The sequence below is a fragment of the Teleopsis dalmanni genome, chromosome 2 (assembly GCF_002237135.1).
Source record: "Teleopsis dalmanni isolate 2A chromosome 2, ASM223713v2, whole genome shotgun sequence".
Taxonomy (NCBI): Eukaryota; Metazoa; Arthropoda; class Insecta; order Diptera; family Diopsidae; genus Teleopsis; species Teleopsis dalmanni.
Window position 1 is genome coordinate 9,969,044 of NC_051847.1, and position 72,089 is coordinate 10,041,132.

At 26.5% G+C, this 72,089-nt stretch overlaps 6 protein-coding genes across 7 annotated transcripts in view; 4 read left to right on the forward strand and 2 right to left on the reverse strand.

Moving 5' to 3' along the window:
• Positions 1-907: 907 nt before the first annotated feature.
• Positions 908-31,294, reverse strand: LOC119678192 (protein hu-li tai shao). Its single transcript, XM_038089890.1, has 11 exons — positions 30,998-31,294; positions 24,671-24,728; positions 6,562-6,736; positions 5,985-6,462; positions 5,222-5,921; positions 4,455-4,581; positions 2,293-2,403; positions 1,931-2,225; positions 1,732-1,860; positions 1,468-1,539; positions 908-990 (listed from the first exon to the last, which is right to left on the reverse strand). Exons 3-11 carry the CDS (start codon positions 6,655-6,657, stop codon positions 959-961), a joined length of 2,040 nt encoding a protein of 679 aa, XP_037945818.1. The 5' UTR covers positions 6,658-6,736; positions 24,671-24,728; positions 30,998-31,294; the 3' UTR covers positions 908-958.
• A 2,304-nt stretch (positions 31,295-33,598) lies between these two features.
• LOC119678619 (U4/U6.U5 small nuclear ribonucleoprotein 27 kDa protein) lies at positions 33,599-39,275 on the forward strand. Its single transcript, XM_038090556.1, has 3 exons — positions 33,599-33,757; positions 33,833-34,126; positions 37,714-39,275. The coding sequence occupies exons 2-3, from the start codon at positions 33,906-33,908 to the stop codon at positions 37,991-37,993; spliced, it is 501 nt and encodes a 166-aa protein (XP_037946484.1). The 5' UTR covers positions 33,599-33,757; positions 33,833-33,905; the 3' UTR covers positions 37,994-39,275.
• On the forward strand, positions 34,889-36,065 carry LOC119678618 (eukaryotic translation initiation factor 6). The gene has a single exon (XM_038090555.1). The coding sequence runs from the start codon at positions 35,219-35,221 to the stop codon at positions 35,954-35,956; it is 738 nt and encodes a 245-aa protein (XP_037946483.1). The 5' UTR covers positions 34,889-35,218; the 3' UTR covers positions 35,957-36,065.
• A 2,192-nt stretch (positions 39,276-41,467) lies between the features above and the next one.
• LOC119680784 (thioredoxin-related transmembrane protein 1) lies at positions 41,468-45,368 on the reverse strand. 2 transcript variants are annotated; one of them, XM_038093769.1, is made up of 5 exons: positions 45,203-45,368; positions 43,825-44,027; positions 43,438-43,599; positions 43,133-43,307; positions 41,468-42,234 (listed from the first exon to the last, which is right to left on the reverse strand). In XM_038093769.1, exons 2-5 carry the CDS (start codon positions 43,992-43,994, stop codon positions 41,647-41,649), a joined length of 1,095 nt encoding a protein of 364 aa, XP_037949697.1. In that variant the 5' UTR covers positions 43,995-44,027; positions 45,203-45,368; the 3' UTR covers positions 41,468-41,646. The 2 variants fall into 2 exon arrangements, with proteins under 2 accessions (XP_037949697.1, XP_037949696.1); XM_038093768.1 differs by lacking the exon at positions 45,203-45,368 and having other exon boundaries at positions 43,825-44,145.
• A 3,690-nt stretch (positions 45,369-49,058) lies between these two features.
• On the forward strand, positions 49,059-63,176 carry LOC119685538. Its single transcript, XM_038099843.1, has 15 exons — positions 49,059-49,179; positions 49,497-49,663; positions 54,860-55,097; positions 55,149-55,356; positions 55,432-55,717; positions 55,810-55,871; positions 55,936-56,209; positions 57,768-58,162; positions 58,228-58,343; positions 58,405-59,106; positions 59,176-59,281; positions 60,817-61,093; positions 61,295-61,487; positions 61,548-62,441; positions 63,130-63,176. The coding sequence occupies exons 1-15, from the start codon at positions 49,125-49,127 to the stop codon at positions 63,174-63,176; spliced, it is 4,020 nt and encodes a 1,339-aa protein (XP_037955771.1). The 5' UTR covers positions 49,059-49,124.
• A 5,376-nt stretch (positions 63,177-68,552) lies between these two features.
• Positions 68,553-72,089, forward strand: part of LOC119681973 (maternal protein tudor) — a 12,521-nt gene continuing 8,984 nt past the window's right edge. The window contains exons 1-3 of the mRNA XM_038095294.1: positions 68,553-69,041; positions 71,201-71,730; positions 71,882-72,040. Coding sequence (XP_037951222.1) covers positions 71,338-71,730; positions 71,882-72,040 — 552 coding nt within the window. The 5' untranslated portion in view covers positions 68,553-69,041; positions 71,201-71,337. The remainder of the gene's footprint in view (positions 69,042-71,200; positions 71,731-71,881; positions 72,041-72,089) is intronic.

The following is a 72,089-nucleotide window of genomic DNA, read 5'->3' on the forward strand; positions in this document are numbered from 1 at the left end:
CCGTTCTTAATTAATGAAGCAAATTGTGATGAGCAAATAAAAAATTAAATTTGCAGTCCACAATCAACACAATGTGATGAGATTTATTAAATACAAAATTTCAATTTAAATACAGAATTAACGTAAATGGTAAAATTGTATGTCAAAAGAAAAATTTTCATCTATTTTTTATGAACAACTTAAGTATTGATGTTTAGCAAAGAATTTACATGAAACATTTTTTGTTATTTTTATTATTCTTCATTTGCTACTCTAACCAAAACTCACCTCAGACTCACCACTTTAGACAGTAGATTTTTAATATGATAAAAATTTTGTATTTGTGCCAAAATAGAAGTGGCAGTTGGTTGTAGTAGTAGAGTAGTAGATATAATAGTAGCAGTAGTAGTAGTAGTAGTAGCAGTAGTGATGACTGAAGATACACTTGTATATTATGCACGATTTGGCTGTTTGTTAACTGAGCTGTTGTTTCATTTTCTTTTTTTTCTTTGTTTTTTTTTTTTACATAAATTAGGGTATCGGGAGAGGGCAGTTTTCTGTTTATGTTAATACATGTTAATAATACTATTGTCTTCAAAAATAAAATATGTAAAATTTTGAATTTTTACAAAATATATTCCAAAAATTCTTTACCAATTCACTTTTTTTTACGCGAGCTGGCTACAAAGTGGGAAAGTAATCTGTATTTAGTTAACAAATTTTAAGGTTCGGTTGGTAAATAAAATAATTCAATGATTTTCTAATTTTTTAACTGATTTACTTGCTGTTGGAATAATTAAAAAAAAAATTATATATATATATATGTATATATATATTAGCAAATAAAAAAAATATATATAATCAAAATTCAAAACTGCAGCTGCATAAAATTTTAAAATTTAACAGAGTTGCAATGTAGAATAGAGGATGATGCAAAATAGCAATTGTAGTGGAAGTAGCAGAAGTAGTATATAATAAATCACTTAATACACGCCATACAACATGTTGCTCCTGTTTTAAAATTATAGTAATAAAGTAGTGGATTGATTTCGTCTATAAATTTCTTTATATAAAGGTTAGGGAAAGGATATCAAGTAATATTAACATTTTATTGCTAAGCACTACAACTAAAAAATTGTTTTAAATGTGGATATAAAAGTTGGTGATTTGTTTAGGAGCATTTGTTTATGTAATAAAATAAAATAAAAATAAAAAAACAAGAAGAAAAAATTAAAATTTGTTACATGGCATAAAAAATAATTTAGATTTAGATTATATTAAGCTTAATATATAATATTCGTATTTGTTTGAAGTGTGAAAAAAACCAAACAGAACAAAAAACGAAACGAATCATTTGAAACAATACGTAACAATAAATAATAACGAAACAAAACGGAAAAATTTGATAACTCGAACGACAATAACAAAAAATAAATCAACTTTTTACAAAATAAATTTGTATATATAAAAATAATTTCAATAACTTACCGTCGCTTAATACAACTTCTGGTTGGCTTGGAACAGGCGCCTGTTGGGTTTCTATTCTCATAACATGGTGTTCTATAAATTTAAAGTAAAAAATTTCAAAATTTTTTTGAATTCTTATTTTTATTTGAACTTAAAGATTTTATTTTATTTATTCTATAATTTTTATTAAAATTTTATATTTCATTATTTTTTTCTTAAAATTTCTTGTTTGTAATTAATTAAAATTCGAAAAATCCTAGTTTTTTTATCTTATTACAAACTTACCTGAAACATCTTCTGGTTCTGATTGACTAACAGCGGCAGTTGTAGTGGTAGTAATTTGTTTAGTTTGTTGTGCGCCAGAAGTTTGCAGTGAACTTATTGCCTCAGATTCCGAGAAGTCTGTATCAGTATCTGAAAAAAATCAAATTTTTATTTTATTAGATAAAAATAAAAAATTAAATCAAAAATTAATTAAACTTACATTCACCATGAATGCTCTTCTTTTTACGTTCGACAGTGCGTTTATATTCATTTAATTCATCGTCAGTTACATTATCAAATGGATTCTTGGCATATGGAGCCTTGTAAACAGTAGCATTGTGTTGATAACCACGTTGAATTATACCTTTAGATGCAGCACCCATTAAAACTACATGATCACCAGCCTGTGATACAGTAGCATCTTTAATGCGATTAGCTTCATCCCATGTAACACCTTCGAGTATATGTGATTGAGGACCAGCAGATATTTTATCAGCGCGTCGATTGTCTTTAATCTAAGATATTTATATTAGATTAACATTAATAAGTAAATAAATATAAAATTAATGATATTTAAAATACCTGTTGTTGAAGCCTTTTAAATTCCTTTGGATTTGTTCCGGCTGGTACAAACTGCAAAGGATCCTCAATGCGCACCGGTGTAGAATGTGTTGGCGAGCCCTCAGCAACCCACTTTTGATTAAAATAAGTTTTTTGTTTTTTTTTTGTTGAATGATTAAATATTTATATATTTAAGGAGGGCCATAATATATCGTACGAGCATATGATATTTAGAGCGAACGATTGGCAGAACAATATTTGTAAAGAGAGAATGAGAAAGAAAATATATATATATATATATTTATGCAAAAGAAAATCATTTTAATAAATATAATTTGTTATTAATATGCAACAGTAGATACTAAGAACTACAGATATTTTTTTTTTATTATATATACCAAACTTATATCTAACTACTTTTAATATTGTTTATATAAACGTTTAAAATGTGGCACCAAAACATAAGAATAAGTAATAAAAATTGAAGATTAATCATATTTTATTATTGTATATATAATATAATTCAAGATTAGTAGAATTTAAAACGTTGTCTTTTTTTTTGCATGAATCGGTTAATAAAATTTTAACACTAACCCTGCTTTTGACATGTTCAGAAACTGTAAACTTAAAATGATTTAAAACTGTTGAAGGGATATACATGCATTTGTCATACGGGTACCACTATCACGATCTATCTACCATTTTAAAAAAGACTTTTATAGATCTTACATGACAGTTACATTATTAAGATTGTATACATTCAACTTTGAGAAGTTTAATATTTAACCATTATTAATAAAATGCACCATTTTTATGTTAATAAAATTAATTAATAAAAGTTACAACATATTTTTGTTAGAAAATAATAATTTTTAAATAAATGTTATATAAAATATTATATGGATGCAAAAAAAAAAGTTTGAAATAAATAATATTGTGCCAATGGAAAATAATAATCAGTTCTGAATTAAATAACAAACAGATGAATTCCGAAACATAAACTCAAATAAATATATTGAAAATAAGACATGCAAAATTAAAAACATATCAATTAAAAATTTCGTGCACAAATTAGAATTCTTTATATTCGAATGTAAAGAAAAACTTCAAGCTCGAACTTGAAAAATTATCAATAGCGATTGTTTTTAATAATAAATATATATATATTCTTTCTCTTCTTTCATTTTAAGGCACATCAACGGATTTACTAGCAGAAATATGTTTCGAGTAGCAATGGGCAATATATTATTTAAATACTCTACACACTTTTCAATATAAAAGTAAGTTACTTGTCAGCAACAGGCACAATATTACTTTAGATTAATGGAAACATAGTTATACACATAATTAATTTTAAAACTTTTTAAATTGCAATTTATTTTATTTTTTAATTTGCATTACATAATTTATAAGATTTGTAAATACTTAAAAAGTTACTAAATTTGTAATTTATTTAAGCTGATTGAAATATATTAAATATTTTATTATATTAAAGCATACATTATATTTTTAAAATAGATGCACAAATTTGACAAAACCAATTATTTTAAAATCGATCTTGTCAATTATTGTTAAACTAACACTGCATACATATGAATATAATAAACATTTATATAAAAATATATTAACTAAATTAAAAAGCGCTGTTCAAATTACTATTACCGTGTTACAGAATAGCAAATAAGCATTTTAAATAAATATATATATTTCTTAACAAAAGTCTTTTTTATATCTTATTATTATTAAAAAAATTTTTACATAAATATTTGGTATTGAAATGGCAGCAAATTTTCTTTTACTTATATAGATATTGTAAAACTGCAAAATCGACTAGCTATAAAATTTGAATGAACGAATAGTTCGAACTGAAGTGATATGGCAGACAATATCATTAAGTATTATAAAATTAATTAAAGAAATTAAAATTATTTTTTAAAGGAAGTTTAGTTAATTGAATTAGTTTGTGCAAAAAAAGATGAAATAAAATAATAAGAAAAGAAAAATCTAACATAGTATTGTAAATTTAAAAAAATGGAATGTTAAGTTTTAGGTTATTGACTTGTAAAATTTTAAATTTAGACTTGATTCATATTCATTGTAAAAGCATTTTTTTTTTGATTCTTTAGCGCTTTGCATCTTTTTTAATTTTTTATTTCTTTATCTTCAAAAGTAATAATTTCTACCTTAGTTATTTTCTTCGGATCTGGAGTACCAGTTTCCAACACTTCCACTTTTTGATAAACATTCGGAGAGTTGAGCCACCTACTGCGATCACCGCCCTTACGCAAATCACCTCTTCCTTTCCACATGCTGTAAATAAATTTAATTTAATATATTAAATAAATTTTTCTTTAATAAATAATATCAATAAATTAAATTATCCCTTAAAAGCAATAACATACGATTAATATTTGAAAAACAAACAGTCTTTGTGTAGGTTTTTTTTATTTGGAAGGACTAAATAATATAAGTATATTGAGATTTTCCAATGATAAGGAGATTGGTTAACCATTGTACTTATATGTGGAACAACTCAAAAAAGAATAACAAACAATACAAGAATAAATAAAATACCGCGTAAAACAATTTAAAGAAAACAAAAAACAGCTAATATTTTGATAAAAATGTTTAATTCTTAATAAGAAAAAATTTTCAAACGGTTTCTAAAGATGAATTACTATAAAAACATTTGGAAATTGTTGTTTGAAGACTGTCAAGACTTTTTATTTATCTTCTGCTTTTAAACAAATGTTTTTCCAATTGTTTTAAACATTTTACAACAGTTTACAATAGTTTAAGGAAAAAACTACTATAAAACATTACAAAAGTGATGTAATTAGCTCTATGAAGATGATAATCGAAGATGGTAATAAATTACCCATTAAAAATACAAAAAATTAAGATAGAAACAAAAAAAGGTTATAGTAAAATTGTTTGATTATTTCTTTACCCTTCTTCTTCCAGCAAATATCCCAAAGACGATACAGCCGGCGGAAGTTCGACATCATTTTTGGGTTTTGGTGGATCTGATTTTATCAATGGATGGCGGTATATATATCCGGTACGATATCCTGCATTGTCTAACATACGCATAAGAGCTTCGAATTCTGCTCCGCCCACTCGCCATTTTGGTGCACCAATTTTAACGGTTTGATTTTCTTTCGTTGTACCTTCTTGAGTTGGTGCTGCATCACTAGTAGATATAGCGCTAGCGAATACCTTTTCTAAATCTTCTGGCGGTTTACGAGACTGTTCATAAATAATCCTTCTTGTCTCTTCCGGTATAAGAACCAAATTATCAATGCCAATTGGAATCAATTTAATTTGCGTTTCGCATGCCTTTACAATATTACAAGCAGCATAAAAAGCTTCTTCAATTGTTTCTCCACAACATAGTGCACCATGATTAGAAAGTAACAACACTTTAGAATTGGGACCAAGATTACGTACTAATTTATCCTGTTCTTCTGGTTCAGTTAAGCTACCAGTATAGTGGTGTGTTGTTATTTCACCTAATAAACAAGCATCCCTGGTAATTGGCAATACACCAGTTTTTAAGGATGATATGGCCACTACAGCACTACAACCGACATAAATAGCGCAACGTATATCTGGACGAGCTGCGTGTACGGCCGAATGCAAAATAAAAACTAAGAAAATAATTTGTCATTAAATTTAGTTTCAAAAGTAAATAAATTTGTTATTCAACTTACGGCTCTTGTTAACACCAAAATTTGTCGTCCCTTGTTCAATTATATTACCTTGCATATCAACTTTATTTAAAGACGAAGCCGTTATTTCATGAAATAACAAACCATATGGATTGACAAGGAAATACTCTTTATCTACTTTAAGGCGTGCTGTAATATGTGCACTTAAACCTTGTGTCCAACCATATAAATCTAATAGACGGAATGCTGCAGCTAATTTACATCTAAGTATTTTTTCGCCTTTAGCATAGCCCATGGATTCTATTCCACGTATATCATTAATGGGCACTAAACAATTGGATGATTTAAACATACTGCCTACACGCGAAGCTGGCATACCAACAATATCAGATAGTTGTTGTATAATACCCGAAGCTCCACCTTCTCGAGCTGACTCCACAATGCGTTCAAGCTCTTCACGAAAAAGTTTAGAGCCCATTATTGCTTCCACACGCTTACGTCTCTCCATTTCTCGCATATCCTAATTGAAAATATAAAAAAATATTAGTTAATATAATTCTTTAAAAACAATAAATAAATAAAATTATATACTGTGTGATTTATTACTACATAAACTTACCTGCTCAATGTCAGCTGGTCGTGCTTTGCTGCTTTCATCCCCGTCACCGGCCGATAAATCGATACCATTCTGTGGAGGCTGTTCGACTTCAGTCATTTTGTTAGTAGTTATGTTTTGCCTTTTAATTAATCCGTTTTGTTGTGATTTTCAGGCAAGATGCTTGAAATTAATTAATCTGTAAATTAATAATTAATAAAAATATATTATTTTATATATAAATATTTCAATTCGTTATTTGTTATTCGTTTAATGTTTTCAATAAAATAAAAGGAAACGGACTTAAAATTTTTTTATATGCTGAGCAAACAGTTTTTATCTCGGTTAGCAACAGAAATTGAGAGAAATGCTGTTCCTTGCGGTTGTTTCTACTGGTCTCCACGTATTTTAATGAGAACAAGCAAGTGGGGCGACCTCAATCATCAATGTTTAGTAAAAGAAAAAATTGACAGTTGGTTGAACCAACATGTTACCATATTGAAGAAAATTTGACTTCATATATTTAAAAATATTACAAAACCATAAATTAAATTAAATTGAAATATAATAAACATAAAATTAAAAAAGTTCAGTAATAAAAAATAAATAAAAATAGTACACTATTTATGAATTTTTTTTTCCAATTTTATATACACATATTAATTGGCTATAATATTAAATCAACGAATTGTATGTTTTTTAAATCAGATATACACGTATAATAAAACATTTCTCTAAATTTAAAAATACATTGGAAAAGAAACAATCACACAGATATCTAACAAGAGACAAAATTGACGCTTTTTTTAATTGTTGTCACAACATTTATTTTTATACCACATTTAGGCTTCATATGTACTAATACTCGAAGAAAAATTAAAGAAAGAATTCTTCAAAAAAGGAAATCTACTTGTCTACTAAAATTTATTAACATAATTTAATAAAAATTGAGTAAAATCAATACTAAATCCCACAAGTGTGCGCTCACGCTTGTTTCTGGAATGTTTATGTTTCATTTAAGAAAATATTTAGGGTGAAATTTAAATCTATTTTCAGATTTTATTCTTCTCAATATATATATATATGTATAACAACGATAGCCTGCGTTGAAAATATCTTTAGAAAAATCGTTTCTTTATATACAAAATAAAATATTAGCGGAACATTGTTGATCAATCTTATGCATTTTAGATATTGGAATCAAAAAATCGTACTACTGAAAGAAAATTAATAACAAAATTAGTTAATAATTTATTTTTAACAATAATATGAGTTGTAGTCAAGATTCATTGCTAAAAAATAAACGTTTGATAAAAGTCGATCAAAAATCGGGATCGGTGGAAGTAATAGTTGAAGAACACCGATTGTAGAGCCAGTCAATACTGATGACAGTTGGAAAATGAAGACCGATGAAATTTAAAAGACCAGATAATACATTTGTGATTGTTTACAGCAAGATTGTTATTGAGGGTTATATTTATGAAACGCATAAAGAGAAGAGTAGTTCAAGAAATATATAATATAGTAAAACTGAGCGCTCTTTCTTATCAAATTTTCAGTAAATCAAGCTCAATTATTAAAAAGAGAATAACGATATACTGTGTGAGATGATGAACATATGTAAAAATTAAACATTATGGAAGTGGCAAAATATATATTTTTAAAACAACTTATTATTATTGGTAGGTGTGTTAGACATAGGTTAGATCACGATCAGACATCTGATCTCACGTTGATCATTAAATTAGATCGCGATTAATAAAAAAATATTTGTTATGGAAATAATACTCGCACACAAAGCCAAATAATGGCAGGCAAGACAGGCGTTGAGCACCCGATCAAGTTATGAGAAAAATGTATGATATGGTGGTAATAAAATTATTACAACAGGAGTAACATTAAAACAGAAAAAACATTAAATCTTTAAACGCTCTTAGAAATATAAAAAGATTTTATATTCAATCTTCTTCTTTTACCATTACATTTTATTTCCGATGACACAAAAAAATTTTATGGTCGCAGAAGATATCTTAAAAGGTTCTACCAATATTCTGAGACATTCTTGCTGATATACCTGGTTATAACGTCCAACTAACGTGGTGAAAACCCACAACTGGTTGTATCCCAAATGCAGATTACAACGATAGGTTCTAAATTTAAAACCTAATGAATTTCAATAAACAAAAACCCAGGTAAATCCAAATGGTATCCTTACGATTTAAGAGCTACGAATGCTTAGAACATGGAATAACTTTCACACTTAAAAAAATTTGAAATACTAAATCATATCAATGAATATTATCTGATGTATAATAGAAAAATCTTGAAAGCGTTTTAAGGTTTTATAGTATAGACGAGCAATGAAGATAATTAATTAACATAATTTAGGAATACTGTCGAGTAAAAACAAACCAAAAATGCTTGAAGTCATGTTGAAACAAGACATAGCTCTAAAAAAGAAATTCCATAGATTAATAATTCAACGACAATAAATAGTACAGCAATAATTCAAAGATGTAATCAAAATGGTCAATGTTCCAAATGGACAATGCATTTAATGGAATAGATGCACAAAAAGTCGTTCTTGATTTAGAAAAATATTGATTTTAAAAATAAACCAGATAAAAATTAAATGATATAATCCATATTGCATATATTTTTATTTTACTTCTCTAAATTTATTAAATAAATCTATTGCATTAATTTGTTTTTAACTACCAGTTTATTTACACAATTATTTTATGTTGTAAAAAAAATATAATAAATAAATTATTTATAAATCTAAAATAAAATTTTAATACTATTTTCACAAATATCAAAATTATATTTATAGAATTTGAACAAATTTTTTTTTACAGGAGGACTCAAAAAAAGGGATCGGGAATGTGAATAAATAAAAATAAATCTTCTTCAATCGAGTATCAAAATAATGCAGTACTCACCCAATAAACGACGTAAGAAGATACTAGGAAAAAAAAACCACAAGCGCTACTTGTTTATTTTCGTAAAATTCAAAACAACAAAACAACTCAATACGAAAAAAATTGCATCAGATGCAAATAAATGCAAAGATATATTTCGACAAAAAATTATTGTTTGGAATGAGATCATGGTAAAATGTGTGAATGTGAGATATACGAGAAAATCACATTGTATACTTAACAATGATTTGTTTATTTACGCTTACAATAGATAATTTATTTTCGACTTAAAAGTCAAGTAGTCAATTTCAATTGTGTTTTGTATAATGGAACGAAAAACGTTTCTTTTTTTGTACATTGAGTTTTATATAACATTTTTTTTTTGGTTAACATAAGTAAAATTAATTTTTTATTTTATTTTATTTTACAAATATTGACGAAAAATTTTCGCTTTTTAATTTCCTTTCGTATTTGTAATATTTATTTAAATTTTAACAACATAAATGGAATAATATATAGAGAGAGATATATATGGAGAAAATAAAAAAATAATAATTGAATTAAATGCGGGTTAAGAAATTATTAAAATTATTATTTAACAAACACGAAAAGTGATGGGATTCGAACTTTACCAATAAAAATCTTATAATGTTAATTAATAAATATAAGTTAAACTATTAAAACATAAAATTTATAATATTTTCCTATAATAAATAAATATCAATCGATTTTTCATTTTTGTTGGCGTCCAGACCTCCAGTCACCCAGTTGGTAGATTAGAGCTCCGTTACGCTCGTGGGTCCATATCCACCTTAAACCCATGCCCTCAGTGCATCGCCAGTATATTCGGGCGTATCAAAACCTCATTTTTGTTTTTAATTTAATTTTAATTTAAGTAACTATCTATCTAACATTCGAAAACGTTAAAGTAAAGGAGAGTCATCTGGGTAATATGAGGAATAGGGTAGCAGTTCGCAGTCCAATTTATGAATCTTTGCAATTCATAAATCGCAATTCAGTTTGTAGACTGCACACGTTTAAACCGATGCATTGGCTTGACGGAAGAGCACTTTTTTGTTCGCCAAATGCGGATGTTTATGGTTCAAAATAATATCGAATCTGTCCAACAATGCTAAGAGACAATTTGCCGGAGATTGTTGTACCCTTGTCAAGGTAATTGATATAAATGATAAAACATGAATTCCACAATACTGTCAACATGACCTTGTTAGTGTAATATCGTGCCTTTGACATAATTACATGATTGCTCTTATTGTTGCACATTATACTAATAATGATCGACAACTATGTAAAAAAAATGTATCTAACATGATATTTAAATGTTATTCTTATAATTATTATTATTATTTGATTGCTTTATTTTTTTGTAATCTGATTTGATAAAATAATGTTTTGAAAGCAACAAATGTGAAGTGAGAAATAGGTCAAATGGTCATCCGAAACAAGATTATTTTATGGACAAGATCATATTATTCCTCATAAATCAAAAAAATAAAATAAAAGTGAAAATCATTGTTTTCGTTAATCGATATATGTTATATGAATCTTGACTACGCATACAAATATTTAGAAGTTTTTCATCATACTTATTTTCGCAAATGATGGATATATGAATTATTTTCTAGTTAAAGAAATCTTATGTGTAAAAAATTTAATTTGAATGTACTATTAAAAAATCTGTTGTACTACTATTATCCGTAAATAAATTAGAATAACAAAACTGATTTTTTTTTCTAAATAGTATTTTTTTGATCGTTTCAGTATTTAAGAGAAATCAGTTTAGATTTTATGAAAATCGATTGAGCATAGGTACGAATAGGTAATTGAACTTTGATATTGAAGGCGGTCGGATCGGCAAAGTACACGTATATGTACTATGTACATATAACAAAAAATATTACACGTACTAAATATAAAATAAGAAAAGAAAACCATAAAACACTTTATCGCCGAAGTGAGTGTGGGCGGCCGGTAGTTAATTGAATGGTTGAGTGCACGGTCGTTTATTGTATCTTTCAATTCATGAGTAGCAACTCCTCTGCATATTTAGTTGATTCAAACGGTTTTAAATTACTTTTAAACTTTTTAATGTTAATTTCATTACCACTTGAGTATAATTGCAATACAAGTCTACGAGATAGTGTATAAAAATCTTCAAAATTATAAAGGAGCAAGCTTACATTAAAATTTTTAAGGTAACCTAATTATCGAAACATGTATCTGTTTAAATTTTTTTTTATACAATTAGAAAGTATCGATAAAATAAATGATTTTTATTTTTATACTATATACCACAAATACAATATTTTGGTTAAAATCTTAAAAAAAATCATCTAGATTGCCTAATTTTTTTTTTTTTGCGGAAGTTGGAGACCTTTTTTCAGGTGGTAGCAACAAGTAGTGATTAAGCTGTCGCATCTGCATATTAAAGGCTGACGTCGCGTTCTGAACTTAGCGACAACCAGAGTCGGAAGTTTGATGTAACAAACTTAAATAAATTGAAGCAAGATTTTTCTGATTTTTTATTAACGTTTTTTTTTCTCTAAATAATATATATTATTTAAATGTTTTTTTTTTATATAGTTTTTTAAACATTTCATTACTAATATAACGTTATTATATAGATTCTCTTTGATTATTTTTAAACACTAATACTCGTAAATCTTCAAAAAAAAAAATTAAACTATTATATTTAAAGCAATAACTCACGCCTTAATAAATTGCTAAAACCACTAAAAACTTTACATAGCAGATGTGGTTAACACATTAGCAAATCGAGATATTTGAATCCGTAATCTATGCTTATTCGTAGATACATGATCGTTTATAGACTTCACTGTATAAACAAATCATTTCATTTATATAACATCAAGAATTGGATTAATATTGAAATATATATAAGAAATCAATTATTGCTAAGTTTTTATAAAATTTATGACGACCGTATAAAATATAATAATTTTAGTTAAATTACTTAACAAATTCAAAAGCACAAATTTCGATCATTTCTGGTCTGTCTGTGTTGCAATTAAAATGTCAAACTATCCTATGGAGTTAATGTTTTTTAATTGAATTTGAAACTGTATCTAATTGCATTACAAAAAGTTTATTGACCTTCATGGTTATATTATTTTAGGAATATACACCGTTTTATACACACACACACACACATGAAAGCTTTAATTATATTAATAATTTATCTTATCGCATTATAATGTGCATGCATATCAGATATAAACATGAGTAAGCCTGACGATGTCATGTCATAGTAATGAACTGACTACTGACCTTAATTTAGCAGTGCAAGTTAATGAATTCTTTTACAAATTAAGAATATTAAATTTATTTTACAGGGTGTTAGTAAAAAAAACAAAAAAAAAAATACACACTAATTAGTTAGCAAACTATAATAATGAAAATTAACAGGCAACAAACAGAAAGTCATCAAAATAAGTTTTTTTAATTAATATTTAGAAGAGAAAGGATTCGGTTTACTTTGGTGAAGCTGTAAATGAACGCCAAAAATGTACTTCTATAGCATTTTTATGCCGATGAAATTATGGTATAAAGGTACTCAAAAAAAAAAAAATGGCAAAACGTCAAAAATAATGTTTAATATAAAATTTATTAAAATTATTTTTTAATACAAAAACTTTTTTTAAAAATGTAACAATATTAAAAAGATATAACTTATTTGTAATGTTCGGATGTAATTTATAAGCAAAAAATAGCACAATTGAATGTCTAATTTTGTGAAACCCTTTTACACTGCATTACTGTTCTGCACTTTTCAGTTCATTGGAGGATATATTAAGCAAGAAAAAAAAAAATAATAAGTGAAAGTGCATAAAAGGACAGTGGGTTTATAAATAGTAAATAAATAAATTGACCTATTTTTTTATATAAACAACAAATCCTATGGTTTTGTATTTATTTATATAAATGATTGATTAGAGATGACTGAACAAATATTAATACAAAAATATAAACACAAAAAATATGCAAGCCAAAAGTAAATCTAATGTATAATGCCTGAAACTCATATCATAGAACTAAAACACAGTCACAAACAAATGCTTCGTAAAACTATAAACAGTAGTTTCTAATAAGATATTACTTATTTTGTATAAAAGATTTATTATAATAAATAACATTTTATTATAGTAATAGTAATAATATTATTACAATTGAAATGCAGAACTAAAACCTTGTTTTTTTTTTTATTGAATAAACGCAATAAAATAATTTAGTTTGTTGGTTTATGTGCACTATTAAGCTAAGAAAGTCAAAATTATGTGTTCCGTTTATTATAATAAATCGAAATAACCGGATTAATGAATATTTATTTCGAAACAAAATAGTATTTGACCATAAACGTGTTATTAGAATAAGCAATTTAAAATGTGTAGTCCATTATGGATCAAAAAAAATTTAACTTAGTTCTGGTAATCTATAACTCTACACAACAGCTCCTATATGGCTGTCATTACCCGTATGAATTCAGTTTAAAAATGAATTATATATTATTATTAAATTATTTAGTCATCAATATACGGTTATACAAAGTTGGTGTATATATTCACTCGAAAAATGAGGCTTAAATCTGAATCCGTAATGAATAATACAAGTCACGTATTTTCAATTCTAAAAAATGTTAAGTGCTTATAACAATTTTTAGACGTTTAAGCTTATCATATTAAATTTGTGTTAATATTATTATATGTTAAATTTAAATAAATAATACGAACACAAGTATAAACGACAATTGAAAAAATTCAAAAAGAAAACCAATATAATGATTCATCTATTAAATAGCTTGCAGAACCAAGAAAGTTATTCTGCAGAAAACTAGAAAAGTGAAATTTTTATCTGACGCATTGGGCTAAACTCAAAATTGAATTGCCGCCAAATGAGTCAAGTTCGCACACAAAAGACTTAAATATATATACATATTTATATATTTATATATAGTTTCAAATATTTTTAAAGTAAATATTTTGTGTATAAATTTTTAATCTCTTACGCTCTCTGGTAATATAGATTTTTCGTAGCTTATTGTCTCTTGTTCTTGACGGCATTTGAGAATATAATTTAATTTTAATATTGATTCAATTTTTCTAATTTTTTTAAATATATTTTCGGTTAAATTAGATCTTCTCCTGCTTTTTAATAATAATGCTCTTTTTGAATACAATTAATTTATATTATACCAAGTAGATAGAAAAATTAAGAAAGCATTTGTTTATTTATTTTAATATATATTTTTATATACAAATACATATTATTTTCTTAAGCTATATGAAATTTAATGAACTCAAAATTAAACGTACTTCATAATGTATGGTACAACTAATTTTTTATTGAATATATTTTATTATATTTCATTAAATAAAGTAAAAACTCTCTTGAACTTAAAGTTCAGTCCTTTAGGAGAAAAAGAGTTATTTCAGATCTTAAAAATTTTTTCACAAAAAAGAATATAATTATCTGAAAAAGAATATCTTAGAAAAGTGTTTTTCACACTATAAAAAAGCTATATATATATATATCTGATCAAAAATCCAACGATTTACTGGCAGCACTTAATTTTGAAATCACTTTCTTCAATTAATTTTATATTAAGTTTTATTAAGTTGTTATTATTACTCATAATATTGCCAATCAGCCGTTCCTACGTTTTCTTGACCGTTTTAAGTCAAATCAAAATCTTAACACAATTATAGCAAAAATATACTGCAAAAGACCTTATTAAGTAATTCCACACACGGTCATATCATTCAGACACGTTGGCGCCGTGTCTTATATTTGTTACAATAAAAAATGTAAAAAGATATAAAATGACAAGTACAATTGGCACAAAGTATAATACGTCTGAGGAATTCGTAAAGGAATTTGCGATCATTTTATTGGCATGTTTACAAATAAATATCTTTATGTAAATGTGATATCACCGGTTTCTGAAAAACTCATAAAGTAAATAAATAAAATATTTAAACGAAAAAAATTCATTTCACATTTGATAAATAAATCAGCTTCCACTAATAAAAACAAGAAAATAAATCTGTGAATTAAATTCGAACATCTGATTATATATAAAATATATTAACTGATTATGTTATGATGGCTGAATGTAAAAAGTTTATTTTGTTTAATATTTTTTATTCCTATATTTAAATTGATTGCGTAATTTTGTATTTTTTATCAGTTGAACATTTGGTTTTACTCATTTTGTTATATTCATTCACAGTTTCATGAGCAGTCGTTAATTAAAAATACTATATACATACATATTTACTTCTCTGTAATTAAGTTATGAGTTACGTCATATTAAACGAATATTCATATTAAAATTATAACAGATTCAATTAATTAAAAATATAGCAGAAAAAGAGCGGTAACACATTGTTTATTAATATTTATTATATAAACTTTTTTAATTCAGCCTAACTTTCCTATAACAATTCAAAGGTAAACGGAAAAAAACTTCAGTAACAAATAAACACCATAAAACAGAGTAATACAAAATATTTTTTAATTAGTTTTTTATTACAGTAATAACTGATTTTTCGTTAGGATTTCACTAAACCACTTGCTCTTTAAATAACCATTTTTAATATATTAGAACATTTCAATACATTTTATTATATTATCTTCAAATGATTCGGAATACTTCCATCCAAAATAGAAGTTTGTGTCAAAATAAGGACATTTTTTAATAGTATTAATTATTATTACTATTAATCTTCCCTGATCCTAATCTAAATATCTATAAGTATACGAAGAAAACGAACGGATTTGAGTGAGTAAATGCTTAAATCTTAAATTATTGCGGGATTTTTGACCGATCACTGTCGAAGTTAGGAATTCAATTCAACTCAGACTGCAAATACTGTAGAGAAGAGAGAGAAATTGCATACCATGTGCTTGGGGAGTGCTCGGCACTGATGCACAAGCGGAAGAGACACCTCAGAGGGTATTTCATGGAATATATAAACCTTAGACTACAAAAGATAGGCTCTATACTATCTTTCATTTAAGAAATCGGACTTGAAGAAACACAATAATCCGACTAAGTGACACAATAGATCTTTTAGGCCGCAGTACACTATCCCTTCTTTTGAACAATCTATGCTTTAATCTAAATCACTATTTTCTATTGTACTACTTATTTAGCAACGCGCAAGAAATTTATGATTGTGTTAATTTAAAATAGAAGTGACGTTTTATAATTTAAATTACTTTCTGAACTTTTCCAAACTCCAAACTGAATATTTAAACTGCATATGTACGTCTGCGTTCTTCAATCAAATTTTTCTACATAATATTCCGCCGCATTAAAAATCATATTAAAGAATTTCTATTATTTATGATTAAATTCAAGCAAAAATAATTTTCTTAACACAATTTGGATAGAATCATAGAAAAATTATATATATTAATTAATATAATAAATAATATCTTCATTGTTATGGATATCATATGTCAACAGAATTTAAATTTTACAGTTCAGTTTTAATTTACATAATGAAAATTGTTTTATATGCCACTATCAGATCAGTACAGCTTAAAGCAAATATTAAAAAATAAAAATAAAAAAAAAAAATTCTGCTACTACTTCCTGTGCATTTAATAATTACAGGGATTGGCTAAATTTTCCCTAAAGCGGAAATTATACGACAAACCAAAGAAAAACAATACATGAACACACCATAATTTACAACTACATAGGTATACTTATTATACAGGATAATTATATTGATATTTATTTTAATAATAGTAAATATAATAATGCAAATGAAAATAAGTCATGCAAACATGTGAACTCAGTTAGTAAGAAACATTCTAAACGATGAAAAAAAAAAAAAAATTATGAAATTTAAATGAATTTTTTTTTTTACCCATAAAAAGGCAAACTAAAATGTGTAACTACAAAATTATCGGGAAAAAAAGGAATGAGCGAAGCGGATTTTTAAGGCACAAATGTCGCCATCGGCTTTTATTATATTTCTTTGTTAACTACAAATGCCAGGACGATTGAAATCCATCAAACGCTTAACATGTGCCCGTAATATAAGCAAGCAAAAGCTTCAAAATACAAGTTCAACGACATTACACACCCTTAAGGCCATGACACGCGATGGAGGATCCAACGGACACCCACTCTACACTATAACAGTCAGTGCAACCGCTAACTAAATAATTCACCACGTTTTTAACTCACCCTACCCTTTTTATGAAAGCGAACAGAGACAACAAACAATTACTACATAAACAACAAAAATACAAGTGAGTTGAATACGTTTATTGCATTCATTGCAGAACTCACGTTAAGGGCTCAAGGGTGCTGGCTGGCACTAGTGTTAGTCTAGTAGTACCGGTTTTTCCAGTTTTCTTGTGCTTTATTTGTGAGCAATTGCACTTGGCTGAATAACTCATTTGAGTTTCTTGTTTTATGCTCTTTTTGTTGTTGTCTTAAATTGTTTAAGTGCTTTTTTGTTTTTAATATTGAATATTATATTAACGTTTTTATATAACGTTGCTAGGCAAAGTTGAAAACAACTACCCATTCATCCACTTTTATATTTCTGCACGTCCCCCAACCTAGAATTCCTTTTAACAAAATTGAGTGACTGAATCTATACGACTATAAATAGACCAGGAAAAATTAAGTTGAAATTGGCGCCACAAGTTTGCCTACAGTCCCCATTTTATTACACCACGAATATTTTTGGCGCGACAAAATAGGAAATTGTGAGCTGGAGTCCAATAGGTGGGAGAAAGCAAAGAAATCAAATGAAATTTCTGTTTCTGCACATTTATATTCGTATATTTTCATGCATAGAAGGCAAGTAGTAGAAAACACTAAGAGTACTTTTTATAAAATTACAGGACGTGACGTCACCCTAATTTTATTTCAGTACGGGAAAATATGCTGATGTCATTAATCATTAACATTTGTTTGTAATTTTTATTTAAGTAATTAAATTATAATTTTCCTAATCAATGTTATTTATATTGAAATATAATATATTTTATAGTAAGATACTAAAATAGATAATTTTTAAAATAGAAAAAAAAATACTGAAAAAAATTTATATTTGAGTGAGGTGCGTCAAATATTTAAAATAACGAAGCTATTCGAAGCTGTAGAAAACTATATATGTATATTTTTATTTATTTTCCAACAAAAAGTTAATTTGAATTGAATTTACATTGCAATAAAAGTAGTAAAAAAAAAAAACCAAGTATTTTATTTCGAAGTATATGTATATTTAAAAGCCCTTCACTTCAGACCGTAAATAATATTATTTGTTCAATAGTTGAATAAAAAATCAAGTACTACAAATTCAATGAATTAACTTATTTTTAATATCAACAGTTAAATTTTTATTGCTTTAAGAAAACACTAACTTCATATATTTTCCTATGGAAAATGAAGTCGCTCTTTTAGTATAATTTAATAATAAAGTCTTTATTTCCTGAGGTTTTATGAAATTATTTTTATTTTAAGATTTTTATGTTGAGAATCAGAAAAATATTATTTGTAACTTTAAAACTTTATACATTTCATCTTCATTTAATTTTATTTATTTATTTTATTTTAATTTTTGACGTTTCTTTTACGAATTGTATACTGTATGTATTATCTCAAAGAGCTTAACCGTGTCTCGTCAGGAAATCCATTATAATTCGAATTATCTAAATAATTCATGATATAGAAACTATATGTCCATAATATTTATTTTTAAATTAATCATATAATTTTTTTCCGTAAATAATATATTAAAAAATAATTTAGGAACATATACATACTATCATACAAATTTAAGTAATTCAAATTATAGTGGAAGATGTAATTACGAACACTACAAAAACTTGATGTATATACCTATCTATGCAATACAATTATTTAATTTTCCCAAATGATAAAATTTAAATAAAATTTAGAGCTTAAAATTAAATTTGTTTCTCTATATATTATGCGTGTTTTGTTTCAAGTGACTGTGCCAATTACATTTTCCACACGTTCCTATAATCTACTGCTTTTGCTTCTATCAAAATATATTGCCAGCGTTGCCAATATTTTTCAAAATAAATGCGTATATTTCTTTCAAGCACAAACGCATATGTGCTCCAAATCAAACATGCCTAATAATAATTAATATAATAATGTGTTCCTTAATAATTAAATGTAATTCAACCGCAATAGTAATGTCTAATTAAATTTATGTATTTATCTTATAATAAATTTAGCAAAAACGAGCTTTATATTGCAGTACGCACTACATGTTAAGAAACCTACAGGAGTGATGATAGCTTGGCACACTTTATTTATATAATAAAGAAATGCAAAGCAATTTGCATATATGTATGTATAATGCCTGAACTCAATCAATCACAATGTAAGAGGAGATGACAATAATGACAATAAAATCAAGAAAATGTTCTATACGTTATTACTTTGTGTTTTATAAATTGAAATTAAAGAGAGAGAAAAAAAAGAAGAAACCACTGTACTGATTTTGAACGATGAATGGATCCACAACGATCAGCAGTCACACTTCATAATGAAAAATACAAAATGTATTTAAATCACGTAAGCAATAAAATATGCAAAAGCAGGCGGCACACTTCCAGAAAAGTATACTAAAAAATCCGCAAATAAATAAAATTTATAAAAAGGTGCGTCTTGACAAAGTAGCGGAAACTACCATTCCTTTGTTGATATTTGTCAAAAGACTAACTTTATGCAAATTTACAAGATTGTCAAGCAGTAAAAGTGAAAATTATTATTTAACATTTTATATTTGTTTTCAAATAAACTTATTATCAGTTATTATGCAAATTTTATGCGTCAAATTAAAGAGAACAACATATTAGTCGAATTATGACTACTGAGATAAAAACAAATTTAGAGAGTTTAGAGAGTAAATAGACGAGTATCTGAACCACTCCCAAATTTTGAACAATTCATTTGTAAAACACTTTAAGCATGTGATTTTTCATTAGAGAGAATATGTGATGTAGATACAAAAAAATAGACGACCACATAAATTTAACAACATTAAAAAAGCGAAGACGGCGTACAGACATTTGATATGATGAAGAAAATATGCTGCTGTCTACGAAATGTCTAAGTTCATTTCTTTGTAAAGCAAAACAAAGAACAGATAAAACCAGAAAAAAAAGGTAAATAAAATTTTTAATCTTGTCAATTTTTGACATTAAAAAGTTTAAGCCTCCGAAAAAATATTCTTATCTTATAGATACGAATAAAAATTAAAGCTACTTTTATGTTATTTTTATATACAAATAATTAGGTAAACAAACAATCTTCAAATTTACATAAAATTAGCATTAATTTTTTTTCCAACAAGATAGAGCTACAACCTCCAAAACTGCACACCCTTCTTTCATATCCACTATAATTAAACTATTTTCTGCAATTTAGTTTTTAATACCTTTTAGATGTTTTGTAACGTCTTTAGGTTTTTTGTTAGCCATGTTTCCTTAAGGATAGTGGAATTACACCAGTTTTAACACCATTGAGCTATAAACTATTACAGAATGGCTGCTAAGCATTTTGGATTTTACTCATTACTACCACAAAAATGTGTAGATATAAAAAATAGATCACATAAACATGTTGAACAAAATAAAAACATTAAGAAACAATCTCTAAAACCAAGAAAAGGATAGGTCAGATCAGGCTAAGTGCCGTATATTCTAAGATTATAGTTCTGTTAAGTCGGTAAGAAAAGATATACCAAAGTCGTTAGTTGACGTTATCATTAAATAATAATAGTAAATGTTATTGTATTTAAGATGTGTGCGTTATTAGAGAAACTAAAGATATAGTTTCTTTAAAAATCATGAACAAAATACAGACTCTCTCAAAACTGGCACCACAAAAAAACATGGGAGATTTTTTAGTTTAAGATCTTTTGCCTTTTTGTCTCTACATGACCTCTTAACAGTACCCAGTAGAAAAAGTGGTCTTCGAAGACATTGTCTTCAAGACGGTCTTTGATACCGCGTCCGCATGTTCAAGCAAATTTGCAAAACAATTGCTCAAAACATGAATATAAATACTCTTTCTTTGCTTCCTCTCTCATTTTTAGTGTTCATAGCAACGAATTTGAATTTTGCCTCAGATGACGCTATGTTTTATAAATGAAGTGACGCAATAATTTTGAAGTGTAGTAAATAAACATTTGTGAAATAAATATTAAAAAAATCAAAATGAATAAAGAAACAAAATCATTAAACTATGAAATATTAAAAAAAATAAATTAAATCAAAACAAATTAAATATTGACTTAGTTCCTGGAAAATATATTGATATTAATATTGAAGACAATAATTCCAGTGAAAGTTGTTTAAGAAACGAAACAAAGGATGTTGAAAATAAAAAAACTAAAAACACTTGTGAAAAATTAGCTGTTATATTTAAAAAACACAGGATTAACAGGCGTTGTAGTAATGATATTTTAGAACTCTTAAGATCAGAAGGTTTAATTGTACCAAAATTCTTTTCAACGCTTTTGAAAACATATAAAACTTCAACAATTGATGATAGCGAAATGCTATAAATTATTTTATATTAATTTTAGTTAATTTTAGATATGCTAAGTTATATTAAGTTAAATATTTAAATTAATTTTCATTATGGTTTCTTAGTTTTTAAGTTTTATTGTTTAATTTAATTTATTTTTAATGTCTTAATAAAATTTATAATTTACTTTTAATTTTGAATGTAATATAAAAAATTATTATATAAAATAAATAAAAGTACAAAATACAACAATTTCTTTCTACTTATTTAAAGAGAAAATTGAAATTTATTTAAAATTTAAAGAGCGCAATAAAAGAGTAGAAATAAAAAAAGGGTGAAAAAATTTTATGAGCACTGCACTAAGAGCGCACAACTTTCTGTCGAATGCGTCCGTTATGCAAGACATGGTCTTCGAGACGGTCTTCGAGACATGTACGCAAAAATTCATTGAAGACATTTGGCTAATTTGTATGAAAGTGTCTTCGAAGACCGTCATACATTTGGATCGATCGGTCTTCATGTATGCATCCATGTCTTGAAGACGTCTTCGATGACGGATCGATCCGTTTTCTACTGGGTAATAAGTATACACGTACTACCTAACAATACATCGAAAATATTTTAATGCTATTTATAAATGCAAAATTAAAAAAAATATGAATATACCTATATTTCTCTTACTTTCTGAGAATGTTTCCTTTTTTATTTTGTAGTTCTATGGCTAAGTGTTTTTTACTGCTTATTTATAAAGTTGAAGTTTAAAATTCAAAAGTCATGGTCAGCAAAATAAAAAACAAAAGATATTATTATTTCAATTATAAAAGTTCATTTACCTTTTTTGGTGTTGAGTACAAGATATTTTCGAATAAATAAAACAAAAAAAAAACAACATTTACACATATATTAATTACAAACAGAAGACTTACGAATATATACAAATATTTTATTAAACAATTAAAGTGCAATACTTTAATTTAAAAAAATAAAATTTTAATATAAGAGCAAAGATTGTTTTTTTATTTCAAAGTTGACTCAATAAAATCTTAATTAATTTAATAAACATAATATCGGTTTGCAACCTTTAAGCCCGATATCTCAAAAACCGATATCGTAGGACAAAAATTTGCTTATATATTTATATTAACTAAAAGCCTTTATCAATTTACATCGTCGGAAAAACAAAATTTTCTCCTTATTTCATTTTTTCAATTGTTATAAATAATATAAATGTTTATTTATAGTAAATCGAGAATTATATTTTTCAAAAGGAACTCAAATTAATAATAATTTTAGTTTTTTTGCTTTGTTAAATTAAACAATTAAATTGCTTATACCTAAATTACAATAAAACACACATAGATAGCTTTAAATGGATTAATTTAATAAAACTAAAATATAAAAAAAAAAATACACAAATCTTTATAAGTATTGTACTTGAAATATATTTTTTTGCTATTAAGTTCTGTTCCAATAGGTCAGTGTAAACACAATCCTCAAATTACTTCATTTCATGCTCTAATGGAAGAAACACTCCACGAACTATACAAATGCGAAAATGATATCATTTTGCAAATATATAAGAAAAAAAGTAAGTAAGTAAAACACTGAATATGCTTTATAAATAAAACCAAAAGGAAACAGATACTTAATTTCGACATACGTACTCATTTTTCATATCTTTCTTATGTATTTATATATCAGCCGGTGTAAGAACTTAGTTACTTTAAACTAAATGTGGTTCACATACAAGTATAGTTGCGTATCAGAGGTCAAATATTAATTGAATTAAGGTGGAGACAAATATTTTAAAAATTTCTTAAGCAAATTGGCTTCAATAAGCAAGAGAATAAATTATTATGGTATTGAAAATAAAAATATACCAGTAGCTATTATAGGTAACAAAAAGTCAAAAGGTAATTTATAGTTCAGTGTAATAATTCTGCTTATTGTTGTCAATTAATAAATAATAGTGTTATTTTTACTCCATAATTTCGAATATTTTTAACACATCGTCTGATAAGTCTATAGAATGATACATTAGCAGCGGCAATAATGAAAAATCCATATCAAAGTGGCAACTTCCAAATGATACTTGTCCTCCTAATTTTTAATAGGAAAAGTTTTTTCCGAAACTGAGACAGAGATGAAGCATTTTACAAGAAAGGTATCGAAATGTTAGAGAAGCGCTGGAACGATTTTATAACCTTGAAAGAGATTACGTTTATGAGTAAGTCAATAACAACTTTGCCAAAAAGCTGATTTTTTAGTTATGCTACGGACTTCTTAGCCGATGTGTTATATTGGAAAATAAAACTAGTTCTACACTATTAGTTAATTGCGAAAACGTCTTAAAAGAGATAATGTGTAACTTATATTTGTATACAATCGTATTAAAAGAGTACTAAAAATGAAGCATATAAATACGCATTTTCAAATTTGAACATTTTTCTTTATAAATTACTAAATATATAATACTGTTCGAAGTCGAATATGTTAAGAGATTTATCTGAAAATCTCTAATTAATGCTTTTCAGGTATTTTTTATCAAAGAAAGTGTTTTTTAAAAAGTGGATTTAAAAAAATTATAGATATTGAATATAAAAATATTTTTTAAATATAAATATAATTTGTTTACCTGCCAATTCTTGCTGTATGAAAATCGGTGAATCTTGTATAAAACTAGTCGGATTTAACTGCAAAAAAAAAAAAAAGATAAATAAATATATGGTCATAAGCAGGTTCTGAAATGTAAATATATATAAAAAATCTTATAAATTATGCAGTTTAAGAAAATTTGATATGATATTTTTATGTAAACTAAAATTTTAATAAATATTTTATTCAATATATTTTAATTTGATTACATTTTTTTGCTTGTATATAAAAATATACAACACTATTAAATTCCACTTATATTGTTTATTTTTCTTCACATGCCAATAATCTTTTTTAAAAACTCTTTAGACATTTTTCTGTTTTCTGCGGGCGTTACACAGTTGACTAGGAAATATTTAAGTAAATAAATATTGAAGCGTAAAACATAAGTACTCAATAAAAAAAAATGAAAATATAAAGAATAAATATCAAGTTAATAATGACGTTGGTGCATCATCATTATTGGCACGATTTTTGTTGCACTTTTGTTTTCTTTCTTATTTTTGTGATGATGTTGTAATGTTGCTGTTTATATGGCTGCGATTGCTGCTGCTTTTGCTGTCGTTGCAGCTGCACAATGTTGTCAAGTCGTCTTCACTTTATATATACAATGATTTTTATTTTTTATTAAGCTCAGTAGCCTCCAGACTTGTTTGAAAGAAAGCCCTCATTTAAGATTAATGTTCCTGTTGTATTTTTTTTCCATTTTTTTTTCTTACATGTACATGTTTTATTCTTTTAAATAAAAGGCAACTGTACATTATTGTCTTTCACGTTGGCAGTGACATGAATTTTATGCTTTTTAATTTCCATTTTTAATAAACAATATTAAATAATGTATGAAATATTAAACACAAGAACAATTATTTAATTACTTTATTTTCATCAACTCTTTAATAATTAGTATAATTAAAGAAAAAAAAAGTTGCTAAACACAGAAGCACCTTAATTCCAATTACTCACTTTGTATGTTATAATTGACCTATCCCATAAGAAAAGAATATACATATGTATGTAAATAATATACCGGTAAAAACGCGGCTATTAGCATAACTATAATAAATGCATAAGCGATCTTTCAAATATGAAAGCTAAATAAATTATTTTATTCTCAACATACACACGAATTAATATTTATATATCTTTTCTATTAAAATCACTTATTATTGGTTTTAAAAATTATATTCGTTTTCTAATAAGAAAATATGAAATATTTAATGCAACACACAAGCTGCCTCCACCAACCGCTTGTAGAACAACAATATTATTTCAGATTTGACACTTCAGTGTTGTTTGTTGTCAAAATTAAAAAAAAGGAAGTAAAGAAACAAAGCAATAACACAGGGTTGCTAACATGGTAAAGAAAAATGTACACATTTAGATTACATGTACTTTTATTTTTTATTTACAATATTTTTATACAATTTTAACAGAATAATAGAGAACGCTCTTACTTTTGTTTTAATTGACTAAGCACTGAAAAATACATATGAATATTAAAAAAAATAAAACTTAAATCATTATAAAAAACTGTGCTTAGAGTAAAAGTTTTCCATCAACGTTGAAAAAGATTGCATTTTAACTTTCACAACATTCAAAATGTGCACCAATGAGGGAAACTGGCACATGCATATTTTAAGAAAATAGGTGTGAGCAATAACCTACTAAGCAAGCCAAGTTGATAAATAATTATTTAATATAGTATAACCAACTGCAAAGTTTTCATTTAAATTTCAAATAGATTATAATATACATATAAACAGACGCGCGCTTTAGGCGCCTTTTTATAACAAGAAACTTAACCACAGAAATGTAAACAGTAGAAAGTAATTTTTGTGGTTAATAATAACATAGCCAATATTGAATAATAAAATATGTATTATTATTCTTTATTAATAGGTATGATATATTTGTTAATTGACATTAATTTCTTTTGTTTATTAATATGCAGCAAATCTAAGTTTCAGATATTCTGAAAAATGGATTCACAATTTTTATTTTTTTGTATTTCATATTTTTTTTATCACTAGTTGGAAAATACTAGAGTAATGCTCTGGGCAGATGACAACTGCAATAACAACCGCACTAGCATCCGCAGCTCCACAAGTTTGGATCAACTTTACTTTTGCGGCTGCCACAAAATTGTATGTTTTTGAGTTATGGAAAGTGGTTGTAATCTGAGTGGGGGCATAAATGCCATTCACAGCTGTTAAAGCTACTAAGAAAAACGTTAGCCAAAAACAAAAGAACACAAAATAAAAATCTGCATATTATAATTTTATGAACTGTCCTTTCCTTTTCGCTGTATATGTACATATATTTAAAAACGACAATTAGCTGTAGTAGTTTAATTTTTTTTTTTTTAAACATGGTTTTATGAAAATCCGTTAAAATCAGAAGATAAAATACGCGAAATATGGACAGTTGTATGTTTGTTTATATTATACTAGATTATATTCAACTTTCAACTTTAAATTACAATAGGCTTTATTAATACTTTTGTTATTTATTTTATTTTTTTATTTGTGAGTTAACATTATAATTAATTTTATAGTTAACTAAGAATAAGGAACTGGACTACTAGGTCTTTCTCCCTGTAATAAATTAATATATCACTATATTTCTAAATAAAAAAGAAATCCTAGCTTTCATTCTTCCTTAATTTTTTTCTATACAAAAACCAATCAAGAGGTCTGCTCATTAAAAAAAGTGAAATTTAAATACATCTCTACATATTATGGTCTAACACATAATATTTACTATAGTATAATAGATTATAAGTATACAGTCTGAGTTGATTACAGCAACATTGCATTGCCTTTTATTTTATTTATATTATAATAAATGCTATTTAAAGAAACAAATGGCGTTTACGCTCCAGCTTGATGATATGAACTTATAATTATGGAAATTTGCCAACGTCGCATAATTCAACAAACTAACGTTTAGTGCAAAACAAAAAAAAAAGCGTCCGTTTGTCAGAATATTGAGCTATTATGTTTTACAACCGAAATTAAATACACAAATAATTAGAAAAGACAAGAGTATAACATAAATGTGATAAAAAAAAATAACAAAAAAATAATAACAATAATTGATTGCACATAAAACAATTTATGTACGTACGTATGTGCATGTATAGTAAATATAAAGTGTAAACAGAGATGAAGCAGTGTGACATAAAATTAGTTGTTATTATAAAGCCATTAGGGGTTATTACAATAGTAAAACATGAGAGAACATCTCATAATGTAATTATCTTTTTTGATAAAAAATAATTTCTTTGCATTGAAATTTTAAGTATGTATGTATACAATTTAGTTCATTTCAATATTTTTGCAATATTCAAATTATGACGTCATAAAATATATTAGCAACATACACAAAGCTAGTGGCGTGCATGCCATTATCAAACAAAAACGATAAGAATGAAAATGAATACAAAACAAATTTGAATTAAATTATGTAATAAAGTGCAAAAAAAAAGAAATAAATAAAAAAAGATTAGTATCAGCAACGCATTTGCAATTAAAGTCATAGCGAACATATGAGGGAAACATATGAAAGCAAACACATTTAAAAACAAAACTGTTCACAGTTGTATAGGAAATGAAAAGTGCGGGGGTAGAGACAATACTAAGTGGAAGTAAATAATAAAAAAAAGAACAAATTAAAGCAGATTTTCAATATTAACTGAATGATGACCAACGCCTTTTTTTGTATGTCGCTACTTTTTTTTATTTAATAGTTTCACTTGTTTTTTGTTTAATTTTTGCATTTATCAATGATTTATGTTTAAAATTTTTTGAATTTTTTTTTAAGCTTACAAAAAATTCGTTTTAGGGTCAATTATGGCAAATAATTGTATGCAATTGTCATTTTATTTACTTAGCTCATATAATTCTTGAAATGATTGTATAAATAAATATTTGTTCTATAACGTGTTCGTGTTCCATAAAATATCGTTGATAAGATAATGAGCAGTGGCAACAATTTTAAAAAGAAAATTACCAAGACAAGTATTATGTATTAATTCTGATCGCAAATTTTATGATCATAATCATAACGGCTTGAAAACATATTAGTACAATTTAAATTACACTGACTACAATTAACCAGAAGTATGAAATAATAGTAATATAAGAAATTGGTCTCAAATATAGTCTCAAAATCTAGAAAGATAATGTAAATTCAGACGAGATTGAAAGCTGTTATAACAATGCGTTTAAGGTCACAAGGCAAAGACATGTCTTAAATTTCATATCATGAGAAATGGAATACAAAACTAAACCTGCGTACATATGTACATTAATATTTCTAATCGTAGTCAAATTTTCAAATTTTTATTATTTTATTTTTTATTATTCTATGCCATATGAACACTATTGTGCGAGTTACTTTATTACGCTCTTCTCGAATTGAGCCTGTTTTTATATACAGATATGTAGGGATAAAAACTTGAAATAACTCTGGATAACTGGTGCCCTCCGGTTGTATTATAGCCTAACTTAACCTATACAATGTCTAATAGTCATTAATTTTGTCTTAATGGTAATTCGTTTTCACATTAGATTCTATGAATGATATGAAAATGCTCTTAACTCTTAAACTGCTATTATAATAAAGGGTATAAAACAGTTTTAAATTCAAACCTCCGACTTGTTAGTGTAAATTAAACCATTAACCACACCTATAGCAAGACCGGCTGGGTCTACATTTCGGAATCAATCGTGCACATATAAGAGTATGTGCGCTCACCTTCATCAAATATCCCACTCTCCGCTAAGCTCTCTTTATTCTTCATAGAAGCTATTTAATCTGATTTTTTCAGATATACTTTGAAAGAACAAATTCTTTAAATAGATTAAACAATTAATTCAATTCAAATTCTACTAATTTTAATTTACTTAATATTTTTCATTTTGAACTTAATCCACTTTGTTAAAAAATTATATTTACATCGACTCACAATCTTTAGAAGAATTGTATTACCATTTTATTCTCATTGAATGGTCCTGCTTACCCTGCTGATTAGCTATTTTGCTTTGTTGCATAGACTGTACCAGTTATAGTTTGCCTGCCCCACTTTTATTGAAAAGGAACTTGTGATTTTTTTTTTTTTTTTTGAAAGCATACTTGTTTATAAATGTGTATACTGCTGCATAGACATTAACACACTTTTTCATAAATCATAAATCACTTTTGTGGTTTGTTCAATATATATTAGACAAAAACATTAATAAAATCTCTTAGCAGAAAATCAAGTTTCATCCGGTGCTTGCAATTACAAACTATGAGAGTTACGTTTATACATGCCTCTAACGTGGGCATCTAATAAGACAAGTGCAGGTTTTATGACCCAGACTACAAGATGTTGACATACAACTACAGCTAAACAAAAGTGTACCCATGTTAACACAAAGTAAACAGTGAAATCCATTACTATTTCTAAGCAAGGAATGTCTGTGAAAAAATTATTATCAACAAGTAGCTACGCTCATAAAGGTCTCAATACTTTCCAATATGATTAAATATGTAACAAATTAATATTAACATAAACATGTTAAAAGAATAGATTTTTATTAAAACAATAAATAATTACCATTTGACAATTCCAATTATTATTAATATCAACACTTTCAAGAAATTTTAAAACATTAACTAGGAAATATATGGAAGGGATATTTGAACACAATTTCTTTAAATTTTTTTGAATAAAAATTTAATTTAATCAAGAAATTTTACGTACTGCATTTATTAAATTTAAATAAAGCAAGTCGAAATATGTATATAGGTACGAAAATTAATTTTTTTAATAAATCATACACAAAACTATAAAGCAAGTTTTTTATTATTTTGCTATACAAAATTAAATTAATTTTCAAATTAAAAAAACTCATAAAACCAAACCGAAAGAATTAAAAAAAAAGCGAGAGAGACAAAGTGAAAAGGTAAAAAGGCCATACGATAGCAGCGACAAAAAATAAGTAACAAAAAAAATGACGTCATTTTAGCGGCACTATTACAGTTTATTTATGTATAAGTAAATGGGATACACAAAAAAATGAGCTGCATTCTTAATTTTACAAAATGAATTTGTTGCACATTGTTAATATTGTATTTTTATGAACGAAAATTATAGATTTGTTAAATTGATTTACGTATAGTATATAATATACCAATAATTACGCAAATAAAATTCCCCTTATTTATGTTGCGCACCGCTCGCAGCCTACATATTAACCAACTCTTTTTTGATTTGATATTATTTACAAAAATATATAATTGCTAACATCTATTAGCTTACCCGGTAATATATTTATCCGGTTTTGTATCCTCTTGTTTAGTAAATACTGTTCTAAGCTGTAGTTTTCTATAATTTGACAGATATTCGTGTTCCGATTTTGATTTTCGGTTTTATTTTCACAATATTCACTAAGTTTGAAGTAAAATGCACAAAATTAATATTTTAATATAATTAAAATAAATTTAATTTGATTTTAAAATGGCAGTATAATATTTTATGCTTTTTCAACTTCACGTCTACAACAAGCCAAATTCGTTAACTTCCAACTCGAGACTCAATACGATACTGGTTAAAAATTATATCAAATAAGAAAATAGTGAGAGACAATTAGAAAAATCGCAGTGTTACCGTATTAACAAAAAAACAAATAAAATCTGAATATCAACTTCGAAATGTTTTGTAAAATTAATTTAACACAATAAAAAAATCTATGTAATCGTTCTTATTAAAATTATATTTTTAATCATAAAGAAAAGTAAAAAATTTTGATTGAAATCTTTAAAACTACTAAGTAATAAACTATTGTAACTTTATACAAAAGTGGCATCACACAATATTGGGATAAAAATGTTAAAACTTGAAGCATACGCCCAATTACATATAGCAAAAAGCGTGCTAAAGAAAATGCAATGGCACAAATAAAAAGTCCACAAAAGGGTAGAAATGCATACTATACACTCATACATTTTTTTCTTATTACTAAAGCTATATTGTTCACATCAATATTTTAAATTTTTCTGTATTTTCAAATATTGTCAAAGGCAGATATTTGATTATGTCATACATAATTTGGTTTAAAGTGGGCGTTTGCCGGTCCAGTAACAACTTAGGAAATCAACCATGTATATCAAAGCACTAACTGAAATAAATCTATTCCTATTTATTTATATAATAAAATAAACAAACAGAGCACAAAACTCGTATAAATAATATTCCACTTACACACTATAACTTTTTTATTTTAAATGCTTTTACTCAAAACACCGCTTAAAACAAACCCGAGCCGACTAGTTAATTTTTCTGTTTTTGTTGAAGTTTTTATTCTTTTGGAATATTATAACAAGGAAAAAAGAGTACGCAATATACAATAAATTATATTCTACCTATTTCTTGATGATGTCATTCTGTCGATACAAAATGAAAACAAAGGGATATTTATAAAAACCGCACATAGATGCATTTGGTATTTGAAACTATATAATATAGTATTAAACATGGTACACAAAAATATAGTGAATTAAAATATAATACAAATTAGCACAAATCTGAATTCTATATAAACACATAAACAAGGTATATATTATAGCTGTCAGTCGATTCACAGTAAAATTAAAATTAGTAGTAGATAACTGGTAATTAGTAGTTTAAAGTCGTGTGCGAGTTTGAGTAAATTGATTGTAAATTGAGGCAAATAGTAAATTATGTCTGTATGGCAGAATGTTGGTATTTACCAGAATTTCGAGTAGAGTAAGTTAAATAAAAATTAGATAAAATTAAGTGTTACCATTGAGAAAATTTTATAATATTTTTAATAAATCAATTTGAAAACTTTTAACTAAAAAAAATAAACACGTGCAATAAATAAATATTTACATAAGCAGAGCAAAAAGTGCGTAGTAAATTTCAATTTATTTTACCTCAATTTAGTCGAACTCACACACGGTCGTAATTCAAAAATTAAATATTATTAAATTAAATAAAAACTAAAAATCAGTTTCTGAAATCTATTTACTGTAAATAGGTTTAAAAATAACATGAACATAAATAGAAGCAACTTCCTCCTCACCAGTAGTTGCTTAATATTAACATGTGGCGTGTGATTATGCTATAAGGGCAAGTATCACTAACTTTAAAACTTTCAAGCTTTCGTTATGTTAAAAATACATTTATGTCTTAAAATGCGAAAATGAAACAAAAAAATAGTTAATACGATAACAAACTGATCGTGACAAAAAAATTGAAAGCAATTTATTGGTATTTTGACCACTCTCAGCCCAAGGAAAATAACATAGTTTTAAAAATATTGATCAAAACGCTGCTTAATTATTATTATTATTCTTAAAACAATAAATACGGTTAATATTGGTTTGTAAATTAATATATAAAAAAATCAGTTTTAAAACAGATTGTAATACTCGAACATCAATTGCATAAATTGTCATTGTATGTGTTAAGTTGTTAATGAAAGTAGTTTTATATGGTTATTTCCGTTTTAAAGTAAAGTTAAGTATAATTAAATAAAATCTGTACATTCAATTTCGCTTCTTATTCACGATACTCAAAACAAGTTCTTTATTTAAAAAAATTTTCTTTTATTTATTTAGTTCATACAATTTAATAATTAAAATTTATGTGATATAAAATTCTTGTTTATTAGCCATAACATCAACAAAATTTAGTAGAGTTTTTATAGACGGAATCGGATATTTGTTAAAAATTTTAATAACGGAATACATTCAGTACTACTATTTAACGCTATGCACGTAACATATAATTAAAGAGTACGCATGTAAAACATGCTGCAAACGACAAAAAAAATTACTTAGAAAGTATGCCCTGTAATAAATATCCCTTTATTAAAAGCTACCATTATTCTTAACAAAAAATATCCCACTAGTCAGCTGTGTTAAATGCGGCTCTTGTCAAAACTGTTGAACTGAATAGTGCGTAACGCCGCGCGAAAACTTTTGTTTTAGTTTTTAAGTTAAATTTATACGTGCCGGTGTCAAAATTTAAACGTAGGGCACAGTATTGTATACGGTATGTTATATAAAATAAAATAATTGATATGTATTTTTTACAACGCAACTTTTGAAATTCACTTTGTACTTATAGACAAAGAAGCGGGAAGTAGTAACAACTTACACCACAGTCGGCAGAGGCCATTCATATACATATATAAAAAAAAATGGGTCGCAGCCGCAGCCCCTCACCTTCACACAGACGACGAGAAAAGGAACGTTCAGAACGTAGAAAAAGACGGGAGCGCCGCTCACGAGAACGCGAACGTGAACGTGAGAGAGAAAGAGATGCAGCTCCAGGCAGCTCCCGTTCATTGCGTCGACGCTCACATGACAGAGATGATCGCAGAAGTCGCAGTCGGGATAGAACGAGTCGCCGGCGTTCTAGGTGAATAAAAAGTGTAGTGTATGCCAAGAAAAAGCAGTAAAAGCATAAGTATAAAATGTACTATCATTTTTATATATTTTATTCTGCAATTAATTTAAAATTGATAACGTTAAATGCTAGTATGCACAGATATTGCAATTTAACAGAATATAGAGTTTTGCACTAGCTCGTTAAAAATTCTTGATTAATTGTGTGAAACTTATTATTAAACTTATTAGTATGGTTTAATTATCATCAACTGAATAGTTGAAATTTAATTTTTTCCAATTATATGGATGTGAATAATCAACATATTTACTACTATAAAATAAGTATTTTGGTTAAGCCCTCTTGACGCTGTTAATAGGTTGAACATATTATTAAATTGTTTCAAATTTAATTAATTACATTGTTCCGACAACGATATGTAATTTTATAATTATTTACATTTGTGTTAACTTATGCATATTACAATTATTTGAGGAAATGATTTGATTTATGTTTTATTTTAATTTTGTAACGCGTTGTCGAGATATTCTTGTATATGCAACGTAAACAGTCCGTTCTATATACACGTTAATTACAGTTCACAAAATTTGGATATGCATATTTCCATTCCACTCACTATAGTGACTATCTATAATCATCGAATTAAACAAATTTCTTCTCACCAAATCAAGTTTTCTATAAGTACAAAAAATGATTTCCTTTATTTCTTGGAATGGTGATCAAAAATTCTTAACAAAAAACATGTATGTAATGGATTTTAAGTATCATTTCAGTATAGTTTTAAAATATATTTATTAAAAGTTTTGTTATTGTGTGACGTGAAAAAAATATGGATAAAAATTGAATGGCGTAAAGTGTTTTAAGTACAACCCTGTGTGGTGAATAGTTGAAAATACACGCATACATACGAAAATGCTTGAAATTGTTTGACATTTCGGCAAAATTGCTTGTAGTTACCACGTGAAGTTAAATAAAAAAGAATTTCATCACTGTTAGAAAACTCTCATCCATAAAAGCAAGGATCGAAACAGAAATCATAATTAATCAACAAATACTAGTAAGATTTTATCAACATATAAGCAGCTTCATTGATAAAAAAGGAATATGGCTTTACGTGTGCAATTTGAAAACAATGACGATGTTGGCGTCTTCAGTAAACTAACAAATTCATATTGCTTGGTTGCAATTGGTGGATCCGAAGCTTTTTACAGTGTATATGAATCAGAATTGGCAGAAACGATACCAGTTATACATGCTTCGATTGGTGGATGCCGGATAATTGGGCGTATTTCGGTTGGAAATAAAAATGGACTGTTAGTCCCGAATTCCACAAGTGATGTGGAATTACAACATTTACGCAATTCTCTTCCGGAAACAGTCAAGGTACAGCGTGTAGAAGAGCGTTTATCAGCGTTGGGAAATGTTATAGCATGCAATGATTACGTTGCTCTAGTGCATCCCGATCTCGACAAAGAAACTGAAGAAATTATTGGTGACGTACTAAATGTAGAAGTATTTCGGCAAACTATTGCTGACAACACACTTGTCGGCTCGTACACAGTGCTTAGCAATCAAGGTGGAATGGTGCATCCTAAAACTAGTATACAAGATCAAGATGAACTGTCATCATTGCTACAAGTTCCTCTCGTCGCTGGTACGGTAAATCGTGGCAGTGAAGTTTTAGCTGCTGGTATGGTAGTAAATGACTGGATTTCCTTCGTGGGCATGAATACAACAGCAACGGAAATTTCTGTTATTGAAAGTGTATTCAAATTAAATCAAGCACAGCCGGCAACTGTCACAACCAAATTGCGTGCTGCACTCATTGAACAACTATCATAAAATAATTTAATGTTTGCAGAAATTAGTTTATATATTATACATATTAGGACAACCCTAAATTTTGTTATTCACAAACAATATAAATAAATATATTTTTTAATAATGTAAATTTTCTCAATTTAAAGAATTGAATTAACAATTGTGTTGTGTAAAATTGCTTATAGTATGTTTCCACTGGCGTCTTTAGATTAGTTAATTTTAGAATCGAGTAATTCAAGCAATCTCAAGTAAATTAACTATTCTAATGAAGCCAGTGGTAACATACTATTAAATTGAGATTCAACTGTTTTATATATGATAGAACTTCGATGAAGTGATGTAGTCTGGATATTTACAAATCTAGGAATAGAAGTCATTTTTGTTTGAAGTCAATTTTTTTAATAATAGTTGAGATATCATTTGTCTTAAAACGGATACAATCAAATTATTGAAAAAATGTGAAATAACTTATTTTTTCATGTAGTTAAAAAAGGATTTTTATGATATCGTTTTGTAAATTATGGTTTGGATTAGGTTTATGCTCAATAGGAAATATAATATAAAAATGGTACTGTGATGAATTCCGCTGAACCATAGAAGCGATGAATGGCTTAAAATAAGTGAATGAAGTCGTGTCAGACTCAGCACAGTGTTTACCGCTTAATAAAATAAAGAGCAGAAGTCATTCTTATAGATCTTTTGGGGAACTAAAAAACCCTAAAATCATTAGATAGGTGAACAAAGCTACACCACTGGGAGAAACACTCACCTTACTTTGCCACAATATCATTATTTCTTTCTTTAAGATAATCTCGACGCGGAACCAAGGTAACCAATATAACAATTATAAACTCGGGTATATATCGAGAATAGCACGCGTGGGAGCTACAGGGGCTATGAGAACATGTTTCTAAGCAACTCTCAACTTCATGCCGCTAGAATTACAAATTCAAAGAAGTTGCTCCAAAAGTGACCCAAAACAGCATAACTCCATTTTGGCTCTATTGCATAAGCTGGCAGTAGGTACGGACTATCTTTGTCTAAAAAATGAATTTCTTTCATACAATCTTCCCTTTAAGAGGATTTGAAGATACAATGCAGAGTGGGCGCACACATGCTATGAATCTGGGTCTACATTATAATGACTTTAAGTTTTGGCTCTGTGATTTAGGAAGATACTATACTTCACCTTATGTGTCAGGGTCTATGTTTAGCTAGAAGATAGTCTAAAATATGTGGAGCCCCTTTTCATATCGACCTGACAGAGCTGTGTTCCTGGAAAACTTAGGGACTTAGCCATGTCATGGCCATAGAATTGTCAGGTTGGTACATTTTTAACTAATGGTAAAAACTATAATCCTGTGGTACTACAACGGGTCATTATTTGAGTTTAAGTGGGCTTTGTGCACAAGGTCGCCCCTCTAATCTAACCTAACACTTAATGGCGCTTTAAAAACCTTCATGATAATTTATTTATCCTAACTAATAAAGTTAAGAACATACATACATTATTTATGGAACAATTTGGAATTTTAGATTAACGTTTTGAAAATAAAAATAGTATATGTAAGGAATCCCAAAATTGTAGGGAAAATTGTTCAGGGTGTAATTTGATTTTTTATTTGAACAGTGGCCTTAAATATTAACAAATTATTGAATTTGTATGTATATGATTGTTTTAATCAACGCTCTTAACGCCATAAGATTAAAAGTTTTGTTTTATTTTCCAAACAATTTTTTTTTTAAACAATTAATTATTGTCAATTATGAAATTTCAGATCGCGTTCACGTGGTCATGCGTCTACATCAACGGGTACATCATCTCGGCGTGGTGCTATAGCTGAACGACCAAAAATCAGTGAAGCTGATTTAGAAGGAAAATCACCAGAAGAAGTTGAAATGTTAAAAACTATGGGTTTCTGCACGTTCGACACGACCAAAAACAAAAAAGTCGATGGCAACGATGTTGGAGAAGTGCATGTAATCCTAAAGCGGAAATATCGACAGTATATGAATCGCAAGGGCGGTTTCAATCGTCCACTGGATTTTGTGGCATAGCAGAAATTTTATGTTTCGATACGTTGTTATCGCTGACAGAAAGCTACAAACATTTTACTACTATAATTTTTGTAAATGCTTTGTTATTTCTACATAATCAGCAGCAACAACAATGGAACGAATTTGAAATAGCAATTAAGAGACCTGCAATTTTATGCAATAGACCGGTTTACAAAATTAATATCAAAATTTCCACACCACTACCTCATCAGTATCTAATATACTTTTGTTTACTGTAACCTTATATATTAATTACATAGTTTTTAGATAAAACGATTTGTTTTTAAAACAAATCTAACTATAGGTTGTATACTTTATGGAGAGTTCAGTGCACAAAATAATTTCGATTAAAATAATTGAGTACACATATTTGAAAACTATCTAAAAATTATACACAAAGAGGTATAAAATTTATATTTTAGTATAAATCACTGTTCTTTCCTAAAAGCCTTTATAATACGTTAGAAAGGTATCGCATGAACATAATCGCCAAGTGCATGGATTGTTAACATACATAATTGACATAATTTAAAATTGTTCCAAAAATATTTTTTAAATTTTGAAAGTAATTCAATCTTATGTATCGTATCGAAAATGTTATTAACTGTTTACATATATATTCATAAGTTTTGTATACCAATGCTAAAACTAAATTTGTTATATAAATATTGATACCACTTGGCGTTTAAGTCCGTGTCTTTTTAACGTCTGACATTTTTATTGATTTTTAAATATTTAAAGTAATTTTTATAAACATATTTTTTTTTGTTAAAAAACTTTAATTTCTTGTTATGAATTAACTGCAACAGTATAGATTTGAAAATTATAAAATTAAATCAATTACTTAAAATATTTGAAAACATTTAAACACAAATCTCCCCTCAATTTTCCCCCAATTATAACTCCTCCATACGCTGCAATAGTACAATTTTATTTATTTATACATTATATTATTAATGAAAATACAGAGAAAATATATTTATACACATACACCCCATTCCACCTTACTTACCTTTTATCCATTCAACCAATTTACCAATCCAAGACAATAGACCAAATATGCAATAGCCAGGGAATTTTTATACTTTTTATACATTGTTAATAACATAAAGTTTGTTAATTATTAAATAACAGTTTAACAGTTAATTCACACGCAAGTGCCATTAAAAACTATTTATTAAAACTTGATAAATACATTCTTTGTAACTTTGTAACTCCACGTCCTCTGAAACTTTTGATTGGAGAGACGCGGTTGCTTATTGAAAAAAAATAATTATAGTACAACACAACAATACAATAGTGTGTACACATCCATTTTTAGTGAATGAATAAATATTAATAATAGTGTTTAATCTTACATATAAAAATTTAAAACACAATATCACAATAGTTTAATTTGGCAGAAATATACCAAGTTTTGGCTCTACACACAATACTTAGTTTTTAATTTACGAAATTGCAGGCATATTTTTCACTCAATATATATAATTTCTTTTTGTTTCAAATATATTTTTTTAATTAAAATAAAGAAAATTAATGTAACATTTCAAATTAAAATAGTTTTAACTTTTTAATGTACACATTTTAAGTTACCTTCAAATTATATGGACAGATATTTTGAAGTTTCTATGTCGTTGTATGACTTCGGAATATTTGCCAACAAATTTTATTAAATAAATTTATAATAAAGTGAAATAAAATTAATAATTTTTTATATTTATCAAAAGGACTAAATAGGATAAAATTATATAATCGAAATATTTTGGATTATTATTAGATATTATATGATTACCTTGGCGTATTGATACGTGCGGTAAAAAGTGTCAAATAAACTTTATAGTTTTAGTGCAATTTTTATAGTTTTAGTGTGTGAGCTGCTTAACCACGTTCACCCCTGCCGCCGCTACTATAAATAGTAATAAGATTAGATTACCAAATATTTTGAGTTGATTATATTGTTTAAAATGGTGCGATTTTTTTTAATAAGATCAGACGAGTCAGAATTCCTTAATTAGCCTTATATTTGTTTATATGCAAGATTATTCTGTTACAATCGGGACATCTAGTACCACATAATGAGATATTTTTCGCAATATGGAATCGAATACAGAATATATAGACAGGAATATAAAAAAATAGATACGTAATTAAGATCTACTTTCATTGGAATCGGAACAGTTCTACTCGTACGAAGCCTCAGTATATAAGATACATGTTGTCGTTGCAACCGAAGAGATCTATTGAACATAAATAATAGTAGAATGCAAGAGTTAGAATGAGGTAATGGCGAAAGTTAGAGCGGGAGGAGTGGCTTTCAAGAGACGGTCAATGATGATGGTTTGAGTGGATACTAATTAAAACTACACCGGCTCAATATCAAGTAAATAAACTAATTAATTTAATAGAACGGAGTTGTAAAGCAATAGTTCTTGAATAAGTGATTGAGTTTGTGCAAAACAATTAATTAGTGATGTTATGAATAGAGCTACAATCGCGGTACTCATTGATATTTTAAGCATTTATACAGTTCTGGTGAGTCTTTCTCGAGAGACCTACTTGTATTAGCAATAACAACAACACTATCTTTAGAATATTATAATTAGAACTGATATATATTTAAGGTCCTTCTTTCTAGGAGAAGTGAGTGACACTTGGTCGCTTGAGCAGACAAGTGGGTCTTAGACGTAGACTAGACTGCTCCTGAAACTCTAAGGATGACGTCGTCATCTTTAATACTTACATCCTGCCAATCTTTTATTTAATTTTTTTTGTTATGTAAATAATAAAAATTGATATTTTTATGATTTTTATTAGTAATACAATAATTTAACGCTAATTTAATACCAAACAAAATTTTTTTATTAATTATTAAAAATACATAATTATTTTTTAATTAAAAATGTGATATAAATGTAGTTTTTTCTGAACTCATTTTTGCTATATTCAAACATTTCTCTTAAAGTTGTTAAGTCTTTAGTTTTTGAGATTATTGAACAATTGAATGAGAATTTTAACTAATAAATAAATTATATTAATTACTTTTTAAAAATAAAAATTGGTAAAAAGTTTCGATATTATTAAAAATGCAAGAATATATTTTTTATTAATAGCAGTCATGTTTAACGTATTTCAATTTAATTTTATCCGTAATTAAAAAAATTATAATTATTCTAATATAATATTTAGTTTTCATTTATGTAAAAATAAGGCAATAATGTGTTGGCGGAGCACAATTACAATTGTGTGATGAAAAATGGGACATATGGTGTATACTTAATGTGTAGTATAGGTTCCCACAAAAGTGTAACTACTTAGTAAGGGCTATTGTGCGATATTCTCACTTTTCGATGTAATGTTTAATGTAACATACTTGCTAACATCGTTTAAATGCTGGCACCATCTGCGTTTTTTTTTTAAATTTATGCAATTGTCTTTCTAAATTTTTATTTAAAAAAATGTTTTTAAATATATATAGTTAATTGTTTAGAGTGTACTCTACACACTTATGATTACTGAAAAATACTCTTGTTGTACAGTTCCTATCTTCCTAATTGTTTTGGTACAAATACGTTTTTGTTTTGTTCATTGTTTTAATTTTATGTGTTTTTGGGTTTAGGAAGATAATAATATGAAAACTCAAAAATATTAACAAATTAATCTGCTTTCCTCGGTTTGCGTTTACGAATATCGTTTGTGGTAGTTGGTGATGTATCTGACGGCTCTGTTATTTTTTCTTTGTTTTCTTCTTTTACAGTGTCTTTTGCTTTAATATTCTTCTCTTTAATTTCTTCTACTTTATCAACATCATCCTTGACTTCAACAGAATTCTTTTCCTTTAAGCCTTCAGTTTTATTTTGTGGTGGTTTTTTAGCTTCTTCATCTGAATCTAAATCTATTTCTATCTCTTCCGATTCGCTATGTGAGAACTTTTCACCATCAGAGGTCGAAACATTATAGTTGTCCAAATTATCGTCATCTTCAACTTCCTCCAAAGTATCATCTTCATCTTGATCGTCATCATCTTCTAATTCATCATTAGCTATATCCTCATTAATTTCCTCACGGATACGAACCTCAGAAAAGCTTTGTCGTTGAGTTTTTTTTGGTGGAAACAATAAGTCAACAACACAAACCAACATTAGACCTAGAGCTGCACCAACAAAAATTGTTGCAATTGCGAAAAGTGCGTAAGAGCCCCAAGTTGGGAGGCCATATTCATCTTGCAAGCGACCATTGAAATCCTTAAATGATTTTTTAAAAGTCTTTATAAGTATTATATTAATATATTGTTCAATTTTTATATAATAAATATCTAATATGAATTATTTTACAAATTTGCTAGTTATTTTTTTAATAATATTCTAAATTGATAAGAAACTTAAGAATTGTGTTTAAATATTAGTAAATACCTTCTAGAATTCTAGATTTGCTATATTGACCTTGCTTTATGCACTTTTTATTTATATAGATATTAACTTATAGGTTAATTTGCAAGGTTTTTGAGCTTTTATATCATATTAAATAAAAACATTAAAGTTAAAACATGCTGATAACCTCATCTTTGAAATAGCATAAATAGTAGTATATCGCAGATTTGTTTTCGTTACACAAAATTGAATAAACATAAATTTTAAAATGCATATGTTTACTTTAAAGAAAAAGGAGTATTTTCTTTCATAAATTTAATTCAAGTATTATAAATTTTAATTTACAGATTAAAATGATATTTTGTTTATTTTAATATAAATATTATCAATTAAGTTACTTAATAAATAGACATGAATTCGGTGTAATTTGTAGTCTTACTATGCAATCTTATTTTATAAATTTATTATATTCGATTCTTATTATCTGAACATATGGTTCAATAATTGTGGCTTTGTAAAATAATATTAAAGCAGATTAAGATATTTTACTTATCAGATTTTCAAGTCTAGTGACCTTTATTGAATGGTTTTCAATGGCTACATACATACATAAAAAATATGTATTATAAACATTGAACAACAACTATATATCAGCATTAGTATAAAAAATTAAAATCTTATTCTTATTTATACATATTTTTTTTAAGTAAGAATCAATACCATAACATGAAAATTTTTTTACAATATATTTCAATAACAATATTTAATTTACCTTTAGCATGTGGGAGATCTTAAAGAAGTAGGAAAGAACTGACATATGAATTGTGTTTGGTTTCTTCCAGGCTGAGATTGTATCCAGTTTTTCCCATTGACGTTGTTTAACAAAAAGCATCAAAGCATCACCCTCGCGAGAACCACGATATATACGAAAATCACCATTATAAACGCTTAAATAATTAAAAGGAACATACAATAAGTAAATACATAATAATTTTAAGAAATCAATAAATAAATACATACACATTCTTAATTAATATATTGTAATAAATTCTCACATTCTTCTTTATTAATACTTACTGAAAAATGGTAGGCAAGGCGGTGACAAAAAAACGACCACTTAATGATGGCGAGGTTGTAACATCAATTTTTGCCACGTTAACATTGATTTCCTGAGCCGACTTTGCAAAACGTTCCCAAGTAGGTGCCAAATTTTTACATGCTGGACACCAAGGGGCATAACTATCGTATATATATAAAAATTAGCAACAAATTTAAAAAAAACTAGTATTAATTAAATTATTTTATAATAAAACTTTTAATATAAGATGGGCGTGTTGTGATAATTAGTCACATCAATACTTTGGCTTTGACATAAGTTGTCTGCCAATGAAAAAAAGATTGTAGTACCTACACGTGTAAATTTGTTTTAGGAGTATGTAACTTTTTAAAATATGTACTACTTACAATTCAACCATCCATTCACCATTTAACATGCGATCCCAATTGCTTTCATGCAGATCAACTATGTGGTTTTGTTCTTTACCCAAAGCGCCTGCATTGCCAAGAAAGGCTAAAATTCCAACAAACGCAAAGCACGTCAAAGGAACGTGATGAAGATTGAAATACTTTATCATGGTGTGTTTTTTATTGAATTTTCTTGTTTAAAACTAGAAAACAGAAAAACAGAATACTTTTTTAAAAAATTACTCTCCGGCTTTTCGTTTAATGTAGAAAAAATGACGAATTCTTCTATCTTCTGTTGAACGTCACTTAATAGAAATTTTGTATAAAGAACAAGAAAAAATTTTAATTCAAAGTTGTATTTTACAAAACAAAATTTTAATGTTACATACGCAAGGTTGCTTTGTCTGTATAAAAATTTAGTTTTCTATATTTAATTTCTATGGTTAATTTTTCGTGTGATATATTATTGAGTGAAATTTTTCTAATAAAAAATAAGCTATTTTAAAAGTTTTAAAGAATTTTCTTACACATAAAAGCTTTTTCACGTGCAATAAGTAACTTATGTTAATGGAAACAACAAAATCTTAAATTCGCTTAACTAACTTACTAAGTAAGCGAAAGAAACATGGTATTACACTCGAGATTAATTTATAACACTCTAAATATTTTACCAGAGTAGCAAGCAAAGAAGAAACTGAGAGTTATACGAATCCAGTTTTGTTTGTAATTTTAGCTGTTAAAAAAAACAACACCAATTGACACCTCAAATTACAAACATGACAACTAAAATTAAAAAAAAAACTCACGTCCAGTAGTACGCAAAAAATTGTATATAAAATTTTTTGGATTATCCAAATAATATTTAAAATTTTGTTTAACGAGGTGAAAATATTACGCAGTACAAAAATATTTAATAATTTTCCCCTCCCGGTTTTGTTGTTTATTATTAGCTACATCGATTTTAATATTTTACAATTCTAGTAAAATGTTAAAATCGATGTTTGATTGCTCTAAAAATGATTGATTGGGCAACAAGATTTGACAGATCAAGAATAAATCTAGATTAAATTCAGATTTACCAATCGAAAACGTCTTAAAAAAATCAAGATTCAATGACTTCTCACGTTTCCCTTTTTTTCTTACTTCGGGAAAAATAATCAAATGCTTTATTTACCATAAGGTACAATGGATTAGCTGCTTTGATTATTTAAAGAAAAACTAAGTTAGCCTTTATGTCTCACTTAATTTTCGTTCTGTTCTATGCTAATGCTACAGCACCAAATGCTGTTTAAATAAATTCGAACTACAGTAAATAGTTAATAAAAGCACTTATTAAAAGAAAAATAAACGTTTAAAAAATTTTCAAAAAATTACTTACTACTTTAGATTTTCAACTGAAATGTAGGTCTTATGTTTAACAGAAATTTGCAACTTAGACAAATTTTTAATTATAGATTAGTTTTTATTTCCGAAATAGATTTTACTTAAAATGTTTCTGCGATAGAATACCTCTCCAGTTATAGTATCATCACTTATTAAAAAGTTGTATTGTAATAAACAAAATTTAGTAAAGCAAAGTTGTATTAAAAAAAAAGTGTAAATTACAAAGCAATGCATACTTTATGAAAATTATTTTTAATATTAACTTAAACATGAAATACAAAATAAAATTAATATAACATATATAAATAAAATTAATATAACACCATGTCTGCGTTGTAAACTTCATTTATCGAAAATTTGTACTAATTTGACCAACATACACGGAAATAAGAGTAAGGGTACTTTAGTACTTAATTTAGTATAATAATATACTGTTAAGTTTCAATCGGCAGAATTTATTGAGTGTTACAGGTATCAAAAAATAATCCACCAAAATTTTTTCAAAATTGGTTTAAGTGTGGCACGGACCATTATAGCCAGGCCATAAGGTGAAATTAGTTAGTGACTGTTGTCGATAAGGCACTACAATTAACATGTTGAAATATATTATTCACCAGCAATGAAATGCATAACATTTTAAATTTGCATAGAGGTATGCATGTTATTTTAAATAATTTTATAAAAATTTTATGTTTTTGAAAGAATACTGAAAATTCGTTTTATAACTACTAATGTATGGTAGAAATACTACAGATGTTAACATTTTTTTATAAATTTATGATATTTCCTTTTGACTAATATAGAAACCAAATCAAAATCTTGACAGATATATGTGGAAATTAGTGAAACCTATTTGAAATATTTTTTTCTTTTTTTCTGATCAAAAATATAATATAATAATTCATGAGCGGGCTAATTGATCATTTAATTAAAAATACAAAAAAACTATAATTTATTATTTATATTTAAAACAAATTATTTTATTAAGATATTTTCCAATATTTCGACTATCTTCGATAGTCATCTTATATATAGCTATAGCGGGAGAAATGAAACCTATTTATATATTATTGATAGTTCCTTTTATGTATATTTAATAGAATATTCCTACAAATATATTAATAACCTATATGTTCAATAGAAAATATGTAAATAATAATGGATTATATAAAACAACTCTTCAGGTGATAATTTTTGTTAAATATGAATTAATAATATATTCTATATATCACATTTTCATAATTTTATTGTTTCGCATTTTTTGACAAAAAATCATTTTAACTTTTCCTTTTTTTTATTCTGTCTTGTATTTCATAGAAATGATAGGCCCATTCACACAGAAATTAACTAAAGAATTACCTAACCCATTTCCTCAATATTCTTCAATTTAAACGCGTTTTTGTCAATTTTTAGTTTGCCGAAAACATTGTTTAGGTAATAAAATAAAATGAGGCAACATATTTCTTTGAAAATAAATTCAACTATTTATTTAGTTCTACCTGGTTTTTATATTTACTTAGGAAAAATAAGCGTATTAATTGACATATGTATATGGTTACAATAAAAACTATGTATTTCTAAGCTATTCCAGATGTTACAATTGATATACAAAAATTCTTAAAAATTTTTTACTATTATCTATTGTATTATATATAAAAAATTTAAAAACGTTGTGTTTCTTTTGTATTTTATTGATTTTATAAATACAAATGGACTATTTGCAATAAAGTATTATATTTATTTAATACGTCAACTGATATGAAATATGCATCAATAAATGCATACACAATATACATATTTAAATGAAAACAATATTTTTTCCTCTTCTTACACAAACAAACAAAAACAATACACCTTACAAATATTTTCAAATGGTTTTGCTCGATAGACATTAGCATACACTAAAAAAATACTACCTTCGTGAAAAGATTGTTAAAAAGTTCACTACCTTCAGAAAAAGAACAGCACAACGAGTACATTGAAAATTTTACATGAGATTTCGGAAACAGTACATTATTTTAGTGTTTCGGATATGTCGCTATCATTTTTAATGTACTATTTGTGTACTGTACTGTTTATTTTCGTTCACTGTTTATAACACTTAATGCAATGCGCCGTCGATTATAGCTGGACAATTAAATATTCGTATATTGTTTGGTTCGTTTATATTAAAATTAATATTATATAAAAAATGTAACATTAGGTAATAAAGTTAAATGTTATTAAATTAGATTTAAAAATATGTTATTATTAACAACTATATATTATTATTATTTGACTATAGTCTATAATCATTTTTACGGTATTGATTCTATGTCCTATTAATTTATATTGTTATATATCTTTATATGACAGCATAATAAAAGTGCAAGTGTATAGTTACAAAACATAAAATAAACAATTGAGATGACTATTGAAGGTGGTCGAAACATTCGACATGTTAATATATACTTAACATTAAATCTGCAGTAGTACCCTGAAAATTATTATAGACTATAGTCGAAATATATATTTATATATTTTAAAGAAAAACAAAATAAGTTTCTTAAAAATGTTTTTAAAAATTGTGTATGAATTAAACAATTAATAAATTATATAATTAAAATTTGGTCATTGGAACGATTAATTATAAAATGTTATAAATCAATGAACCGAACGTAATTCTTTTTAATAACAATTGAGTTGATATAATAGTCTACAAAAAAAAACATATAAATTTATATAATTTTTTTATCATTGAAATAAGCAATTTTTTAGAATAAATAATATAAATTTTTGATGCACGGCATAACCTCTAACACAATTTTAATTAAACTATAAATTATTAATTTATTAATTATATATAGGTCCGAATATGGACCTAAAAAAGGTGAAGTTGAAAATAATCGTAGGGTTTGAGGTGATGTTTGTGCATTTTCTAAAGCGCGATGCAGACTATCATTTTTGTGTGTCACACAAGTTGCGTTCTCTTGCTCAAATTTCTTCTAGCGACCGAATTTGAACATGTATGACACGCAAGAGTCGTCATTCACGCAAAATTTTTGAAGCGTAAGGTTGTTTTACGCATGCTGTAAAAATTTGTGTGAAATTTAAAGTAAAATTATAAAATCGTAAAAAAAATTTTTAAGAAATTTTCCATAAATAGACAATACAAATAATAAAAGAATTTACATATATTCATTGTTTTTCAAGACATTTGATAATTTCCATGTTTTTGTTAGTTCAAGATTATTAACATTTAAAATTTTTTTATTTTAATAACAGGTTTTAACAAAGAAAAGTATATTTAGAATACAAAGTATTATATCTTAAATTTAGATTATTAATTAATTGTTATTATGACATATTTGCAATATTTTTTTTAATTACTTACAATTACCTCTTATAAATTTGTGTTAAAAGTTTAATTGTATATTAATTTTTTATAAAAACTTTTTATATAAAAATTTATATATTTTTAATTAAAATACAATTAAATATTTAACACAAATTTATAAGTGTAATTTTAATAATAATAAATAATAATAATAATAAAAATTATAAATACATTAATAATAAAATAATAAAAAAACGTATTAAATTTATATTAGAATTCTACATGTATCTGCTTACGATAAATTTGTAAGGTAAAAATGCTCTTGTATGACGTATGAATGTTTTACGGTGACAAACTAACATGCACAACATGTTGGCGAGAGCTGCTCACCAAACAATGGTGCAGATTATCATTTATGTGTGTCATACAACGTTTTTCTCTCTTGTATGACACACGTAAATGATACTCTGCACCGCTCGTAAAGTTAACTCACTTCAACAGTTATTAGTTCGGTTCGATCCGTTGATGTGTTGAGTTGATTTTGTTCTTTTAAATTCGTGTGGAATATTTTAAAATTCAAGAAAATATTATTGTGTAAAAAATGTCGGAATTCGGTGATGTTATTCTAAATTCTGGTGATGTGAACCAAGTCATTGGTATTAAAATATATTTAATTTATATAATAAATTATAATGAATATATATAATATTTATATATATATATTTTTGTTATTACATTAAAGATGCTCGCAAAAGCACACTACTTAGTTAAAAAGCAGTAGTTATTTCTGTAAAAGTTTTTTAAAGTATAAATTTAATTTGCATAGAATTATATGTTTATTAATGTACATATCTTAAAATTATATAAAATAAAATAATTACAGTGATATTTCATATTTGCTATATTATATAAAAAATTACTAAACATTTAATTGAATTCATACATAATCAGAGAAATCCCCTTTTTCGAATAGCTGATCTGATTGGACGTTTTGTAATGGATTTGTATCATTCTTGCTTGATTTCAAAGGAAAGTGGCTGGGTAATTGAAAAACGCATTGCACGTTCTAGATTTCAGAGTTTTATTAAGAATAAAGAAAATGCTGCGATAAGCGAAACATACAAATTGCAATATACAAACGTAAGTAAATATATCTTTATACATACAATATGGTTCTATAACTTAAATAAAATTTCTTTTTTAAAATTAATTATTATTTCAATCTATAGTTCAATAAAATTTAATTTAACTGGGCCTAATGTCGGTTATTTAAAAATTGAATTCTTAAAATTTGCTTATTAAAAATACACTGTCTTAATATAAATATGGAATCAATAACCATTACTGCTTCGTTGTCCATTGTGACAAATTTATTACAAAACAATCTCTGCTTATTCTTTATTTAAAAAGGTTTTAAAGTAAATTAATGAGTAATTTTAATTTTATTATAAATTATATCAGTACATATAAGAAATATTATAAAATGTGGATTACATTCCATTGTAACTTGGTACTTATAAATATAAGTAACTTAAGCACAATTTTCTATAAAATTATTATTTGAGGAATCATTATCATTCCTATCAAAATTCTATAAAATTTTTTACTTTAAAATTATCCTTTTGTTTTATTTATTATTACTTCCATACTTCGTTAGGAGCTTAAGAAGTCTACAAAACTTTTTTACTGGTTTCTATTTTGTGTTTTTGCTCTTAACTCGTTAAACGAATTGCCCGTCTCCTGCTAAACTGTCCTTCTCCATGTCATTGCTGGTCTTCCTCTGCGTCTAGTCTCCTAAGGGTTCCAAGTAAGTGCAGCATGTGTGATATTTTCATAAGGCTTACGCAGTGTGTGTCCAATCCAATACTTCAATTTCAATACTTCAAAACAGTGAACTAGACAGATCTGTATAGCTGAGATGTACAACATGTAGATCAAGTACAAAAGTACTAGATTTTTTGAATAATACCTGATTTATTTTTGTGTAGTCACGAATTGTAATGAAAGTCGAAATTGTAACTGTTATATCTGTTTGGATTGAGCTGAAAAATTCAATATACAGTCGGACTTTCATAACTCGAAGTACTATTTTGCAGAGAAATGGTTCGACTTATGGAGACTTTGTGTTAGAGAATTTTTTTATTTTTTTTGTAGATGTAAAAAAAACTAGAATTACATTTTAAAATATTTATTTATTTATTTGAAATCAAATACAGCGCAGATGTTATAGTGAAATAAAATATTCAGAAATCAGTGTTTGGGATTTTTATTTCTTTTTTTATTTTCAATAAAAAGAGATTCGAATTTTTTGAAAGCCTTATAGAGATCACCAGTTGTAGTATCATTCGTTTGCAAATAAAAATTCAAAATTTTGAATGTCTTCTACTTCTTTACTGAAATGCTGATAAACAATTTCATTCACCGAATCCTCATCAACATTTTCCGTTGCGCTTAGAACCAGATCCACTAATTCAGAGCAATAATGCTCAATAATACCGTTATCTGTAGGAAAGTTTGATGTGCAAATTTTATTGTCAAGCCCAATATAAACATTAAAAATAGCATTGGAAGTTATATTATTTACTTTAAAAGGCGCTTAATAATTTTTTTCCATCAATTCACAGTCTTCATCAATGTTATTCAAAAAAACTAAAGGAATATGTCGTCCTATTCGTCCCATGTAGAAAATTGGCTAAATCCAGCTTTTTTAAAGCAGTGCGCTATCGTTTGACTACTTACATCAATATATCAAGTTTTTGTTACATGATTTATGTAATCTATAAGTGTAATATACTGCTTTTTGTTTGCTTCTAGGTATACGCTTTAGTGCTTCTTTTACGATTCTGTTGCGTTAGTTAAAATTTACTTTAAGTTTTAAATTACTTCCCGATCAAGCGATTGCAATTTAGAGATCATATTTGGCGAAAGAAATACCAATTCTATGCATAAACACAAATGTCAGCGACTAGCATTTGCACAAAGAAGCAACATAATAAAGAAAAAGTTAAACATTTGGTTTGGAAAAAGGGACTTCCCCTAATATCAAATTGGATTCATATTTAAAACAAAAATTCAACTTATAGAATGCACTTGCCCATATTTTTATTGGCACGTTACAATATTTTTATTCGAGTTATAGAGAAATTCGAGTTATAGTTTTTTTTTAATCTATTAAATTACAAATTATTTTGCTCATTAATTTACAAGTTATTTAACTATGTATGTTATTATCTTCAACAAGAAATTACATGTTATCTGTTATTGAAATTCTCATCGTTGAAGTTAGTTGCAATATATAATTGTTTATATAATCGTTCTGGATTTTTTGATTATAGTACTTAATTGTGAAAAGCTTATGAAATTTGAAATTAAAATTAATAAATCTTTAAACACAAACAAATATTTTATGTTTACGTTGCATTCAAGTACAATATATGTACACACACATACGTATGTCGCTGATTTCTCATCAGCAACTTAAAATATATACACCGAAGTTACAAAGAAGGGTCCAATTTCTTGAATTGTTTACTGATTTAATAAACTGTTTAAGCGCATGCATTGACGTAGACTCCGCTATTTTATGGATAATAAGAATGCATGTTAACGTATAAACAATCCATTTCTTCTATATATCAGAGTAACAGGATTAACGTCTAACGAAATCAAACATATTATAAATAAACAAAAAATCATTAGTTAAAAAAATAATACAATAATAAATAAACAATAATATAAATAAACAATGTATATAAATATTATTACATATTATTCATTCTGTTATCTGTGATATATGTATATTGTAGAATAACAAATTTGCCACTTTTATGGTTACACATTGATTGGAACAGCTTAAAACGTAAAAAAAAGATGATGCTATTCTCCCTGATGAACTTGATGGAAAATCTCATCAGCACATTCTCATAAACACGTGTGATCCAACAAATCAAACTGGATTAGATAATCAAGCTAGATTAGATAATCTAGATAATCAAGAACTTAGATCAAGAACTTAAAATGTATTGATTGAATCATGCTTAATCAATAAATGCAGCAATTAAAAAAAAAACAAAAAAGGGCTATGGTTATAATGAACTTGATAAGGAAACTATAGTGCATCCAAATGGTTATGAATGTTTAAACAATAACATTTTTGGCAAAAGTTTTTAAATTTAGTGTAAGGTAGCACAATAGCGATGTAAGTTTTTTCAAGAATAATACGTCGAATACGTCGATTATTGTCAACAGAATATACTATTTGAATTGAATTACATTGAGTCATTATTCAGTATTCGTTTTTTCAAAATGCATATTGTATATCAAAACACATACAGTTAAAATTAACGAAACTAATTATAAAACAACTAAAGATAATAACATTGTTAATGTAAAATAGTTTTGCACTTATTAAATTTTAGTAAAAAAATATTACAAGGGAAAGTCCCGTTCCTAAATAAAAGCAAATGTTCGTGGAAATTCTAGTTAAAAATTGATTGATAAGCGGATTGTGTTAGAAATTGCAATCATTAGTTCACATCCGTACCTCGAATAAGTGAGTAATCAAAATGCATATGTATGTAAATATACTTTTCTATATTAATATTAATTACTATTGTTTGCAATAAATATACACACACGTACACATGCTTACTTATTTAAATAAATTTACTTATTATAATAATCACGTTTTTAATATTCATTGCTGAAGAGTTTTTTAACTAACATACAAAATTTGTTTCAATATTATTATAATTTTCATTGCACTAGTATTCTTTATTGGTTGCAGGTTAATATTGTTGGAAACAGTCTTTAAGCAGAGGTTAAAAGAATGTTGATACTTAGTCTTATGTTCATTTATTCTAAGTCCTGATGCACACTGGCTTTCTATCGCTTTCTTTGTCGCCCTCTTCTTCTGCCCGATCCTACTTTGTTCTCATAAATCTTATGCGGTAGAGTATTTTAAGCGGCAATATACGCGCATTAAACAGTTACCAATGTATCTAAGGTGGCTTATACATAAAAATTATTATGTTAAGAACATGTTTTTAACATACATATATGCTGTATATATAAATTATACTTACAACATATACCATAAACTGTTCTCTTCGATTCGAAAAAAGTACAAAGAGTAAAAGTGAATTTTAAAAATTTTTTCACTGCAAAATCTTGATGTAACGTTTAAAACCAATTGTATTCGCTAAATTATAGAGAAGTTCATCTACCATATAAAACTAGCACTTGTTGAAATTCAAGAAGTTCATCAATAAGCTATAACCATACTGATAGCATTCCTTCTGTGACACATTCTTCGTTGGGTGTGATACAGTGTTCACAACCTCTAAATTAAGCAGTGATTATATGACGCTCCAATACTGAAAGTAAAAAGTTTATAATTAATGTATATAATAGATATTGTAAACGGGTATTTGAAAAATCTATATCCTATTCAACTGAATATGATGCTCTGGGTAGGCGTATATGTAAGTATTTTAATTCTTTCTCTTATTAGGGTGTTCAAACATAAACCATAAAAATTTGATGGATTTTATAAAGAAAATAGAATAGACATGGTTCTTTGTGGAATAATTTATTATTTTAATAGAGAAATAAAGAATTTACGAAAGCTTCAACTTAGCTCATGTTGTATTAGAGCAAAAATTGTATTAGTCCAAAGCTATACTTTATTCTCTTATTTCAAAGTTTGTTCTAAATTTTTTTGTTTTGACAGAATTTTATTAGATACTTACAATATGACTGAAGGAAGTATAAAGTGAATGCTGGACCTTAATTTTTTTATATTGTTTGTATTGCTGAAGAAGAAATTCATAGTAAATACTATTTTGTAATCCTAAATAATATTAATAAACGTTTTTAATATAAATAATTATTATAACTATTTTTAGTTAATGTAAGATATTACTAATCTTAGCACTAATTTTTGCTTAGCTACCTTGCTGTCAATCAATACATGACAATAAAAGTTACATACATTATTTACTAAAGTAATTAAATCATTATGATTACATTGACTATATACTGCCTTACCTTGTTAAACTGAATTCACAAAAATTACGAATTTAACACCGTTACTACGCTAATGCAATCAGTTACTGCTCAGTATAAGAGTCAAAATGACAACTAACATCACTAAAAAACGAAAGAATAATATTAAAAAAAATTTTTGCTCGAATTATCTATATACATTTTCAATTTTAAAAACATTTAATATAATTATAATATAAATAGACACAGCATTGTACATTTTAATTACAATTAAAAATTTGATAATAACATATAAAGAAATAATATATCAACAATCATTTTTATTCATAGCTGGATTTTTTACTTCGTAAAGAAAAATTTCTTAGATACACTCCACCTCGGAGTTTACACTATAAAATAAGTCGAAATGATCTATTTGATTTTCGACGTAAAATAATTGAAAAGATGGACGAAAACCGTATTTCTGGCGACAACTCTGGTCTAAATGGAAATATTTTTGATATGTCGTTAGATTCTAAAGAGATTAGTGGAACTAAAAGTGATCAGGGTTTGGATCCTGCCTTATCGGGTATGTAAAATTTTTACCTTTTGAATTACACTAATATTTGAATTTGAACAGCTATTCAAGAAGTTGATCCAAACAGCAAACATCATGTTTTAAATTATGAAGGAAAAAAAAAACAAACATCCATTCAAAATTATCATATGACAAATATGGGTTGTTATATATGTCAAGAAAATTTCTCCAGTCATGGTGAATTCGAGAAACATGTTCAAAAACATGGCGATGAAACTGATTTTGAAATTCTTGAAACATATGAAAAGTTGTAAGTTTAAAAGAAATTAAATTAAATTACATATATTTGATGAAATATTTTTAATATGTATTTTTATATATGTAGCGATAATTCAAATATAACGCTGTCGTACCAGCTGTGCAAAAATTCACAATTTTTTTTATTTACATTGAAGACAAGCTTAAAAAGAATTACTATTGAAAAAATAATAATAGTACAGTCGAAATGTTTTAGTTACATTAAAAATGCTTCAGTACCATATGAAATGCCAGAGAACGGTTGTGACACATTCTACGTTGACTCCAACATATTTCGTATATATGTCGAACAGCCCATTATGATTTGTTATCGTTATGAAGGCGATATATATATCGAACAACATCATTTTTTGGTAATTTATTATTATTTATTTATTATTATTTTTTGGTGATTTATTATAATTAAATTGAGGACATGTTTAAAATATATCTTGAAATATTTTAGCGGTACGAGGAGTTTCCAACTCCTTCTATAATGCTTAATCCATATCGTTTAACTGATAAAGTGTAAGTTTTGAAATTTATTTTGACTATCAGATTAATTATAATATTTGTTTCATTTTTAATATAGTACATTCAAGGAGATAGTATTGTTAGGCAGCTACATTCCAATAGTTGAGGTGCGTACAGCCATGAGAAGTGTGAATTATTTGGATTCTTTGCGTCAAAACTGTCCACAGTTCGATGAGTACATAAATAATAATAAAACACTAAATGAAAACAATATATGTCAAGTTCTACGTACTCTACTTTACATGGATGATGTGGACACGCTATTCGAATATTTACGGTATGCACAAAGTAAAGTGCCATTAAAGAAACGACAGATGGATTTTACACTAAAGGTAATTGATATATTTTGTTACATATATATCTATCTATCTGTGGGACAAATGTATAAATTATTTAATGTATTTATTATTTAAAAGATATTATATATGTTAAAAAGCGTATTATGTTATATAAGCCCATTGATGATCTTAAAAACAATTTACAAAATATTTTTAACTATATTTACGTAATGTCGAAATCTATCGAAGTAAATCGATCTTAATATTTATTGAAATTTATAAATACTGTTGTTTTCTAGATCATGTTGCTGTCTTTATTGATCGAAGGTTTTATTTAATTTATTGGGTTGGTTTTTCTTTCGAAGTTTAGCTTGCAATATTTTTGAAATTTCTTATAGATCGATTAAAATTGAATAATATATGATTGTACCGTGAAGACACATGCTTTTATAAGATTATTATTTAGTTTTCCTCATCAGTGTCTAAAATTGTATTCCACGGAAGAACTAAAATAGTAAAAATAATTTTAAAATCACGTTTTAGAACTGAACTGGAACTAAAACCAATACACAAAAATGATATTTTTGTCGCAGCGAAAACGGGAATTGAACCGAAAAAGTATCGATTTATATCAGTTCAGCACTATAGAAAGTAATAAATTAAGTGTAACTTTAGTGCCCATTAAATTTGATTTAATTTAAAGTCTAAATCTGAAGACACTTCAAATATTTGAATTTATTTTGGATGCATAGGTATATATATAAATTTATACAATAGAAATAAATTTATTGAAGTTAAATATGACGAAGTAACCATTTTTAATTAGAAAATGAGTAAATAAGCATACAGTCAGACCTCTCTATAACGAAGTCGTTATAGAAAGGTTAAACATATTTTTTTTTGTTTGGCTTTTTGCTTGCATTTTACATATTTATTTTAATAATATATTTAATTCATGTTTATTCAAATAAACATATATATATATATCATTAAAAACGTTAATCATATATTCGTTTGTATATAGAAAAATTATTTTTTATTAGTTACTATTTTATATATTATTATTTATATATTAAATTCTTATAATTTATATTTTATTTAACTCGAGAAAAGTCTGATATACTTGCTTATTTGGACATTTTAATTTTTTCCTTGTCAAGGAACTCTTCAAACAAGTTAATTGACTCAAAAATTACTATACCTCTCTAAAAATTCCCTTCCTCTCGTATTAAAAGCGAGAGCAAACACACATGTTTGGTGATCACTCATTCAAAAAATTTTACTTTCACAACATTATGTGCCTTTTCCTATTATAGAGAGGCACTATATAGAGGTTTATATTTATGAAAATATTTGAAAAATCGCTGCGTTTTCAATAAAATTTCTGATAGAGAGAAATTCTTTATAGGGAGGTTTGTTATAGAGAGGTTTAACTGTATTTTAATTAATTAATTTTTTTAATCAGCTTCAGATATTCTTTGGTTTTATTAGTTCGTACATGAATGGCCCAAAAAAAAACGTTTTCTGTAAATGTTATGAAATCGTAGACTAGATATACTTTGCCATGAAATTATAAATTATTTAATATACTTACTAATTTGCTATCTTACAGTTGCAATTACCTCAACGCATAGCCAATAGCGGACAGATATCTCCTTATGATGAAGTCGTCGTAATAAACGAAAAAGATCTTAAGAACTACACTACACAAGATAAGATAATTAACTTGCTAATGCAAACGAATTTTGAGTTAAGGGCTAACAATAAAATGAGAATTATTCATATTGGCATTATTAATGAAGTATTCAATAAGCGAATTAAAGTTTCTATGCGTTCTCCCATACCCAATGATGCATTATACATGGTTTTCATTCGACCATCTCGAATGCCAATTCGATATCAACACAGGGCTTTGGATTTGCTTACTAGTAACGGAAAATTAAATAAAAATTTTGAAGATATTCTTTTTCCAACTAAAATACAAATAACATCAACTTCTCATATAAAGTAAGTGAAAATAATATAAAATTTTGGAATTCAAAATATTTTATTAAACATATATCTTTCTTTAGAAGCATCGATTTCTTCAATAAGAACGTATCCGAAAATCTAGAACAAAAAGACGCTGTAGAAAATATAGTCAATATTACACACACAAATGCTCCATATATTATTTCCGGACCACCAGGTTTGTGAATAAGAAATATGTTTTGCTAATTAGAGAGATGACCGCGAAACTTTTCTTTCAGGCACTGGGAAAACAACACTTTTAGTTGAAGCTATTTTGCAATTGGTTCTTAAAACATCAGATACAAAAATTCTTATTACTGCAGGTTCCAATAGCGCATGTGATGAAATTGCTAGTCGACTGTTAAAAGTCATATCTACTGTTGAACAGTCTCACCTCCTAATTAGAATTTATTCTAAATCAAACGAGGATAAGCGATATGAATTGGATGACTCTTTGCTGGATTACTCCAATATGTACAAATTCCATTTCTATCCTGACATTGCTTCCTTGCACCAGTTTCGCATTATAATTTGCACATTAACAATTGCGGGCAAACTATCAACTGGAGGATTTGGCAAAAATAGTAAAGGCAATGGGGTATTCACACATGTTTTTATCGACGAAGCTGCAACTTCAACGGAACCAGAAACATTAGTAGGCATTGTCGGAATTGTAACAAAAACAACTCGTCTAATATTATCTGGTGATCATAAACAGTTGAGATCTGTTATAAAATCCCAACGTGCAGTTGACATGGGTCTTAGCATCTCGTTAATGGAACGCTTACTAAATCGTGAATGCTACAATAATGATGAAAATAAAAAATATAATAAATCGATACAAATTCAACTAAAGCGCAATTTCCGATGTCATCCTCAAATTGTAGATCTATTTAGTACAATGTATTATGACAAACAATTGTTAGCACAACCTAAAACTGGTATTATAGAATATATATGTATATTGATTTATTTATATGTTTCAAGTGTAAATATTATTTCTTTTTCAGATGTATATTTTATGTGCCAGAAATGGCATAAAAGTCCAAATAAGGAATATCCTATAATATTTCATTCTGTTTTTGGAAACTGCAGTCGAGACAATAACTCTTTAAGGTAAGACTATTAACATCTTTTTGTTGAATGCAAAGTCAAAATCTCAGCTACAAAAAAATTTAGGATTTATAAGCCATTAAAGCAAAGTAAATAACCTATCCATTCATGATAATATGTTACATGAACCTTTTTTTCATATTGTGACAACTTAAAGTTATTAACTACAATAAATGTCGATTAATTTGTGACATAATAACATACAACAGACAGAGGTCCAGTTAAGTAAATATAGTGCAAATATGTTGCATTACTCTTCAAACAGGAACCCAACACACAGATCTGGATCATAATAGCGATTTTAATTAATTAGCGATTCTCACAAATTGCCTCTGAAAAGACTTATAAAAGAACATGAAAAAGATATATAATATCTAACATGTTGTTGTTATTATTGTTGTAGCTTGGGCAGATCTTTTTAGGCAGTTAAAAAAAATAATTATAAATACGAATACATTAACACTCAGAGTACACTCTTAAAAAACCAAATCTAAATGCGTATAAATGTTTTTCTCATACACTATTTACATGCATTCACATTCGCCACAGAAATGATTCATAAGTAAGTTCGCTAACGAATGCCGGTGCTAATAAATCAGCTTCACAAGAATACGTGACTCATGAATCAAAGCATATACTCAGGTGAGTATAAATGTACTCACCGAAAATGAATGACTCGATCACTTGTAGCATTCGTAAAAATTGTGTTGTTTGCTACGCAAAATATTTTTGTGTTTAGTTTAATGCTTTTGGTGTGTGTGGTTGTTGTTTGCATTGTAAATGTATGTATTTTGTTTGTGTTCTCAAATATTTTATGTGCATAAAATTAGGGATTGTTTAAGTAGTAAATTATATGGACAGTAAATTTTGATATGATTGTGACGAGTTGTGATGAATTGAATGTCGGATTTTATGAGTATCATATAAGCAGAGTATAAATCAATATAAGTGCTGTCAGCTGTTTGTATGAATCAGATGGAGTCGAATATACGAAAAAGGGAGTCAGAATGTATATAAATGAAACACAGTCAATGATTCGAACTCACTATATGAGATTGCATCTTGCAACTCCATGGCTGACTTCTCTCGGGTGACCAATACATATAAGGATAAAACCTGAGCACTGTGGTGGTGGGAAAGAGTGGAATTAAGGACAAATACCGCAATTTCAGACAGTTTCCTCTCTTAAGCGTTACAGTTGATTTGCATTATTTCAGAAAGGAAGTAATATTTATTACGAACACTACAGTGCGAATTCCAATCAAGATACGAACTCAATACAAAACAAGTCGTAGTCGATGACTACATTGTCTTCATTGTCTTCTTATTTGCCTTCTCATAGTCCATTTTTTTGTCACTGCAAATTGGATAGGTAGTCTTTTTCTCATATCAGTAAAATTTGCACATAAGAGACATTTGCTCTAATTCAATCGAGAAATGATATATAAATTAATTTATATATATTCACAAATTTTAAAATTAAATTTAAACAATATGGTATAATATTGATATAATAATAAAAATAAATTTACTTATAGTTTTTTAAACACAACTGAAAGTGAAGTTGTCATTGATTACGTTAAGGATTTGATTTATTTCGGCATCAATGGAAAATCTATCAACGAGGAAGATATCGGTATTATATCACCGTATAAGAAGCAATACTTGTACATAAAGGAAGAATTAAAAAAATTATGTTTTCAAAACATTGAAATGGGCTCCGTGGAATATTTTCAAGGAAGAGAAAAGGAAATAATTATAGTCTCATTTGTACGATCATTTACAAATGATTTAGGTTTTCTGGATAATCCGAATGTAAGTAAATTTTATGAAATTAGAACTATTATAAAATTTTAAAGTACTAAATTTTTAGAAGACTATATATATATTTTATTTATATTCTTAAGCAATTTTATTTTATTAAATGGGTTATTTATTTGAGTTTGAGTTTGAATTTAAAATGTTTAATAGATTTTTAAACAAGTTTTAATAAAATGTTTTATTTGAAATACACAGCGTATTAACGTCACAATATCTCGTGCAAAATCCTTACTTATTTTAATTGGTAATCCTAAAACTTTGGAAAAAAGTACAGATTTAAAATTTATCCAGGAAAGATGCATTGAACACGGGACACGTGTTGGTGCTGCAGTTTACGATGATACAATTGTTGTGAAGCCTCACAATAAAGTTAAAAATAATGTGAAACGTAAGTTTTAATTTTGTATATAATACTTTAAAAAAATTTATAACATTCAACAATTTTTAGATCCTTCAAATAACAAAAACCAAATAAGGAACTCAAATCCTAAAAATTCAATTGAAGCACTAGATACGCTGTTAAGCACTCTGCCAAAAGTGCCAACTGCCTTAAAATCTAAAAATACTAAATCTGTTACAGATACTAAACAGATTGAAAATCATTTAAAAAATTTAGGAATATCAGCCCAAAACACCTTACTTAAAGCAGCATCTTCCTCCAAATCCGGTACGGACATGAAAACACAAGTTAAGTCTAATACTGCAAAGATAAATCCGTTTTTGTCGCATTCGAATGACAAATTGTTATGTGATCGAAATATTGAAATTTCCAATTCAATGTGTGAAGCAAAAGCTTTCACTTCAGAGTCTTATTTACAAAATAGTAATAGCCAGCGATCATTGATACTTGATATTGGAACTTCTTCCTCTAAAACATTAAAACCAGAAAAATCTTTGTCGGTACGAACTACTTTAAATGGAAATATTATTTCACATGATTCGAAAATTTCAAACGCAACAATGACTAAGTCTGCGATACCAATTCAGAACAATAAATTAACAACAGTTCATACCTCAGACCGTGAAACCAGTAGAAGTCGTAGTACCCATAGCCCTTCTACTTCCTACACAACTACGACTGCAACAACTCCAACCTCAAGAAATTCTTGTGCAACCTCTACAAATGGTGCTGCATTTGTACAGGATAGTTCTTTCTTAATACAGAATAAACATGTTACTACTATTCCATTCTCGTATAGTTTATCTGCTGCTTCTAATAATTTAAAAACTACTCCGACAAAGTACACAACTTCGACAACTGTTGTTCAACCTTCATACTCGTATGACGTAAATGTCACGAATCGGAATATACAAAGTATTCAAAAAGAAACCAAAAAAAAAAGTAATTGTGTTATATCATAATTATTTTTTAATTTTATTATTTCTTAATTTTTCTGTTATTTTTTTCATTTTATTTTATTATTTTATTTCATTATTTTATTTTATTTTTTTCATTTTCATTTATTACATTATTTCATTTTAATTTACTTATTTTTTAATATAATATTTGAAATATTAAAATTAAATATTATTTTTATTGTTATTAGTTTTAAATATTATCTTTTTTAATGTTATCCTATTTTGATATATTTATTTTTATATTTTATGTTTTATTAATATTATTAATATTATATTTTTTTTAATGCTTTAAAATTTTTAATATATTCTTATTTTGATATTTTCTTAATTTTTTATTTTATCTTTTATTCTTATTTTGCTTTTATTTTATTTATTTTTTAATATTAATATTTTTTTAATTTATTATTTCTTAACATTATTATTTTTAGTTTTAAGTTTTAATAGAAATGATAAAATTTTATCATTTACTATCAAGGGATTTTTTTATAATTCATAAACGTATACATACAAATATGAGTTATAAAAAAATTAAATTTTTACTATATCATACCGTTTTATATGAATACCGGAATATATCAAAAATTTTAAAATCTGTTTATAATGAAGTAGCATATTTCAAGTTATAAATATGCAGATTGTTATTTTACCAAATTCTGAAATTTTCATGAAAGCTAAAACGGTATTTGTACATGGTATTCCACCGCCAGAGGTCATATAAACTATTTTATTATAAAGATCAGATCAGGCACTCTATTGTATCTTACACTAATCACAATCACCGAAGAATTTCTTTCACTTTAATTGAATCAAGAAGTCTCAATCCTTTCCAATTCGATGTTTGACCACTCTGGTGCGTGGTACAATTTTTTGTGGAAAATTCTTTTTGTATATTGCATAAGGGAAGGAAGGATATTCTCCAAGTATATATTTGAATGTTCCTCTGTGTCTTCTTTGCATATAAACCATATACGTGAAGTTTTGTTTTGAGATGTGTGGTTACCATGTGTGATTGTATGTGTTGGTTTTGTTTATATACCGATATATCTTCAATCGAGTACTCTGTTATTTTGTTAAGAGTTCCATGGAGTCTATTTTTGAGACTTTAGTTATCCATTATTTTGTTGTAACAAAATTTTGTCAGATTGTATTGTGACAAACTTGTATTTGCATAATGGTGGAAAAGGCAGTCACCCAACCATACTATTAATGGTATTAATCATTTGTTTGAGCAACGTTTGTTCAATGTTGTTCAGCACGCTTTCATTTTTCATAAATATACCTTTCGCGTTAATTTCTTGGAAGCCCCAGGTGATCACTGTGTTATCCCCTTCCAATATGTTATCTATTAGGATCTGTTAGGATTTTGTTTAAAATTTTTGCTGAATGCATAATGTATGCAACGTCCACATACAGTGAGATAGTTGTTGATCTTGTGTTAATTTGGGATAAATGAAAGATTTGTACAACACCTGATTATATTTCTGAAGTTGTGCATAGGTGGTTCACTGCTTAAAACTGAGTTTGTTTATTCTCTACAAAACTTTCATCTACTTTATTAATTCGAGTTGAAAGAGTGAGTTAGTTTTATATTAGAAATTAGTTCAACTTGCAATCTAAAATTTATGGAAACTCTTATCAATATTCCATATTACCAGATTTGTTGATTTTCTCTTACTGAAAAAGAAACTTCTTTTGCTAGTTGAAGTCTGCCGAGTTCTTTATTTTAAATTCCTATTGTTGTTCTATAATAACATTTTTTTCACTTAATTGTTTTCTTAAACCTTGTTAGAATCGGTTTACTGGTTCCGAATTTGTGACAATAAGAGATTTATTCTGATTTTAGGCAAACGATGAATCTTGATTAACATTACAAACCAAATTTAGTAATTGGTATTTAATGGTGTGCATCTGTCTTGTTGCCCGTCAGTCCGCCTGCCTGTTAGATCAGAAAAATCTATGTCTTACGTCTTACAAAAGTTGAAACTTATACAAAATGCTTGCCCAAATTAATATAAAATATATTTATTGTTTATTATTATTCAGACTAGTAAATTGGTAAGCTTAAGTATTTCCTTTATATGCTAGCTTAGATTTTTAGTTAAATATGTTCATTTGTATTGATGTAAGCAGTAAATTCTTATGTTTATATTATATCTTATATTATATTATATTTTAGCTCCAGAAGTTAAAAGTATCCTATACTCTTATACTTTGGTTGTAATACAATATAATATCAACTAGGAGATATCTATTACTGTGTCATATGAACTGATAAAAAGAGAAAATCATGTTTATTTTTATTATTCTATTACGAAAGGACATAATTAAAACCTAGCGATTAAAGCATATAAAAATAAACCATTATTTATAAATATTATTTAAAATTTAATTTTTAATTCTAAAAACATTAGTCAATCAACAATTTTTGTGTTATTAATTAATTTTTTTTCATATCATTTAATTTTATACTAAACATATTAAAGCCTGTTATTATTAATCATTTTTTAAGTCTTAAAAATAAAGTTTTGGAGTGAAATTTATTAAATTGAGTATAATAATTGATTAATTTTCTTTAATAATTTTTAAAACTAGAGCAAATGGTAATTCTGGCAAAGATCGGTAAAAAGTCTTTCGTAAGATCGACCGGAAGACCGTTTGTAAGAATTAAGCTATTCTGGCATAAAAGTCTTTCAAAAAAGTTTTTTCATTTTGTCATTTGTAATTCGTGGTAATTCGTTTTCTTTTATTTCTTTCGTGGTGAAATCAAAAACAGCTTCTAATCGCTACCACATGAAGTATAGAATTAAATTTTAGTAAAAATGTGGTGGAAAGTCGCAAGGCGTAAGTTCCCTTATTATAGTTATGCATAAGTAATTATTTTCTGGACTTAACTCATTAACAACAGCAGTGTTGAAACAAAATCAATTAGTTTTAAAATTATAGCTTATATTCAGTCAAACTTCCATAACTCGAAGTACATTTTGCTAAAAAAAAGGTTCGATTTATGAAAATCCAGCTTTTTTAAAGCAGCGCGCTATCGTTTGACTACTTACATCAATATATCAAGTTTTTGTTACATGATTTATGCAATCTATAAGTGTAATATACTGCTTTTTGTTTGCTTCTAGGTATACACTTTAGTGCTTCTTTTTTAATTCTGTTGCGATAGTTGAAATTCACTTTAAGTTTTAAATTACTCCCCGATCAAGCGATTGCAATTTAGAGATCATATTCGGCGGAAGAAATGCCAATTCTAAATTGGATTCATATTTAAAACAAAAATTCGATTTATAGAATGCACTTTCCCATATTTCTATTGGCACGTTGCAATATTTTTATTCGAGTTATAGAGAAATTCGAGTTATAGAAGTTCGAGTTATGGAAGTTTGACTGTATATACATGTATATATATGTGTATATTATATAAATATATTTAAATAAATCAATGTTAAATAAATTTTGTCTAATATTAAAATTCAAATATATAAAAAACATATATATTATATATAAATATATATTTTAAAATTTTTAAAAATACAGTATAGTATATCAATACATTTACGTTGGCGCCGTATTAAAATTAAGTTAGAAATAATTGCTCAGTTTTTACAAATTTGAATTAATTAATTTATCATTAATTTTTATTCTATTCAACTTTTACTCTTGCAAAGACCGCTGCCAGAATACGAAGACCTTTCGAGGTCTCATTTCGAGTCTTCCCTACCTTTCTACCTCTTAACAAACTATTCTCTTTCGTGTCCGATAATATAAATTCAAAGAAATTTAACATAGAACTATTGTATTGTTGTCATATATTATATTACATCATATTTTTTTAATTAAAATTGGAAAATTTTTATATATCTATAAATACGTAATAATTGATTATAATCAAAAAAAAAAAAAGAAAACTATTTTAATATTACAGATAGAAATTTTAAGCTACTTCTTTTTCTCTAAACAAATATGTATTTCCTACAAACTTTATTTATAAAAAATTATATTTTCTTATCAAAACAAGAGCGTTTTCCAATTGTTAATTCATATTTATTGTATATAATAAGATATTAACTGTTTTTTTTATTAAAAGTAAAAAACTTTTTTAATATAATTTTTAAGAGAGTAGTTTTGTTTTGAAATATATATGTGTAATATATTTGAAAATAAATATTTAAAAATCTGTTTTTCTGAAATAAAATTAATTATATCATCGTAAAAAAATGTATTTTTTTTCAAAAAACAAATATATATTCCATTCTATAGCCAGAGATCTTAATGTCATATGTTTAACATTGAGCAATCAAAAACAATCGTGAAGACCTGTAAGATTTACAGTTACGAAATAATATTTCGAAATAGAGAGGAAGTAAGATTCAACTACTTTAAAACCGGGGCAAAACAGTTTAATCGCTTAATAAATAGCAATTGAAAGTAAAAATCAAATTTTTTTAAATATTTGTATAAAAAAATTAACATGTAATAAAAGATTACAAAATAAACAAGGTTTTCTATGAAGAAATATATAGTTTCTATAGAAGTTTCATACTTCTATAATATGCTTATCTTAAAAATGGTACAGGAAAATCGACGATAAAAGCGTATATTTTATTATATTATAATAATACAATTAAATTAATTTATGAAATAAAATTAAATTTAAATCGATGCTATATAAAATAACTATTAATGTTAATAAAATATCTATATCCATTGTTGAAAAAAATTGACAGCAATACAATATCTAGAGGGTATGTATACATTTTTTTCTAATAATACAAATTAATCAAATAAAGTTTTTATTATGTTAAACAAGTTATACCTGTACATTTTTAATTATCTTTGTATTTAAGTGAATTTAATAAATAAATTACTTATATATATATAATTGCGAGTTCATCTTAAATATTTCTTCTTCTACTGCTTCTAATACTGTGCGGCAAATTCATGGTTCAAGTTCATCAGTTCAATTTTTTTTATAAATTAAAGTTTTATTAAATATTTTTAATCATTTGATAAACTTCATATAAAAGTACCAGCTTTCTATATATTAAAATTTATGTCATTTTTTTTGGTTCAATTATCATTCGTATAACTAAGTAATTCATCTTTGAACCTCGTTTTTTATCCATTGATTTCATTATAATTTAAAAATGACAAAGTAATTTTAACATAATTTTGTTTTTAATTTTTGAATTATTGCGTCGCAACTATTTTAAAGGTTTTATTTTTTTAAGAATTTTAACTTTTATTTATAAAGTTTGTTTATATATTATTCTAATATTAGGAATTCTCCTGGTGAAAGTAAAAGCGATTTATCGAAATTGCCGAAATATATATAGAAATATACTAAAAATAACGCTCAAAATAAAAGTTAAGATTCTTAAAAAAAAACAAAAACGACTTTAATTTAAATAGTTGAATTAATGTATTCATTTCAATCAATAATTTTACATATATTTCAGCTTTTATTTTTTAATTTTTCATTAAGTATAAACTAATTCAAATTTATTTTGCAATCTCAAATTGTAAAGAAGTTTTACAACAAGATTCTCTGTATTTTTAATAATTTAATAATAATTTAAACTTTCTTTTGATATATATGTCAATATTTGTACGTTCTAGTTTAAAAGATATTACTATTATGTAGCTTTTAATATTTTAACTTTCTATTTAAAAACTGTAATTAATAAATAAATTTGTTTCACATTGTAATAACCTACAATTAATTCTTAATTTAATAATGTATATTATTTTATAATAATTACCTAATTAATAAAGTTACAATCAGTATTGTGTATTTCGCTTTGACTTGAATTCGCTTAAGTTCTTAAGTTCTTAACTGGCCTTAACTTAGCGCATCTGTATGCTTTTTGGTCATAACCAAAAAAAGCGTAAAATTGCCATAACCATTCGTCATATGACGGCATGCATAACACGAAATTATTCAAATAAAGTTGTTTAATAAATTTTTGCAAATTCCTACAATAAACTTGGATTTACTAATCAAGTATTAGACTACTTTTTCACCAAAATTCTCTAATTTTTTTTGTAGAAGGCAACCCAATTCAGGTTCGGTTTCGCTTTGTTAGTTCGTCTTTATCTCCGCACGAGTGCAGTCGTGTATTTTCTCTGCGGCCATATAAATTTTATGATTCGTTTAATATAAATAGAAAATTTGTAAAACTTATTTATATACGAACTTTTAGGATATTTGCAATTATTTGCAAATTTCCCGAAATGCTTATACATTAATATTGCAAAATATTAATTACTTTCTCAATTGTAACGTAAGACTGATTTGCCAACGGAGCGCTAAGGCAAATTGCGTATTCGCTAAAAATTTTTCTTTAGTGTTTTTTCAAATATAAAAAAGTTATATTATGAACGGAAAGTAGAGTTTTTATTGTACAAAGTGCAAATTCTCTTTTTGCTTTACGAACATTTGAAATTTTTGTTAAATATTTTAATAATTGTTCGAAACTGCAATAATTGAATTGGAGAAAACGACGAACAGGAGGAAGTAGCAAAGAAGAAAAGACGTAGGAAAGAGGGCGTGATATATTCTGCCTCGAATATTAAACAAGTAAGTTTACTGAATATTTTTTATTATAACAAGCATAATAATCATTGTAAAAATAACTTTAAAACTTTGTAAAATATTTCTTTTTAATTAAACAATTTATAATTTATTTAAACGATCTATACCATTTATTTTGCATTAAATTTAAATGAGACTTGTTTAAACATCACAATTTGCATAGATGAAAGTTGTATGACGTATATATCAAATTTATGTATTGTCATTAACTTCAATGATAAATTTAAGAATGTTTAAATGTATAAGTTCATAAAACTTCTTACATTTGCTTTAAGTTCGCAGTTAAGTGAATAAAAAAATTGCAAATAGTGCAAAATTTATTGATGAAATGCAAACCTTAAAATAGTTTAATTGTACACTATACTTTTATTATTTCCAAAAAAAACTGACAACATAGGTAAATAATTGTGTAATTTGAATTATAATAAAGTTTATTTAATTGAATTAGGAATTTAATTTTTACAATTTACAAAATATTTGAAGTTTCAAACATTTTCATTGCATATGTCATTCATTTTTCTTAAACGTCAAAACTTAATGAGCTGTCAGTTGAGGTTTGCTTTGTGACCAGCGAAGTTTGTGTGTAATTTTAGAGCAGTGGAGGACTCTGTGCTAACAAAATAAAAGGTCGGTTCCACGAGGTATTCGTAGTAAAATTTAAGTAAAACTCAAGTAAAGTGCAGAGTAAGAGCGTAATGTAAATAAAGTGCCAGATTACGCTCTTTACACAATTTTTCATGGAACAGGTTTGTGTTAATTCTGGCGAGAACAGCTGTTTTTCGAAAAACAAAACAGTAGAAAAGTTAGAAAATAAGAAAATTTTATAACAAGCGGCAACAACATTTTAAAAATGTTGAACACATATTGCAGGAAAGTAACGAATGCCGAATATTAAGTAAAAAAAACTGAATATAAAATAAATTTTAAAAAAGAAAAAATATTAATTTTAAATGATAATTGGTATTTTGGTATCCCAGTTGAGCTGGCCAAAATCCACAAAGCTGTTTCAAAACTGTTAGAAAATCTGTGTAAAGAGCAAAACTTGGCATTTTTTGTGTTTTACTTGAGTTTTACTACGAGTAGCTCGTGGAACAGACCTAATCATAGATGAATATGACTAATTTCAAAGTGTCAAAAAATCATATTTACTTTAAGTATAATTTTTCGAACTAATGAATTAGGAACATAGAAATTTTATATATTATCAAAGGCAATATATTAGTTAGAAATTCTTTTAAATATTAATATGTAATAATTTTTATTATGTGATGTACTTACATACAATGCCTTCAATTGAAAAGAAAGTTCAATTTCTTCTTAATTCATTTCAACTAAATGAATCTATTCATTAATTAAATGTAATTACTTTTTTACCACAATCTGAAATGGTAGTAATAATTGTTTTTAGTGAATTATTTTTTTATTAGTTCCTTGTCAATTTATATACCTATATGTTAAATATAGTATTCTTAAATATAAATATTTATGGAACTGCGGTTCTAAAGTAAAATTTCAGTGATTCTTACCTCAAAATGTAAGCAACCAATTTATCTATCATTGGACAGCGACTGAAGGTAAATACGTTTCTTTCACATGTGTTAATCGGAAAACTTCACCAACCGCCTCATATTGTAGATTTGAAGACTATATAGATTACTATTTAAAATATTAAAAATATCATATTAAACAATTTTTTTATTTTATTTATTTGAATTTTAATAACTTCAACTTTCTTCAAACCAAATATTGGACACAATATGCGAAATTCACCACAGTTTTAAGATAAAAATAGAAAAATTTACTACATAATACATAATAAAGAAATCATATTCTAAATGTGAGATGAAACTGTTATTAAATATTTTCTTTTACAACATAACAGTTTTTTTAATTCATACCAACAAAAGTAGTATTAGGTGGTAGGTGGTTTGTTTTTTTTCTTTTTCTGACAATAATGTGTAACCTTTGATCCTCTATAGAACCTTGACCAGTGGCTTAAATTTTTTTCATAATAATTAAAACTCGTAAGAATATAAAAAAATAAATTTTTAAGAAATTTACAACCCTTATTTTAAATATATTATTATTACACTGTTCAATATATTTGTGGAAAGTGTTTCTAATATATGTTAATTTTTTTTTAGTAAAAATACCAGGCAGCATAAAGGCAACGATTTTAAATTAAAGCTTTCTCATTCTTGGAAATGAAAAAGCATTTAGTCAAATAACTTACGAAATTGTTTATAGAAACGCGTCGATAAAAATTGTTTGCTACACAATTATGGAGTCCAAAAACGAAACATCACTTCTTTCATGTGACATTAATTTTATATCAGACAAATCCACATTGTTTGTTACAAATTTGGACAAGTACGGTCCGTATCTTCGATTTTCCGGTTACCGCAATCCAGAAGATTTACATCAAATAACATCAAAATTAAAAGCAGTGGTTGCTAATTCATTACCTATTGATTCATCATGGCATCTATCGCGTCAAGAGGAATTATTTCGTCCTGACAAGTTGTTTATATATAAAAAAATTGTCGATAAAACTGCAACTGAGGTTGATATAAAACGTGTACGCATAAAAAGTACTAAAATAAACAATAATAAACTTGAAATCGAGGCAGACTTTATCGACTATGGCTACACTTCAAATGTGTTTAGCAACGATGTAAGTTAATTGATAATTCCTATTTTTAAGATATAATTTCAGTTTAAGAAACCTTTTTATATCATTTATATGCCAAATAAAGTTATACAAGCACAATAAACATATAACCATATTAACTTAATGACAACTATTGTATGATTTTATTTTGTAGCTACTTATGCCAAATTACCCTGAAGCATTACAAAATATACCTAGTACTTGTGTGCATTATATTATGTTAGGTATATGCTTAGATTGGACCAAATCACAATTGCAAGAGTTAACAGTAATGGTTAAACATCAAACAATAGATATACATGTATCAGCAGAGGTAATTAAATGCATAAATTAATATATTGATCTCTTTAATCTTTAATCTT

Excerpts from the sequence above, each read along its gene's own strand:
- LOC119678192 (XM_038089890.1), bottom strand. The coding sequence starts at position 6,657 with ATGACTGAAGTCGAACAGCCTCCACAGAATGGTATCGATTTATCGGCC. Across the intron at positions 6,463-6,561 it reads GACCAGCTGACATTGAGCAG|GATATGCGAGAAATGGAGAG; the intron begins GTAAGTTTATGT and ends ATTTTCAATTAG. Across the intron at positions 2,226-2,292 it reads TTAAAAGGCTTCAACAACAG|ATTAAAGACAATCGACGCGC; the intron begins GTATTTTAAATA and ends TAAATATCTTAG.
- LOC119678619 (XM_038090556.1), top strand. The coding sequence starts at position 33,906 with ATGGGTCGCAGCCGCAGCCCCTCACCTTCACACAGACGACGAGAAAAG. Across the intron at positions 34,127-37,713 it reads ACGAGTCGCCGGCGTTCTAG|ATCGCGTTCACGTGGTCATG; the intron begins GTGAATAAAAAG and ends ATGAAATTTCAG.
- LOC119678618 (XM_038090555.1), top strand. The coding sequence starts at position 35,219 with ATGGCTTTACGTGTGCAATTTGAAAACAATGACGATGTTGGCGTCTTC.
- LOC119680784 (XM_038093769.1), bottom strand. The coding sequence starts at position 43,994 with ATGATAAAGTATTTCAATCTTCATCACGTTCCTTTGACGTGCTTTGCG. Across the intron at positions 43,308-43,437 it reads GCCTTGCCTACCATTTTTCA|CGTTTATAATGGTGATTTTC; the intron begins GTAAGTATTAAT and ends TAATTATTTAAG. Across the intron at positions 42,235-43,132 it reads AGATCTCCCACATGCTAAAG|GATTTCAATGGTCGCTTGCA; the intron begins GTAAATTAAATA and ends AAATCATTTAAG.
- LOC119685538 (XM_038099843.1), top strand. The coding sequence starts at position 49,125 with ATGTCGGAATTCGGTGATGTTATTCTAAATTCTGGTGATGTGAACCAA. Across the intron at positions 49,664-54,859 it reads ACAAATTGCAATATACAAAC|CTGGATTTTTTACTTCGTAA; the intron begins GTAAGTAAATAT and ends TTTTATTCATAG. Across the intron at positions 55,357-55,431 it reads CTTGAAACATATGAAAAGTT|CGATAATTCAAATATAACGC; the intron begins GTAAGTTTAAAA and ends TTATATATGTAG.